Source organism: Lissotriton vulgaris, chromosome 6 (assembly GCF_964263255.1).
Source record: "Lissotriton vulgaris chromosome 6, aLisVul1.2, whole genome shotgun sequence".
Taxonomy (NCBI): domain Eukaryota; kingdom Metazoa; phylum Chordata; class Amphibia; order Caudata; family Salamandridae; genus Lissotriton; species Lissotriton vulgaris.
The window spans coordinates 184,845,719-184,917,807 of NC_141694.1; positions in this window are offsets into that span (position 1 = coordinate 184,845,719).

A 72,089-nucleotide genomic window follows, 5' to 3' on the forward strand; every position below is an offset into this window, starting at 1 on the left:
TCGCGTGACAGACACAGACCGTCATCATGATTGCAGACCACTAACAAATGTCCTAGAACAAGTAATAAATAATATACTCAACATATCAATCCACCACTATCTCTTCAAAGTGGCAGCAGCAGGAGTACAAAGAAGGACTAGACTTGAGTCTACTGTCTATAGCAATAAATGACTAAAAAGTTGCAAACAAGTAAGCATAGTAGCAACTCCAATAACCAGGCGAGCACCTGCAATGACAGAAGCTATTTAAACATTAATTTACCTGCAATGTAATCTAATCAGCAGCATTCGTACTCTTCAGGAAAAAAATAGATTAGCAATATAACATAGCAGAAGGAAAAAAAGTAGTTATTAAATAGCTACTTACCAAGCCCAGGGATCTCCACACCGAGCAGGTCGAGCATGTCATGCTCCCGATCCAAGATGTCACTCCACAGGTGCGTCACTTGGTGGTATGTGCGCCGGACCCCAGACTCCTTACACATGCGCCGGCACACCTTCTTCCTCAGCTGGCGACGCTCCCGGAGGATGTAACCGGAAGCAATCCGCCCACCTGGTGCCACGGTCTTAGGGAGGTGGACCTGGACAAAAACCATCAAGGCGGCCACCTCCACCGCAGAGAAGATCTCCCTGGGCTGCACTTCCTCCCCCATCCAACGCCCGCAAGGGAGCCAGGTACGTGGTGCTGGGCCCTTCCCCTTGCCCTTGTTGCCTCCCTTGGCCATGGTCTTGGGCACAAGAAGAAGGAAAGAAGAATAGGTATGAAAAAAATAAGAGAGAGAGCGAAATAAATAAAGTAGGTAATAAAGTAACAAAAAGTTTAAAAAAACACAAAATATAGATGTAGGAAATTGAAGAGAGAGATAATAAGCAAAAAAAAAAAAAAGTTCAGAAAAACATAGGATTACAAAGCTGTAAGGTGGATAGAAAGGTAGCATGCCCAAAACCATAGCAGTTAATGAAAAACAAGATGGCCGCACTCACAGAGGACCGCGTGGGTAAGTTTGCTCGATATTTCCCCAGCGAGCACGCAAAAACGCCCACGAATACGTAATCGCGCGCCGCATACAATGCGAGCATGCAACGAGCGCCCGGAAACACGTCACGCAAACAAGATGGCCACGCCCGTACACGACCGCATGGCAAACCTCGGGGTCGGTGCGCTGCAAGCGGTCCGCGAATAAGCAAAAAACTACCCGAACATGCAAAAAAAAAGAAAAACCGCCCGAACACGCAAAAAAAAGAGAAATCAGCAAATTCGCATGAATTTGCGGATTGCAAGTTTGATTTTGCATCCCGCAAATCTCGCGAAATGGCAGAAAAACAAACTTTGGAAAACTGAAAGCACTTAGCAGGTGCAAAAGTTAAAGCTAATTTGTAACCATTCCTTGTAGTGATTCCTGAGGGGCCCCTCCAGAGTTCAGTTGCCTACTTTCAACTATTCTCTGACCCTGCTCTGACCCTCAAAACAGGGTCAGAGAATAGTTACAAGTATGGCACAATGCTCCTGTAAAAGAAATGACTGCAACAGGAAGGTCTTACAGCTAAGGAAGCAGGTGCCAGACTTGAAGCACAAATTCAGTGGCACATTAACCAGCCCCAAATTAATTCATCTCAGTTGAGGCTGAGAAGGTGTGCTTTGCTTTCCCCCCATAATCTACTGTGGTGAACAAGAGGGTGGTAGTGATGAACCAGAGGGTGCTGTGATAAACCAGAGGGGGACAGTGAGGATCCAGAGGGTGGCAGTGATCAACCAGAGGGTGGCAGTAATGAACCAGAGGGTGGCACTGGTGAAGCAGGGGGTGGCAGTGATGATCGAGAGGGTGGCAGGGTTGAACCATAGGATGGCAGTGATCAACCAGAGGGTGGCAGTGATAAACCAGAGGGTGCTGTGATAAACCAGAGGGGGACAGTGATGATCCAGAGGGTGGCAGTGGCAAACCAGAGTGTGGCAGTGATGAACCAGAGGGTGGCAGGGATGAACCAGAGGATGGCAGTGTTCAACCAGAGGGTGGCAGTGGCGAACCAGAGGGTGCTGTGTGTGAGAAGTTGGCCTGGTATATGAGGATCACTATTCTAGTGAGCACCTTGCACCAGTCCAAATGACCCTTATGGTGATTGGTTGTAAGTCAACCTTATAGACCAGTGAGGTTCCGTGACAATTGTAAGTGGTGTTTTCGACTCGCACGAATATGGTCGAGTCTGGTATCTACGAACCGCAAATGACGAGTTTAGTAAGTGTGCGCAGTTTCGCTGTGCTAACTTAAACCGTTCGTTTGTTACGTGGGTTATTCATCTGTACCCACGGGTTCCATCTTAGATACGGCATCCATTTTGTCTCTTGCCCTCAAGTAGCCAGCGAACGGACGTTGTCCGTTTCGCGACCCTGGGATTCCCAAGACATCCGCGGAAGACACGTGTTCTTTGAAAGTGTCTTTATGACGAGGGGGATGATGCTGTAAGGCAGATGGCCCCGCTCGAGGCTCATCTTGCCGTGCTGGTCTATTGTCTCAGCCGTGCATCTCATTAGGCACGTCCCTTTGATGCCTGTAGCTCGTGTTTCCTGATACCTCCCCTTTTACACCCTTTTCGATCTCCCCACTGTTTCCATCTTCCTCTGCACCTGTCCTTGTTCCTTCTTCGATCTGTTTTACTGCCGATTGGAATGTACTAATGGTGGGAAGATGGGTTTTTACAGTTGGGAACCGCCAAATGTTTCCGCACTTATGCCCCGGACCTTGGATGTATCAAAGCGACCAAAGTGACCCCTCACGGGGATAATTATGGGAACCGAGTTGTAAACCTTTGTGTACCATGCAACCTTATGGGAGAAATTTGTATAAAAGGAGCGATCCACAGTAGCAATTTGAAGCAGTCTCCTCGAACCTACATTCGTTGTACTTCCTGTGACTTCTGTGTTCCCTGCAGTAAATAAACCTTGAATCTTTGACGCCGAAGGAAGTGTCCCGTGTCTCTGTCATTTGTACGCCGGAGCAGGTTACCCACGAAGGTTTCAGGTGTTGTCCCCTGGCACCGCTGGGTCTTAAATAACCCAGTCCTTCAGTTGGCGCCCAATGTGGGGCTGCATCAGTGGTACCGGTCCAAGCCCGACGATCGTGAGGAACTTCGTGTGAAATCTCCGAGGGAAGGTGCACTCCGCTTCATCGATCCTGTTGTCGAAACAAGTGGCCCGAAGACTTTTCCCGCGAAGATTCCCGCCTCCTGACGGCTGCGACGGACCGCTGCCCTGACTGTAGACCTGTTTTGGCGCCTGGCGTAGACCTTGGTATAGCGAGACGACTGACGGGCCTTCCTGGTGACGCCATCGATCTTTGAGTTAAGTATTTGTGGGTCGCTCCCAGAGTTCTTGGTTGTGGTTGCTTAGTTGTTGCATGGTTCCATTGCATTTGTGGTTCTTGGTACTTTGTTGTGATATTTGACGACTGCAGCCGCCAAAGACCGAGGGTTGTTGCTCTTTGCAGGGACTTGGTAAATCCCGTAACCCTTGACGTTTGTGAAACTCGGCTAGTGTGCAAGATGCCTGGTCGCAGTACTTTGTTTAGTTGTTTCAGACGTTGTGGTACGGATTCCCGACTGGAGGACTCGTGTCCGATACCTCCGGTTGGAACTCCCACTTATGAGCTCTACAGCAAACACGGGCTAGGCCCGATTACTTTTAATGATTACTGGATTCGTTATACCAAAAAAGATGGTGCCCTTAGTTGGCCACCTCATGGTAGTTTTGAGACAACGATTTTAGATAATCTTGAGGCTAAATTGTTCGAGAAAAAGTCAAGGCCGGCCATGTTTGATGCCTTTCGGTTGTGGCGTAAAGAAGCCCGACAGAAAGAGATCAGACAGACTAAACGTAACCAGAGAGATGGAGTTGCTACCATTGTAAAGAAAGCAGAGCAGTTTCAGTGTGATAAGGAGGATAAGGAAAAGGAAGTGTTTGATAGGCTGCAACGTATGTCCATAGATAAATGCTATCCTGCTTTGCCAACGGAGTCGGATAAGAAGGAAGATTCAGTTGAGGATCCCCTAATGTCTTATCTTATGAAGTCGCCACCTCCGTATGTACAGGGTACCGCGCTTCCTGTGGCTCCCCCTGTACCTGTTCCTCAACCTGTTCATCAACCTGCACCCGTTCTTCCGACTGTTCCCGCTCCTTTGCCTATTGCTATTCCTACTGCTCCTCCGCTTCCACATACTCCTGCTCCCGCTACTGCTCCTGCTTTACTTACTCCTGTTGCTTCCTCTGTTTCTACGCCTTCTCTTGTTAGTCCTTTGTGCTATACTTCTCCGTCTACTCGAAGTCGTACTCCTTCGGTTGCGGCTAGTTTTTTCCATTCTCTTGGTCCTGTTTTTGGGTCCTCTGGTTCGGACGGTCCTCAAAGACGTAGTCAGCTTCCCGGTAACAGGGAACGTGCTGCGCTACATAATATGGCGATGGGTTGGATGACGCACCCTCTTAGAAATCCTCCACGTGCTGTACTTAATACGTTCTGTCAATTCAATGTACCGACACAAAGATACGTGTTCGAAGAAATGTGCAAGACTCTGCGTGATCAGATATCGGCCGATGCACCTGATGATGTGTTGACCGCTTTGTCTGATCTCCAGCTTCAGTTCTCGAACGGACTGATAGTAGATACTAACGTTCGACGTGCTGTTGAGCGGTTGTTATCTTTCCGTCCCACTCCTATACCTCAAGCCTTGTTCGTTGAGGATGTTGAAAGTCAGTTAGATGCGTCCGGTCAGTTTCCCATGCGTGAAGTTTCACCAGTGTGGATGCCAGGCGACGCTACTACTGCTCCACCGACCTTGCCGCATTTCCAGAGAGTATGAATACATCTCCAATGGAAACGCTCTGAAGTGTTACAGGTGAAGCAATCTTTGCCTGACCCTCGCAAAAATCCTGCAGGGTATTATAAAGAATTGTCGCAGCTCGTAGACGCTACGATAATGAATCTTGCCGATATCGACATGCTGTTTGGCAATGTCGTACCTCAACCGGTATGGGCTAAGATTCGTCAGGAAAATCACGCAAATGAATTAGGTGGTGATTGGGCTGCCATTGTAGCGGCGGATGGGTTGCAAACTGGTGGTGCTAAACCCGAACAGTTGATTGCTGCTCTCCCTCAGAGAATAATTACGCTAATGAAAACTCTTATGCCAGCTATGAGGGTGAACTGGGACAAATTGTCAGCTTGTAGACAGAAGAAAGACGAGAGTGTCTCTGATTTCTTTACGAGATTTGAGGAGGCATTCATCGATCATAGTGGTCAGGATATGGGCACTGAGGGTGGTCAACGGTTGTTCGTGGACAAATTTGTCTCTAACTTATTGCCCGATTTGGGCAATAAATAAAAAAATTCTGAGAGTGCGTGGGCCGTTTCTACCTCGGCTCAAATATTGGCTACGGCACAGTATTATGAGAACAGAGAAAAAGAGGAAAACGATCGCGCTGATAAAAAGACGAAAGAACTTAAAACAAAAGTGTTGTTGCAGCAGGCCTATCCTCCGCGTTCCAATCAGAACGCTCCTCAGCAAAATAGACCGCAGTCGCAATCGAATAGGTCACAACCTCGAAATGACTCCTCTTCCCAAAGATCTTCGTTAGGGTACAATCAGTGTGCCTATTGTAGACAGGAGGGTCATCTAAAATTCAACTGTCCCGTTCTAAACGATCGTAACAGTGGTAACTCGTCTAGAGGAGGTCGTGGTGGTTCTCAGCAGACATCACGTGGTAGGGGTCGTGGTGCTCAAAATGATCGTTCAGTTAATTCATCAACTTCCAATAACTGTTTTGATCAACGTGGATCATCGCAAGGACGATCTGCGCAGTACAATGTGGACGATTATTACGTCGATCAGGATGCTGACGACAGTAATTACTAGGACAGCCATAGACAAGGAGAGGGAGTGGTATCAGTTCCGGTTGATCAGAGAGGGCCTTACGTCGCAGTTGCTACATCGGGCGTCGTTGAGCCTTTTCTGTTGGACACTGGTGCAGCGAAAAGTTCCATAATGCATTCGAAACTCCCTGGCGCACCTTTGTCTGGCTTAACTAATGTTTCCGTTGGATTCTCTGGCGCCCCTGTTAGCAATCCAGTTTCACGCCCTTTGCCCCTTACAATTGGGCCTCGTGAACTGAAAGCTCCGTTGATTTTAACTACTGGTTGTGGTGAAAATCTTTTGGGCCTGGATTTGCTAAAACGTTTGTATGCAACTTTGTACTGTTCTCCTGCGGGTGTAAAGCTTACGTTAGGAGAGAGGGTTGTCTCTCCTATGTACTTGTCTCTCGATAAGCTTCCACCGGAATTGAGTTCTCTTCCTGCATCTTTGTGGGCAACAGGTCCCAACGACGTGGGCCTGCTTGACATCTACCCTTATGTTGTTCAGCTGAAATCTAATGTACGGTTGCCACGTATTCCCCAGTATTTCATATCCCTTGATGGTGAACGAGCACTGTTAGCGATCATTTATGATCTAATCGAGAAAGATGTTATTGAAGAGACGTGGGGAAACGTGTGCAACAGCCCTGTACTGCCTATTTTAAAACGTACTGATCCTTCAAAACCACCTGTTTATCGTTTTGTTATCGATTTACGGGAGGTAAATACAATTGTGATTCCTCAGTTCCCTGTTGTGCCTGACATCACGGCGCTACTGACTCTGATTCCAGCTTCTGCATCATGGTTCTCGGTGATCGATCTGAAGAATGCTTTCTTTAGCATTCCAATTGCCAAGGAAAGAAGAGACCTTTTCGGTTTCTCTCTTGGTGGTCGCAGCTTCCGGTTTAAAAGCGCTCCTCAGGGCTACTGTGAGAGTCCATCGATTTACAGTCAAGCCTTGAAGGGTCAACTGGATGCATTTTCGTTGCCGGCTGGTGCGGCCTTAATCCAATATGTCGATGACTTATTGGTGGCTGCAGATACTCAGGACATTTGCAAAATGGCTACGGTGTCGTTGCTGCATCATCTCTGTGACTTACATCACAAGGTGTCACCTTCTAAACTCCAATATTGTTGTCAAGAAGTAACCTATCTAGGTCACTTATTGTCAAAGGAGGGAAGACGGTTGACCCCAGAGAGAATTGCAGCAATTGCGCGAATGACTGTGCCAACAACCCAACGAGATGTGCGTGCCTTTCTAGGTATCACGTCGTATTGCAGGCAATGGATTCCAAATTTTTCATTGCTAACGAAACCATTGGTGGCTCTTACGTGCAAGGATGTTTCAACTCCTTTACCATGGACGGAAGAATGTCAGAAAAGTTTTTCTGAATTACGTGACTCATTGTGTTCGGCTCCTGTGTTAGGTACCCCTGACTACAGTAAGCCGTTTATACTATATGTTCACGAGAGGGAAGGTTGTGCTTTGAGTGTCTTAACGCAACCTTTTGGTGGTAAGCAACGTCCATGTGCATATTTTTCCTCGACCTTGGACCCGGTAGCTAGAGCATTGCCGAGTTGCTTGAGAGCAACAGCGGCAGCTGCGGTGTCCATCCGACAATCAGCAGGATTGGTCATGGATAATATGCTTACGGTGATGGTTCCGCATGCAGTCGATACTCTTTTGAATCGCACGAAAACTCAGCACTTGACGAGTGCAAGGTTGTCTGGGTATGAGTTGACGCTGTTGGCAAGTCATATTCAGATAAAACGTTGTAATGTTCTGAATCCGGCGACTTTGTTACCAATCAGCACAGAGTCAGATGAAATAGCAGCCCATGACTGCTATCTGAGGACTGAAGAGGAAACAAAAGGTCGAGTGGACCTTAAAAACACTCCTTTGGAAAATCCAGACGGAACTTTGTATGTGGATGGTTCATGTTTTAAATTGCCGAATGGTGATGTGACTACTGCGTATGCTGTCGTGACTTTGAATACTGTCGTGGAAACTGCGAGATTGAATCAGAACTCTGCCCAGGCTGCAGAGCTGATCGCTCTAACTAGAGCGTGTGTGTTGGCGAAAGGGAAACGTGTGAATGTGTTTACCGACAGCCAATATGCGTTTGGCGTCGCTCATAACTTTGGACGGTTGTGGAGAGAGAGAGGTTTTATGACGTCGCATGGTATGAAGATTCAGCATGGACAACTTGTGAATGATCTTTTGGATGCACTTACGTTGCCTAAGCAGGTAGCGATTGTTAAATGTAGTGCACATCGTAAGGTGACGGATGATGTTGGTCGTGGTAATGCATTTGCGGATGAGATTGCTAAGGAGAATGCCCGGAACCTTAGCACTAGGATGTATGTGACGAGTTCGGTTAGGTGGCCTACGGAGACTAGTATGTGTGAGGACACTATCGAGAGTGTGAAAGCGATTCAAGATGAGGCCACCGAGACTGAAAAGACGAAGTGGAAAGAAAGTACGGGAAAGTTGGATGCGAATGGTTGTTGGGTTGATTTGTCGGAACATAAGAGATGGATGTTACCGGATGCGTATGTGCTAGCTGTTGTGACAATGGCGCATGGGCTAGCACATATTAGTGTGAAAGGTATTTGTAAGTTGCTGTCCCATGTGTGGAAGAATGATGGTATCACAAAATGTGCTGAACGATTGGTTAAGAATTGTATGGTATGCATGTTGTACAATCCTGGTAAGGGAACCCCAACTCCTCCTGGACACTTTGCTCCCCCTTCATGTCCTTTTGAGGTGATTCAATTAGACTTCATCCATATGGAGAGATGCAACAACCTGAAATACGTTTTAGTTGTGGTTTGCGCGTTCTCCCGATGGATCGGAGCCTACCCTCTTAAAGACAATACTGCCCTGTCGACTGCGAAAATCCTACTGAAGGAATATTTTCCTCTGTACGGAATGCCTCGGATTGTATGGTCGGATAACGGAAGTGAGTTTGTGGGGAGTGTGATGAAGAGTGTGTGTAAGGGCCTTGGAATTAATCAAAAATTCCATAGCGCCAATCATCCCCAGTCAGCTGGTTTGGTTGAAGGGTATAATGGCACCCTTAAACTGAAACTAGCAAAGATTCAGGCTACGACTGGTCTTTCGTGGCCTGATGCTCTACCGTTAGCTTTATTGTCAACTAGGGCAACCGTACACTCCCGAGTAGGGCTTAGTCCCTATGAAATAGTGTTCGGTCGTCCTGCGAATGTGTGGGGGGTCCCTAGACCGGGTGTGTTCTCCAGTCTTGAATACCCAATGTTGATTGACTATCTGCATGATCTGACTGCTAAACTGAGGTTAATTCACCAACAGGTTTACGAAGCATTGCCGAAGCAGACGGAGGGTCCAGGCCACCAGCTCCAGCCTGGAGACTGGGTGGTAACCAGAAATTTTGCCCGCAAGAAGAACTTGGAACCCCGGTTTACTGGACCCTACCAGGTCCTCCTTGCCACGAGAACTGCCGTCCGTTTAGAGGGCCGAAAAAATTGGGTGCATGCCACCCATACGAAGAAAGTTCCTATTCCTTTACCGGCAGACTCGTGGGTGAGGAGGGGCATTGCTTCAGCTGAATCCAAAGGATTGCCGGCGTTTGTACCTTTTAGCGACGCACAACCTGTCGGAGAATCCTCAGTGCAGCAGAAAGACACTGTTGAACATTTGTCATCAAAAGACTCGAGACCAGAACATTCGACTGATCAGCAGGATTCTGTTCCTTCATCGGATCCTTTGTTTGATGAACATACACGTCCTGGAAAAACTCGATACTTTTTGCGTTCTAGCTCTAAGGACAAATAAAAGATTCTGTTCTGTCCCTTGACAATTGCATTATCCAATTTTCCACGATCAGTCTGAACACCCGTATCATTGTAATTATTTTGTATATATTGAGTTTCGTTCCATATGTATTTTTGCTTCCATAGCTGAAAGACATTTTACGTATACATTATAACTAAAGGCCGTAGGGCCGCGCGTGTACTTCCTTCTGGTTAGCAGGTCTTGACGCTAGGTTAAAGACCGTCGGTTCCTGGGAACTCCAAGGGATTGACTACTGCTACACAGAACGAAGTGCGTCAAGAAACGTTGCGGACGGTCATAGGGGATGGCGTTTTCAAAGCTGATGGACTTGGAAGAAGCTCAGGCGCAAAGGTTCAAGCTACAACAACTTACTCGTACCAAATGTTTTATGTTTCAAATGTTTGTATTGCTCTTGATTGTTTCTGCACTATTGGCGGGTGGGGTGTATTACATGATGTCGTACTTCTTACCTTCTGCTGTACCTACTCCTACTTCTGACCCTAAACTTACCTCCACTGCATCCCCTCATTCTTTTCATATCCTACCTGAGCAGGCTAGACGTGCAGAATTTCGAAATAATTCCTTTATTCAGCTCCTTCATCAGCACCAGTTAGTGGTTAATACTACTAATTGTTGGGTGTGTGGACTAATGCCACATACCACGGATAAGGGAATTCCATATCTGGTCTTACCGTATAGTTCCCAGGGTTCAGCTCGAGCATTCCAAACAATGTTTCGAAGCGCACTAGATTCTTACCCCAGTCGAGAGCCACGTTCTCCCTACTTTGGCCTTGGCTCGTATCATAAGCCTTTGTCCATAGCGATAGAAGATTTAGATAGAGATATCTATGAGCCGTCGCTCATCCCAGAGGAAGAGGTACAAGCCTATAGGGTCCTGAGTAAGGTTGAGTACAGTGCGCTCACGAGTGAAAAACAGCTTAAAAGCTCGCCTCCGATATGGGTCGTACCCCACATTGGTAATTTTTGTCTAATGGGTCGTGGCCGAAGATCGAAAGCCCGACTTGGAGAGAGTGCTTGCACCGAGAATTACATTCTGCCGATGGTCTCGTCCCCTGTGTTTCTGGCTGCCAAGGGTACATACTTTGTTTGCCATGATCGTGCGTATGCATGGTTGCCCTCTGACTTTATGGGCTCATGTTTTATCGCAAATCTGTTGCCTCCGACGTTCACTGTAGACGCAGACTATCACAAAACTAGAGTTGTGAGAGGCGTAATTAGTGAAGAGGATACTGCCGGTCAAGAGGCAGGAGACTTTTTCAAGGGTTTCCTCCCGTTTTGGGGGCCTATGGTTAATAGTAGGAACCTGAGACAGTTGACTCGAGTGGTAGAATCGACAGCTAATATTACTGCCAGTGCCCTTGGTAATATCACCACAGAACTTCAGGCGGATAGACTTATGACGTTACAAAACCGTATGGTTTTAGACGTGATCTTAGCAGATCGAGGTGGGGTATGTAAGGTGATCCATTCGAGCTGCTGTATTTTCATTCCAGATAATGCTCCGACCGTCTATCAAGCCATCTCAAAGTTGCATAAGATCTCCGAATCCATACACGTGGTCTGATGAATATCGAGTATGATTCCGACTAGTGCTTGCCTACATGAGGGCAAAAGGAGCGTCTGAGGTTCCGTGACAATTGTAAGTGGTGTTTTCGACTCGCACGAATATGGTCGAGTCTGGTATCTACGAACCGCAAATGACGAGTTTAGTAAGTGTGCGCAGTTTCGCTGTGCTAACTTAAACCGTTCGTTTGTTACGTGGGTTATTCATCTGTACCCACGGGTTCCATCTTAGATACGGCATCCATTTTGTCTCTTGCCCTCAAGTAGCCAGCGAACGGACGTTGTCCGTTTCGCGACCCTGGGATTCCCAAGACATCCGCGGAAGACACGTGTTCTTTGAAAGTGTCTTTATGACGAGGGGGATGATGCTGTAAGGCAGATGGCCCCGCTCGAGGCTCATCTTGCCGTGCTGGTCTATTGTCTCAGCCGTGCATCTCATTAGGCACGTCCCTTTGATGCCTGTAGCTCGTGTTTCCTGATACCTCCCCTTTAAACCCTTTTCGATCTCCCCACTGTTTCCATCTTCCTCTGCACCTGTCCTTGTTCCTTCTTCGATCTGTTTTACTGCCGATTGGAATGTACTAATGGTGGGAAGATGGGTTTTTACAGTTGGGAACCGCCAAATGTTTCCGCACTTATGCCCCGGACCTTGGATGTATCAAAGCGACCAAAGTGACCCCTCTCGGGGATAATTATGGGAACCGAGTTGTAAACCTTTGTGTACCATGCAACCTTATGGGAGAAATTTGTATAAAAGGAGCGATCCACAGTAGCAATTTGAAGCAGTCTCCTCGAACCTACATTCGTTGTACTTCCTGTGACTTCTGTGTTCCCTGCAGTAAATAAACCTTGAATCTTTGACGCCGAAGGAAGTGTCCCGTGTCTCTGTCATTCGTACGCCGGAGCAGGTCACCCACGAAGGTTTCAGGTGTTGTCCCCTGGCACCACTGGGTCTTAAATAACCCAGTCCTTCACCAGCTATCCTAGTGGTAGCATGGACAAAAGCAGTCTTAGGCTAAACTCAAGAGGGCATGTGAGCTGTTTTACCATATGCAATCCTTTAAATTCCAAATGAAAGAATAACACACAAAGTATATATTATAAAATATATGTATTTATTTCTAGAATAATCCCCTTGACTCTTTATGAGCACAGGAGCACAAGCGTTAAACAATTAGAGATAGGCAGGGTGGCCACTCACACCATATATTAAGAAAGTGGTATAAGTACCACGTCACGAACAATGAACAGGCCTAGGGCCTAGGGAATCGCTGAGCCTACACTGGACTAATGAAGGTTAGGACATAGGAGGCCCACAGGATGCAGGTGCAGTGTCTATAGGCAAACGCGTTTACCATACAAGTCAATGGTGCGTAAAAATCAGAAAGTTATAGGTTTAGGAGTCTTCCGACTGGACTAGAACTTAGCCACTAAAAGTAGGACACTAGAGGTGTAAACCACTATAGGAGCACCGGTGTAATCTTGTTACCTCACCCACAGGAAGGGGGTGCATAGGTGCCAAAGTGCGTCGGGTTTCTTCGTGGAGTTCTATGGAGCCTGGAGGTAAAGAGGCTGCAGGTGGCCAGGTGAGAAGAGTCGATTGGATTCAAGAATGGATCGAAGATGTAGAGTACATGAAAGCAGAGGGGACAGAGTCTATGTCACTAGCCAGTGACCAGGAATGAACCAGGACGGAACCAGGCAGTGTCGGGTTGCGATCTGGTGCGGTCGAGTAGTTTGTCTCCGCTGCCATGTGGACCAGGAAGGATCGAAGATGACCAGCTGGTGGACACAAGTTGTCCCACAAAGGCTCTTGCTGTCAGCGGTGTCGGTTCTTGAATTGGAGTCACCAAACCTTGGCAAAAGGAACCCAGGCAGGACTCGAAGATGTCTTCTGGATCGAACCGGGCAGGTCAGATCGATGGCTCCTTTGCAGGGGAGCTACGGCCAGTCTGGAGAAACCAGACTAGCAGTGTAGGTTCGATGAATCATTGTCACAGAGGCCACTAGCCAATGGGCAACCAACCGGACAACGCGGCAAGCAGGAAAAGTGCAAAAGGGCCCCACCCAGCACTCGGTGAGTGTGGCGGCGTGATCTTCGAAGCACAGGCTGCTTAGGGCTGGGGCTTCTCAAACCCCAAAGCACAGCATCTAGGGTGCCTCGAGAGCTGCACAGGAAGCACTTTGTTAACTCTTCAAGATGGCCGGTCCCACGTCTCTAGTCGCCTCCACAGGTCTCAGCTTTGCCAGGACTGTGGATCGGGTTGTTGGATGTCTGGGAGTCTGGGTCTTGTTGATCTCTGTTGTTCTAGCTCTGGCGGGAGCAATGGCAAAGAAAGTCTTGATGCGCTGATGGTGCCTGCTTGCACAGGGTGGCCACTCCTTGACTACAAAGGAGATTCTTCAGTCTTCCACGTCGAGTGGGATGTCGAAGGGTCCAGATTTTAATTTCAAAGTTTCAGTCAGGATGATCTGGTTTGCATTGGCACAGCTCCTACCTTTATTCCAAATCTAGGGGCTGGATCTCCTGCTAGGTCCCTCCTATGGGTGGGACCCAGGAAAGGGGTGGTTACACCCCTTTCCCTTTGTCCAGTTTCACGCCAGAGCTGAGGCTGGAGAGCCCCAGCACCGGTTTTAACTGGACTTTGCATGGGACACCTTGTGTGCCCCAGGCAGTGTCTAGTTTCATTCAACCCTCCCTGCCCCAATCCACAGCCTTGAACCAGAGGGTTTTGCAAACAAAACAGGTGATGGACCGAATGTGGATCAATGTCACACATTCATCCCAGTCAAAAGATCTGGGCCCAAATCCATCGTTTTTTTGCACTCCACACCACCCTGGGTTAGACAATGGCGATATGCAAATCAGCTCTGACCCTGTGCCCCATGGGAACAGTCCAGTCCGAACTACAAAAGCCATGTCCTTCCCAGAACGGAATCAAGCATCCAAGGACCGGACCGGTTTCGAGGTAACACCTCTCATCAGCCCGGCTAGCTTGACTCCAGTGGTGTGGAGTGCCTGGGACCCACGTCTGAGCATCCCCAGCGCACTTATGGCGGTATTGCAAACAAAACAGGTGATGGACCGAATGTGGATCAATGTCACACATTCATCCCAGTCAAAAGATCTGGGCCCAAATCCATCGTTTTTTTGCACTCCACACCACCCTGGGTTAGACAATGGCGATATGCAAATCAGCTCTGACCCTGTGCCCCATGGGAACAGTCCAGTCCGAACTACAAAAGCCATGTCCTTCCCAGAACGGAATCAAGCATCCGAGGACCGGACCGGTTTCGAGGTAACACCTCTCATCAGCCCGGCTAGCTTGACTCCAGTGGTGTGGAGTGCCTGGGACCCACGTCTGAGCATCCCCAGCGCACTTATGGCGGTATTGCAAACAAAACAGGTGATGGACCGAATGTGGATCAATGTCACACATTCATCCCAGTCAAAAGATCTGGGCCCAAATCCATCGTTTTTTTGCACTCCACACCACCCTGAGTTAGACAATGGCGATATGCAAATCAGCTCTGACCCTGTGCCCCATGGGAACAGTCCAGTCCGAACTACAAAAGCCATGTCCTTCCCAGAACGGAATCAAGCATCCGAGGACCGGACCGGTTTCGAGGTAACACCTCTCATCAGCCCGGCTAGCTTGACTCCAGTGGTGTGGAGTGCCTGGGACCCACGTCTGAGCATCCCCAGTGCACTTATGGCGGTATTGCAAACAAAACAGGTGATGGATCGAATGTGGATCAATGTCACACATTCATCCCAGTCAAAAGATCTGGGCCCAAATCCATCGTTTTTTTGCACTCCACACCACCCTGGGTTAGACAATGGCGATATGCAAATCAGCTCTGACCCTGTGCCCCATGGGAACAGTCCAGTACGAACTACAAAAGCCATGTCCTTCCCAGAACGGAATCAAGCATCCGAGGACCGGACCGGTTTCGAGGTAACACCTCTCATCAGCCCGGCTAGCTTGACTCCAGTGGTGTTGAGTGCCTGGGACCCACGCCTGAGCATCCCCAGCGCACTTATGGCGGTATTGCAAACAAAACAGGTGATGGACCGAATGTGGATCAATGTCACACATTCATCCCAGTCAAAAGATCTGGGCCCAAATCCATCGTTTTTTTGCACTCCACACCACCCTGGGTTAGACAATGGTGATATGCAAATCAGCTCTGACCCTGTGCCCCATGGGAACAGTCCAGTCCGAACTACAAAAGCCATGTCCTTCCCAGAACGGCTTGAACCAGAGGGTGGCAGTGATGAACCAGAGGGTGCTGTGATAAACCAGAGGGGGACAGTGATGAACCAGAGGGTGGCAGGGATGAACCAGAGGATGGCAGTGATCAACTAGAGGGTGGCAGTGATGAACCAGAGGGTGCTGTGATAAACCAGAGGGTGGAATTGGTGAACCAGAGGGTGGCAGTGATGAACCGGAGGGTGGCCGCGAGAACCACAGGGTCACAAACAGGCTGGACACATAGAAACAACATGGTCGCGACCGTTGCGACCACACAAGTAAGTTCGCGTTCCTGAACTTGTACAAAACCCTCGCGAAATGGCAAAAACAGCAAATTCGCACAAATTCGCGAATTTTGCAAATTGCGAGTTCGCTTTTGCACCAATTCGTGGATCGCGAATTCGCAAATTTTGCCCATGCTTACTGTCAACTACTAGCAGTCTGAGAACCCAGTCACTGTTTATGCACTTGGAGAATGAGTCAGACATTTAGACATGCAGTGGTACAGGTGAATATGCACAATGTATGCGGTCCTCTAACCCCTTCCAGACTACTGAGTCTCTCCTGCAAACGTCAAGGGAATAGTCACAGCTTTGTGAAATCACACTGTGAGTCTGTGTCCACTCCTACAATCATCCTAACAGAAGCATATCCTTCTTTACTCTCTCTGCTGACACATAAGTGCTTATAAAAGTATACTCCTGTGAACTACAAGCAGTCTGAGAACCCAATCACTGTCTATGCACTTGCAGAATGAGTCAGGCATTCAGACAAGCAGTGGTACAGTCAAATGTGCACAATGTATGCAGCCCCTAACCTTTTCCAGACTACTGAGTCTCTGCTGTCAATGTCCAGGAAATAGTCATGCCTGTCTGGAATCACACCGTGAGTCTGTGTCCACTCCTACAATCCTCATGCGAGAAGCATGTCCTTATTTAATCTCTCTGCTGACACATAAACGCTTATAAACTTTTCCTACTGTCAACTACTAGCAGTCTGAGAACCCAGTCACTGTTTATGCACTTGGAGAATGAGTCAGGCATTAGACCAGCAGTGGTACAGTTAAATGTGCACAATGTATGCGGTCCTCTAAACCTTTCCAGACTACTGAGTCTCTCCTGCAAATGGTAATAGAATATTCATGCCTGTCAGGAATCATACTGTGAGTCTGTGTGTACTCCGACAACGATCCTAGCAGAAGGATATCCTTTTTTAATCTCTCTGCTGACATGCAAGTGCATATAAATGTTTCCTACTGTCAACTATTAGCAGTCTGCGAACCCAGTCACTGTTTATACACTTGGAGAAGGAGTGAGGCATTCAGACATGCAGTGGTACAGTTGAATGTGCACAATGTATGCGGTCCTCTAACCCCTTCCAGACTACTGACTCTCTCCTGCAAAAGTCCAGGGAATAGTCATGCCTGTCTGGAATCACACTGTGAGTCTGTGTCCTCCTGAACAATCATCCTGACAGAAGCATGTCCCTATTTAATCTCTCTGCTGACATATAAATGTTTATAAACTTTTCCTACAGTCAACTATTAGAAGTCTAAAACCCCAGTCACTGTCTATGCACTTGCAGAATGAGTCAGGCATTCAGACAAGCAGTGGTACAGTCAAATGTGCACAATGTGTGCGGTCCCCCATCCCTTTCCAGACTACTGAGTCTCTGCTGCTAAACTTCAGGGAATAGTTATGCCTGCCTGGAAGTACACTGTGAGTCTGTCTCCACCCCTACTATCATCCTGACAGAAGCATGTCCTTATTTAATCTCTCTGCTGACACATAAGTGCTTATAGCCTTATACTGCTGTCAACTACCAGCAGTCTAGGAACCCAGTCACTGTCTTTGCATTTGCAAAATGAGTCAAGTATTCAGACAAGCAGTGGTACAGTCAAATGTGCGCAATGTATGTGGTCCCCTAACCCCTTCCAGACTACTGAGTCTCGCCTGCAAAAAAACAGAAAATAGTTATGCCTGTCTGGAATCAAACAATGAACAAGTGTCCACTCCTACAATGATTCTGACAGAAGCATGTTCTTATTTGATCTCTCTGCTGACACATAAGTGCTTATAAAAGTATACTGCTGTCAACTACTAGCAGTCTGACAACCCCATCACTGTCTATGCACTTGAGGAATGAGTCAGGCATTCAGACAAGCAGTGGTACAGTCAAATTTGCACAATGTATGCAGCCCCTAACCTCTTCCAGACTACTGAGTATCTGCTGCTAATGTCCAGGGAATAGTCATGCCTGTCTGGAATCACACTGTGAGCCTGTGTCCACTCCTACAATCATCATGAGAGAAGCATGTCCTTATTTAATCTCCCTGCTGACATATACACTTTTCCTACTGTCAACTACTAGCAATCTGAGAACCAAGTCTCTGTCTATTCACTTGCAGAATGAGTCAGGCATTCAGACAAGCAGTGGTACAGTCAAATGTGCACAATGTATGCGGTCCCCTAAACCCTTCCAGACCACTGAGTCTCCGCTGCTAAAGTCCATGGAATAGTTATGCCTGTCTGGAATCACACTGAGAGTCTGTGTCCACCCCTACAATCATCCTGAAACAAGCATGTCCTTATTTAATCTCTCTGCTGACACATAAGCGCTTATAAACTTGTCCTACTGTCAACTACTAGCATTCTGAGAACCCAGTCACTGTCTATGCACTTGGAGAATGAGTAAGACATTCAGACAAGCAGTGGTAGAGTCAAATGTGCACAATGTATGCAGTCCCCTAACCCCTTTCAGACTACCGAGTCTCTGCTGCAAAAGTTCAGGGAGTAGTCCTGCCTGTATGAAATCACGCTGTGAGTCTGTGTCCACTCCTACAATCATCTTGACAAAAACATGTCCTTATTTAATCCCTCTGCTGACATATAAGCACTTATAAACATGTCCTACTGTCAACTACTAGCAGTCTGAGAACCCAGTCACTGTTTTTGCACTTGGAGAATGAGTCAGGCATTCAGACAAGCAGTGGTAGAGTAAAATGCGCACAGTGTATGCAGTCACCTCAACCCTTCCAGACTAATGAGTCTCTCCTGCTGAAGTCCAGGGAATAGTCATGCCTGAGTGAAATCACACTGAGAGTCTGTGTCCACTCCTACCATCATCTTGACAGAAGCATGTCCTTATTTAATCTGTCTGCTGTCACATAAGTGCTTATAAACCTATACTGCTGTCAACTACTAGCAGTCTGAGAACCCAGTCGCTGGTTATGAAATTTAGAGAATGAGTAAGGCATTCAGACAAGCAGTGGTACAGTCAAATGTTGTTGACAATGTATGTGGTCCCCTAACCCCTTCCAGACTACTGAGTCTCTCCTGCTAAAGTCCAGGGAATAGTCTTGCTGCCTGGAATCACACTGTGAGTCTGTGTCCACTCTAACAATCATCCCAACAGAAGCATACACCTATTTAATCTCTATACTGACACATAAGTGCATTATGACCTTATACTGCTGTCAAGTACTAGCAGTCTGAAAACCCAGTCACTGTCTATGCTCTTGCGGAATGAGTCAGGCATTAAGACAAGCAGTAGTTGAATAAAATGTACACAATGTATGTGGTCCCCTAACTTCTTCCAGAGTACTGAGTTAGTTTTGTAAAAGTGCAGGGAATGGTCCTGCTTGTATGGAATCACACTGTGTGTCTGTGTGCACTCATACAATCATCTTTACAGAAGTATGTCATTATGAAATTACTCTGCCGAAACATAAGTACATATAAATTTACTTTGCTGTGAACTACTAGGACTTTAGGTACTCATTCGTAGTCTATGCATTTGTATTGCACTTATTCATTTTAATAATTTTTTAATTAGTAGATGTGTACTTTAGTATAATTTTTGTGATTTCCAAAGGGAGTGTTTAACCCCTTCCTTTCTGATGACGGAACGGTTCCGTCATCAGCATCGGTTGAGCTGTGCTGATGACGGAACCGTTCCGTCATGACTCCGCCCGCGCAAAGGCGGAGTCAGCACAGGCGGGGAATACGCCCCGCACGCAAGGGGTTAAATGTTTTTATGTAGAATGTGTTTGTTTAGTAAAAGAATACTATTTTTTATCGATTTTTTTAATGATGTCAAATATTTTTTTTCAGCTGTTGTTCATCATCCTTAAAGGAAATTTATTATGGCTAGAAAAACAGAAAAATGGAAACAACATAAAAAGGACTATTATTTAAAGAAAAATGAACAGCAAGTATTGGATGGACAACAATATGTGGGGAAAAGGAAAAAGTCTTGCGGTAAGAGAACAAAAGAATTATTAAAAAACTTTCAAAGCCTAGAAATAGTGTGCAGATTGTGGAAAGTATAAAGAATGCCTCAACAACAAATCAGAATAAGAAGTACAAAAATGTTAAGAATGGAAATTTACATTCAAAAGACAAAATGTATTGTAAAAGGAGGCAGACTCAGTACGAAGAAATAAGAAAGAAGATGTTTTACAATAGATTTTTCTTTAACTTGCTGAAAGATGTGAAGAAATATAAAAGAAGAGCACCATTTTAGTAAAAGAAAAAAGAAATTTAAATTATTGTTGAGAAGGCTTTTGGATTAAAAAGGAAATTATTCATTTTAGTTTTAAACAGAATTTGATCACTAGGTAAACCAATCCATTTTATGAAGGCCAAAAGTAAGAAGAAAAGAGTAATTAACCAAACAAATTTTTATGATTTTTTTAGGGTGAATGGAAACACAGTTCAAGTGCAGAGCCTTTCTTTACTAAAGCGAGTTATTTTGAGACCAATACTTTATTGCTTGCATTTGATACCAGTGGCCGATTTTATGAGGTTAGAAATGGTTGTCCTATTGAGAAAGAGAAGATGGTTTCTAGAAATGTAGAAGAACTAATAGCTGATGACGGTCTAGGGAGAAGTCCTAAAGCCCCACTGGATACTTGGGACTGCAGTAGAATTTGTAGTATACGACAGGAATCTATTGATATTTTTCGCAAATTCTTACAACAGTATAGAAAAAAAAGTGTTAAACAAAAGATTAAGATGTTGCAAGGACTAGATCCTTGCAGAGTGAGACAAAATACTGGGTTTCAAGGTCATTCTCTGGCTTGTCTTTCTGGGAAAGTATGTCAAAGTGTTTTTCATCATTTCAGAATGTTAGCAGTATATCATTCCCAAATGCAGAAGTTAGTCAGAAGATTGTATTATGCAAAAAGTCCAACAATAATTTTAAATGAGTTGAACAGTGCTCTTTTGCATGGGTCAGTATCAGATGTAAAGAAGGTTTGTGATGAAATCGAGTTTTGTTACTTTGGTCCTGAACAAATTACAAAGTTTAAGGTGATTTCATGTGAAAGGCCAAATTATTCTTGTAATTTAGACTAGAACTGTTGATCTATATTTAAGAAGTGAAAGAGAAAATAATGATAAGTGAAAGGAATTTTCAATATATTTATTGGTAGAGAATTGCTTTGATTTGGGTTGTGATCAGCGTATTTGTAAATATTGTTATAACAAATTAGACGAGAATAAAATGCCTGCTACAGCGGTCCATAATAATCTAGAGTTGGTAACTATTCCTCCAGAACTGATAGATTTAAATATGTATGAGTCTATTCTGATTCAATTAGTGCACCTATTTCAGGCTATTGTTCGTATGGAGCCTAAAACAGGTAAATTGCCTCCTACAAATTTTCAGAGAGGATTAAAAGGAAGAGTTGTATATTTACCTCTACATTTAAAAGAAAAATATTAAAACTATTGGTGTAGAGAATGTAGAAAGTGAACCACTAGTTATTCTAGTTAATGGGGTTCCTACTAAGAGTAAGAAAATCTATCAAGAATTAGTGGATATTAAGAAAGTGCAAAAAGCAACATTATATCTCAAAAAAACAATAATTACTACAAAAATGTGTATGTGGAAGAAGAAGAAATACTTTTAGGAGATGCTAGTGAAACGTCAAGTGGTCAAATTGAAAAAGTGGACATGTCCAAAGGTGAAGAAATCTATGAACATTATAGTGTACATCCACTTCATTTGAAAGAAGTGATGGGGACTACTATTGAATTATTCCAAATGAAGAAAGCAAAGGGGACTCAAATGAGTTTATGGGAAAAAAGTTTAGAAGCTCATTGTTTTCCGCAGCTGTTCTCAACTGGGAAAGGTGGACGATATGACCAACGATCAGTGCAGATTCTTGCATCAGAATATTGGACAACAAGATTATATGCAGAAGATCCAAAATGTCGTCATTGTATCCCATATATATTTCATCTTTTATTTGAGAGTGACTTGTCTGGACTTTCATATGCAGTAAACCACATATTAAAAACAGGAGTACATCTTAAAAATGTTTCTGCAAAGGAATTTATGGATAAAGTACATCAGAAAGTCGATCATTTAGAATCTCAGCTGATTAATTTGAATGCATGTCAGTGTGGTAATATTGAGTATTTGTAACCTCGTCATGGAGAACTTGATTGTATGCTAAGGAACCTAGGAACTCCTACATGGTTTGCTACCCTAAGCTGTGCTTGGGAAGATTTACTTGAATTTCTTCGAGAAGCCAATTTAAATTAAAAAAATATTACATACAAAACACCTGGAGAATTGTGCTCTTTGTATCCTGATAATGTATGCAGATATTTCAATCATAGGTTTGAAGCTATGATGTCTTTTATCTACAATAAAAAGAATCCTCCTCTTGGAGAGGTTGTGGATTTCTTTTGGAGAAAGGAGTATCAAGCTCCTCATATACATATGCTGTTATGGCTCAATGATGCACCCACATTTGGAACTGATTCAGATAACACTGTTTTGTCTTTTATTGAAGAATATGTCACATGTGCTATACCAAAAAGAACAGAAAAAAACAATTTAAGGCAACAAGTCTTACGATTCCAAAGTCATCGATGTGGCAAATACTGTCAATGAAATTACAAGTCTAAGGAAAAGTTTTATACCAAATGTCGTTTTGGATTTCCAGGTCTAGTAATGTCCAAAGGAATAGTAAAAAGTTTCATGTCAACTGTGAGACATACAATTACTAGAAAATCTCACAATTTGAGAAGAAATTATATCAATGATTATAATCATGTTATTCTCTCAATGTGGAATGCTAATATGGATATCCAGAATGAAGCGGATAATTCCATTGCTGTTGCCCAGTATGTGACATCTTACATAACAAAATCAGAAAAGACGGAGTTGAAAGAAATGTGGGAAGAAATTTCTCATGAGATGAATCTTGGTAAGAAATTGTACAGTTTCAGTTTGAAGATGTTATCCCATCGAGAAGTTGGAGCATATGAATGCTCAGATCGGTTATTTATCTGCAAGTTTATACTCAAAACCTAGAAGAATCATATGGGTGAGTCTAGGTCTTACTGCAACGTGAATCGAGTACTTACATTTATACAAGAAATCAAATATTTAGCAGAAAAAGAACATGAAAGTACAGATATTGTCCACACAAACATGTTGGACACATAATATCCGAATAGAAGTGATCATCTTGAGAACATACGTCTCTATGAAGTGCTGCAATATTACACTTTTAAAAGGAATACTACAGAAAACATAAATGAAGGTAAATATGCAGTGATTGGTTCCGAAGGATGTTTGGTTGAACAAAGGAAAGGAAATTTGATTAATCACAGAACACTGAGTTGTGATGCTCCTGATAAAAGGGAATTTTACTATGTAGCACTTTTGCAACTCTTCAAACCATGGCGTACAGAATTGGAATTACTTGGAGATTTTCAGAGCTTTGAAGATTCCTTCATCTATCTACATATATAAAAACTAATGTATGTCTGTCTGTTTGTCCTTTATGCATTACTACACCATTCATCTGATCAGCATGAAACTTTGGGAACTTGTTGAGAACACTCCTGTGAAGGTTTCTGGCAAAAAAAAAAGATACATTAAATATCGCACCCCTGGCTCCCCAGGGCCCTCATAATCTTTCCAATACTGAACGTTTACAGTTTCTGGTGTGACTCGCTTTTGCAATGACCATCAACAAAGCACAAGGACAATGGCTGCAAGTGTGTGGACTAGATTCGTGCTTCACACATGGACAACTGTATGTGGCCAGCTCACGCATCGTAAAACCTTCTGCTTTATTTGTGCACGCACCAGACGGAAAAACAAAAAATACCGTGTATCCACAAGCACTCGAATAAATAAACAGAATTAAAACAACACTTTAAAATGTTTTCCATATTAAAATGAATAAGTTTCAATAAAAATGACAAAATGTAAATTGAATGTTATCATAACAAGTTTCCTCAAATTTCCTTTCTTCTGAGATCGCAGCAACGCGCGACGGGTAAGCTAGTTGCTTATAAAGATAACATAGAATGTACAGTGTTTGCAAATTATCTCAAAATGTTGAATGATGAAATTGATCAAGAAGCTACTATTGCAGCTGAGATTGCCAGAGACAGTACTCAAAAACAGTCAAAGTTCTGCTCAGCTGAGTAAAGATCCCCTCAAACAACCGATTCTTGAAAATGAAGCAGCAATCGCCATGAACGAAGTGGAAACAGCAATGCATCAAGCTCAAGAAGATATTATGGACTTAGGAAGAACAACTAAATGTTAAACAGAAAGAAATATATCTGCAAGTGAGACAACAGATTGACCATGGATTTCTTCATAAAAACAAAGAATGCACATGCACAACATTTCAACCTATCCGAATGTCTGTCAGTGGAACAGGAAAAAGTTTCTTAATTAAAGTATTGACCAGTTATCTACAGAAAATGACTGACTCACATTCGTCTTCTGTTGTAACTGATCCAACTGGGTTGGCAGCACATAACAATAAAGGAATTACATTACATTGTTTACTTTGCTCTGTAGAGCATGAAAATAAATTGGAATATAACAAACTATCTGAAGAAGCTTGGTATGAAGTTTCAAGAATGCTGAAGAAAATGAAACTTCTGATTATGGATGAGGTGAGCATGGTCTCAAACTTAATGCTTGCTTTTGTGCATTTAAGAATGCAGTAAATTCTTTTTTTTTCTTTTTAATTTCCTCATATGACCTCTGTAGCTACTGCTGCCTCTCGACCTGTCCCGCCACTGGTCCAATAACATTTGGTGGATACTTAGTGTCAGCTGATATATTCTAAACGGGGAATACCCGTTTATACTCAACTTCCCAGTGTTTTCAGATGATCGTTTTAGTAAAATTTAGGAGAGCCAAATTTATACATGAAGCCAGATTCTCCTACCCCCTCCCACATGGCTTTGAAAATAATACCAATCAGAGAGTCATGCGGGGTGTGCAATAACATCAGAGCATTTTTTAGTTAATAAGCCCAACAGTAAAGCTGTAAGTCAGGTAAACCCATACCTTCCTGTGTGAGTTTACGCCTACGTTTTTTCCAGGACAGTCTAATCCCTTTTCCTGCCCAAATAAATTAGGAAATCCTACCCTGGATTTTTAGGATCTCAGCCTTTGGGAATTCCTATGGTATGTTATTAAAAAGGTAAGTACACTTTGGTAAAACACACATCTTAATCAGATTAACTTGGCCGTATTGCGATAGAGCTATATTCTGCCATCTTTTTAAAAGGGTTTCCACTTCCCTTGAAACTCTATCTACATTCACCTTTGGAAGGGTCTTGAGTTATTGTGATTCCAAGATATCTAAGTTCTGTCTCATATAATTCCCCCTGATTAGCAATGTTCCAGACCATAGCCTTTGTTTTATCCTTATTTATCTCACACCCTGAAAACTTCCCAAAAGTATCAGTTTCATGTACAAGTTCACGCACGGTAGTGTCTACACAAACTGAGAAGAGAACTAGATCTTCTGCATAAATAGCCAATTTTCCAACAACCACCCCCCCCCCACTTTAAACAAGAAGATCTTTTTATTTAACCTTAAACTCTGAACAAAAGGGTCCAGATAGATATCAAATAAAATGGAAGACAATGGGCATCCCTGCCTTGTTCCACGTTCTATATTAACCGGCGGGGACAGGCTACCATTAACTAAGATACGAGCACATGGTAAGCTGTACATTTTTTTAATTACCTCTCTAAAACCCAAGTTAAAGCCCATAACATTCAAGGTCCTGTCTAGCAAATGCCAGTTGACACGGTCAAAAGCTTTGGCCGCATCATATTTGATAATTGCAGAGGGAGGCCCATTGATGATGCCATATCTACTGAAACAATCAGAGTATAAACCAAATCTGACATTTTTTTACCTCGAAGAAAACCTTTTGGTCTTCATGGATTATTTGGGGTATAATTTTACAGAGCCATTTATTCAAAATCCCTGCAAATACTTTATAGTCCACGTAGTAGTGAGATTCAGCGGTATGATTGACATTCCAAAGGGTCCTTACCAGGCTTCAAGATCAAGTCCACTACCTGACCATGAGTCAGGTAGTGGACAGGAACCCGTTAATATTTCATTAAACAACTTCAACCAGACTGGAATAATTTCATCTTGCAGCATATGATAAACCTCAATCGGAATTGTATCTGGGCCAGCAGCTTTCCCCTTTTTAGCCATGTTTAACACTTCCAATATCTCACTCCCTATATGTCTCGAGGGAGGAATTCTTGACTTGCCACTGTTAACCGCCGCAATGATTTCTCCATGAGCCAGCTGTCTGTAAGCTCGTCCACCCCATGGAGATCTTCATGATATAGATCTTGAAAAACCCTGAGAAAACCTGTTCTATTTGGTCTTTTTCCTCCGTCAATTGTGTGCCCTTCTTGATGTTACTGATATACATATTGGCTCAATCCTACCTTGACTTCATGGAAAGAAGCTTGCCACAGTTCTCCCCTTGATCAAACTCCCTCCTTTTGCTTAACTCCCATTTTTGGTGCAAAATTTCTTCAGTTTTAAGTTTAAATTTTAGTTGACACTCCCCCACTTTCTTTACCCACTGCTCTTTCCCCTGGTCTTCAGGGGGACTCGCCCTTAACTCAGCTTCTGCCCTCGCTATCTGCAGTTCTAAGTTTGACAATTCTTCCCTTTCTAACCTAGCCTTCGCTGAAACAGCCCCTTTTATAATCCCTCTTAACCACGCCTTAAAGGCATCCCAAACAATATACAATGGGGCAGACCCAAGATTATTCTGGAAGAATATTTCAGTTTCAGACTTCATAAAGCTTGGTGTAGAAGATTGTAGGAGGAACCTCCTATTCAATGTCCATCTTCTTAGAGAAATATCCAGAGGAAAATCTAATTTAAGAACCATAGCACCTTGGTCCGATAAATGTATGGGCATGTATTTGATTAAAAGGACCCTATGTTCAAGTTCAAGTTCGGGCATTTGTATAGCGCACTACTCACCCAGAGGGTCTCAAGGCGCTGGGGGAAGGGGTTAGGGGTTCATTATTTGTTGAATAGCCAGGTTTTAAGTTCTTTTCTGAAGGAGATGTGGTTCTGAGTAAGGCGGAGGTGGGTGGGGAGTGAGTTCCAGGTCTTGGCAGCCAGGAAGGAGAAGGATCTGCCACCCATGGTGGATTTCCGGATGTGCGGGACTGCGGCGAGGGCTTGATTGGACGATCTTAGTTGGCGGGTGGGTTTGTAGAAGGACAGTCGAGTGTTGAGGCATTCGGGTCCTAGATTGTAGAGGGCCTTGTGAGCGTGGGTGAGAAGGTGGAAAGTAATTCTTTTGTTGACGGGAAGCCAGTGGAGGTCTTTTAGTTGTCCGGTGATGTGATCTTGGCGCGGGATGTCTAATATGAGTCTCGCTGACGCGTTTTGGATGCGCTGGAGTTTTTTATGTAATTTTGCTGTGATTCCGGCGTAAAGTGTGTTACCATAATCCAGTTGACTCGTGACCAGTGCGTGGGTGACAGTCTTTCTTGTCTCGAGGGGGATCCAACGGAAGATCTTTTTGAGAATGCGAAGTACGTTGAAGCAGGAGGACGAGACGGCGTTGACTTGTCTGGACATCGAGAGAGAGGAGTCTAGGATGAAGCCAAGGTTACGTGCATGGTCTGTGGGTGTGGGCGCTGTGCCCAGAGCGGAAGGCCACCAAGAGTCGTCCCAAGCTGAGGGGGAAGATCCTAGGATGAGCACCTCCGTTTTGTCTGAGTTGAGTTTAAGGCGGCTATGTTTCATCCATTTGGCTACTTCTTTCATGCCTTCGTGAAGATTGGTTTTGGCGGTGTTGGGGTCTTTGGTGAGGGAAAGGATTAACTGGGTGTCGTCGGCGTAAGAGATGATGTTGAGGTTGTGTTGACGCTCGATGGAGGCGAGAGGACTCATGTAGACATTGAAGAGGGTGGGACTCAGTGAGGATCCTTGGGATACGCCGCAGAGGACTTCGGTGGCTTCTGAGTAGAATGGGGGAAGTCGGACTCTTTGAGTTCTCCCGGCGAGGAATGAGATGATCCAGTCCAAGGCTTTTCCTTATATGCCGATGTTGCTAAGGCGATGTATGAGGGTGCTCTGGCAGACTGTATCAAAAGCGGCGGATAGGTCGAGTAGGATGAGGGCCACTGTTTCTCCGTTGTCCAGGAGTGCTCGGATGTCGTCAGTCGCTGCAATGAGGGCGGTTTCGGTGCTGTGTTTGGCTCGAAACCCGGATTGAGATGGATCAAGGGAGTTGTTGGATTCAAGGAAGGTGGCGAGCTGGCTGTTGACGGCTTTCTCGATGACTTTGGCCGGGAATGGGAGGAGGGATATGGGTCGGTAGTTTTTAAGTTCAGAGGGGTCTGCTGTGGGTTTTTTAAGAAGGGCGTTGAATTTGGCATGTTTCCAGCTTTCTGGAAAGGTGTCAGAGTTGAACGAGCAGTTGATGACATCACGGAGATGGGGTGCGATGATGGAGTCAGCTTTGTTGAAGATGTGGTGGAGGCAGGGGTCAGAAGGCGAGCCAGAGTGGATTGAGTTCATGAGGCGAATGGTGTCTTCAGTGGTGATTGGGTTCCAGGCGCTGAGGTTGTTAGTTGGCGGGGTAGGATCTGAGGGGGGTGGGGAGGGTTGATCGCTGGGAGAATTGGCGAAGCTGTTGTCGATGTCGGCAATTTTGTTGTAGAAAAAAGAGGATAACGCGTCGCAGAGGTCTTGGGAGGGAGTGATGTCGTTAGATGCTGCGGTGGGGTTGGTGAATTCTTTGACGATGTTGAAGAGTTCTTTGCTGTTATGAGTGTTGTTGTCGAGACGATTCTTGAGTGCTGATTTCTTGGTGGATCGAATCAGTTGGTGGTGTTTGCGGGTGGCTGTCTTGAAGGAGGCCATGTTGTCTGAGGTTGGGTTTTTTCTCCATATCTTCTCCAGGGTTCGGCATAGCTTCTTGGATTTTTTAAGTTCATCATTGAACCAGGGAGCCTTTCTGCTGGCTGATTTCATCTGGTGCTTTTTCAGGGGTGCTAATTCGTCAGCACTGTGGGTGATCCATTGCCTGAGGTTGGTGGCCGCTTGGTCTGGGTCCATTGAGAGGGTGGGAAGGTTTTGGTTGAGGGATGTGAGGAGTTGGTCGGTGGTGGTTTTGTTCCAGTTTCTCTGAGGAATAGGTTGTGGACGGTTGTGGGTCAGGGTGGTTTTGTAGCTGAAGTGAACACAGCTGTGATCTGACCAGTGGAGAGCTGTAGTGCGATCGAAGGAGATGTGCTTGCTGGAGGTGAAGATAGGGTCGAGCGTGTGTCCGGCTGTGTGGGTGGTGGTGTCAACAAGTTATTTGAGTCCGAGATTGGCCAGGTTGTCCAGAAGGGTGATGGTGTTGCTGTCGTGTTTGTTTTCAAGGTGGTAGTTGAGGTCTCCTAGAAGGATGTAGTTCTCGGAGGCGAGGGCGTGTGGGCTGACGAAGTCCGTGATGTCATCGCTGAATTGAGTGCGGGTACCTGGAGGCCTGTAGATGAGGGTGCCTCTAAGTGTGGTCCTGGGGTCGGTGTGGATCTGGAAGTTGAGATGTTCGGCGGTTGCAAGATTGTCGTCGGAGCTGGTTGTGATTTTGATGGTGTTTCTGTGGATGATGGCGATGCCTCCTCCTGTTTGATTGGTGCGGTCTTTTCGGATAATCTTGTAAGTGTCCGGTATGGCTATGGCGATGTCGGGAGCTGATGATGTGTTCATCCATGTTTCAGTAAGGAAGGCGATGTCAGGTGACGCAGTGTCGATTAGGTCCCAGAGTTCTGTTGCATGTCTGTGGACCAAGCGGGTGTTGAGCAGGATGCACTTTAGGCGGTTAGAGTCGGAGTTGTGTTTGAGGGGCGTGGATTTGGTGAGGGTTCTGAAGCAGTTGAACTTGCAGGAGAGGCAGGCGAAAGGGCCATGGGTACGTCCTGGAGTGGCTTCGCAGCATAGTGGTGTACGTCCGGGGTTGAGGGCGAGGAGAGTAGCGGCATCATATGTGATTCTAGAGGGTTGGGAGCGGCGGGGACCAGGGGGACAAGCGCTGGGCGCGGTCCAGGCGCGGATGGGCATAGACGGGCTTACCTTTGGCGCGAATGGGGCGCGGCCGCTACGCGTGAACACTGCACGTAGGTCCTTCTGACATAAATGGAGGAGTGGAGGGGGGCGGAGCGTGGGAGGGGGAGCTGGGAGGCGGGAGCGTAGGGGGAGGGACAGGCTGCAGGCACAACAAAATGGAAGATACAATTACAGGAGAGCAGGACGCTGTGATGTGAGCTGGCAGTGGAACACACGGGCGCAATTTACAATAAATTAAATATGAAAGCAATCACAAGTGAAATAAGGTCAACAGCAGGCAAAGCAATGCCGACCGTGCACAGTATAAGTATTATAGGGCCACAAAGCAATGCGGAGCGCTACACAACAGAGCGGGTGCCAATGTAATTGAAATAAATAAATTTAAAGAGCAGCGCTACGATACCAGTCACAGCACTATGGGATTCAGGAGGAAGGGAGGAGCGACCGCTTCACACGGAGTCAGGCTGGTCACAGAGGTTCCTCAGCCGGGCTGTTCCTGGTGACTCGTGGGTGGGAGGGTGAGCTGGGAGGCGGGAGCGTAGGGGGAGGGACAGGCTGCAGGCACAACAAAATGGAAGAGACAATTACAGGAGAGCAGGACGCTGTGATGTGAGCTGGCCGTGGAACACACGGGCGCAATTTACAATAAATTAAATATGAAAGCAATCACAAGTGAAATAAGGTCAACAGCAGGCAAAGAAATGCAGAGCGTGCACAGTATAAGTATTATAGGGCCACAAAGCAATGCGGAGCGCTACGCAACAGAGCGGGTGCCAATGTAATTGAAATAAATAAATTTAAAGAGCAGCGCTACGAGACCAGTCACAGCGCTATGGGATTCAGGAGGAAGGGTGGAGCGACCGCTTCACACGGAGTCAGGCTGGTCACAGAGGTTCCTCAGCCGGGCTGTTCCTGGTGACTCGTGGGTGGGGGGGGGAGCTGGGAGGCGGGAGCGTAGGGGGAGGGACGGGCTGCAGGCACAACAAAATGGAAGATACAATTACAGGAGAGCAGGACGCTGTGATGTGCGCTGGCGGTGGAACACACGGGCGCAATTTACAATAAATTAAATATGAAAGCAATCACAAGTGAAATAAGGTCAACAGCTGGCAAAGCAATGTGGAGCGTGCACAGTATAAGTATTATAGGGCCACAAAGCAATGCGGAGCGCTACGCAACAGAGCGGGTGCCAATGTAATTGAAATAAATAAATTTAAAGAGCAGCGCTACGATACCATTCACAGGTCTATGGGATTCAGGAGGAAGGGTGGATCGACCGCTTCACACGGAGTCAGGCTGGTCACAGAGGTTCCTCAGCCGGGCTGTATCGGCTTGCTCCATAAATACATAATCCAATCTAGAATAGTGAGAGTTATTTTTACTATAAAAGGAATACTCCTGAACCGCACCATGTGTTTTTCTCCATACATCACATAAATTGAAATTGTTTAAGATATTCAGTAAATGCGCTTTTACACAGGGGCTGCTATGGGAGGACCTATCTAACCTATTATCTAACAGTACATTAAATTCTCCGGTCAGGATCAAGGGAGCTTCAAAGTCAGCAAGGTCTAAACATAGAGTATTCATGGAATATTCACAAATTAAAACTTGATAATCTCTAAAAGTAAAGGAAGGGACCATAATCCGAAAATTGATAAAAGTGGCACAGTCTGTCTCAGTTCAAGCCCTACGTCTTGAGCTATCGGTAACGGGTATCTCTGCCAGAGTAATATCTAATATTATTAGATGGGCATACAATTTACTACATGTAGCCCCAGACACCTTAAGACATTTGTTAAAATTAGAGAATTTTCGAGAGGAAGCGTCTGGGTAAACTTTCAATAGGAATATGGTAAAAGCCTTGGAGATTTCACAATGCACGTTTGCATTTTTACAGGAGTGGTCCCTAGCACATCTGAAAGTGTTTTTAAAACATTTGGCCACTTGGATCAGTTTTGTATCTGATAAAGATCACTGTTGTCAATTGAAGCACTATAAACGGTTTGCTGAGCAAAAAGAATGAAAAATTTCTGTCCCTTACCTGCGTTTTCAATTAAAGCACAGAGTAAGGCGTGTATTTTACTTTTACGCTTGGGTATTCTACCTTTAGCCACTTTTTTAGCTAGCTGGGATGGAACTAATAATCCTAAAGGTGTACGTGAACTTTGCAAAGGTGGCCAATAAGCTTTGCTCCACGTTTTATTACTCTGCCCTAATGAGAGCAGAGTTAAGGCCCGCCAATGTTATATAATCCCAATTCAATTAAAATATAACGGTTTCTCTGCTCAAGATTTATTTACATTGTGTAATTTTCCGGTTAATGAATATGTTTGTCATAATCTGTTTAAGTTCTTAAAAAGCTTCTTGAAGCTGTTTTAAACAATATGTACAATCCGAAGATGTTACTGTATCAAATTCATTCTAATGCTGTTATAGTAGGTGGTTGAACATCGCTACTGTACCATCTTGTAGTGAGTCTAAAACGTGTTTTAGCTAAGCATTTTTATGAGTATCTAAAATTATTCTACCTTTGTATTTGTTGATCTCAGTTGAGGTCTGGATCAAATAACATTTTTTTACTGTTTTACTGTTAGAGTGTTCAGAGGGGAGATATCATCCTCGTTAGGCCCATAAAAGCTAACCAGGGATTGTTTAACCCACCTAAAATTAATCTCGCAATGACCCAACGTCCTCTGCAATCTACCAGGGATTTAGTTACCTCCACTTCAGAGTTTTTTTTTAGTATTATCGCAGTACCTTTAGAACAACATTGCTGGTCCGAAGCTACAATTATGTCCACACATTTATATTTACCAAATAGTGCTTTGCACTTGCATGAGGTGAGACTCATGCAGCAAAAGGAGTTTACTTTAGGAAACAACAGTGGTCCCATGCAAAAGAATTTATGAGAACAATAAATATAGACACAATCGATTCTATATTGATATGACTTGTACAGCCGGACAAAGGTCTCAATGTTTTACTTCAGGAGGAATAAACAAGGATTTTTTTTCGCCAATTTCACGTAGTGGGGTACAAGCCTGTACCCTACTTTAGCACATACAGATTAGTACATTTGAAGAAACAGGGAACAAAAACAGGGCTTTTAGGCAAAAGCCCTGTTTTTGTTTCCTGTTGTTCTCGTAAATTCTTTTGCATGGGACCACTGTTGTTTCCTAAAGTATGCTCCCCAAGGTCTTGTGATGACTCGTTTGGGTACCCTTGTTGCTTTAAATATACATGCAAAAGCAGTTTAGCCGCGCTATTCCTTAAATAGTAAAGAATCAGACGTTGTCTACTTATAACTCTCAAGCGATTAACTTTCCAGCTAAGACATTCAAGATGTTGATTCCCAACCTGAGTGATCCTATCCCTGACATAGATCTGATTCCACCTTCTACAGTAGCTACTAGAGGTTGTAATGTCATATGATTTTACTATATATATATATTTTTACTTTTTTCCCAATGCTCCCCACCAAACAACGTGAAAACTCCCGGAACATCCCCGACTACCCCCCCGACCCACAGGAACCATTCCATACTACCTACCGGAAATAAGTATTGCCTATTTGAGCCTAGAGCCCCTAGCCTTTGTGTATCTAACAAAATATTAAAGAATAAAGTTGGATACTGGTTCACTAACCCCCCCACCTTAAACAGCTACATTGTGTTGTGCCAAAAAGCTGTCTGCCTCCTCAGGGAACCTAAAGTTATAAATTTTATTTGCGAGGACTACTTTTAAGAAGGCTGGAAACCGCAACTGCACCTGGGCCCCTAAATCCTTTAAGGCATCCATCTGTTTTCCCAGCTCCCATATCCTATCCTCTGTAACCCGGACAGATTCTAAAGGAGGCGCCTTGCACCAGAATAGACTTAAGTTTAAGAGCCGCCCCCAGTAACTGCTCCCTAAGAATGTAAGACCAGGATCTTTCTGGGTCTTTTCCGAGCCGGGTTTAACCTGAAGGGGTCTCTGTGGATTCGATGTATTTCTGCCTCCCAGACTGATGCAGATGCTATCTGTGGGAAAGCATTGGTCAGAATATTAATGACATAAGCTTTTAGATTATCTGCTTCCAGCCCTTCTTTTAAGTCTAGAATTCTAATATTGTTCCTCCTGGAAATATTTTCCAGCCTCTCCAATCTCTCTGTCTTGTCCCACTCTCTGGGCCCGATTCACAGAATTAACTTAAGACAAAATCCTAAACTTACTACTTTTGGTATTCACAGAATGCACTTACTACTTTTGGTATTCACAGAATGCACTTACTACTTTGATATTCACAGAATGGATTTAGGACTACTAACTTTACGTTCGCACTTGGGCTGGAGCTTCCAGCCCAGAGGCGGAGCCTCTGACTTGGAGGTGGAGTTTGCCGACCGGAGGCAGAGCTTGTGGCCCGGAGGCGGAGCTTCGAGCTTGGAGGTGGGGATTTAGCCATGGCTGAAATCTCCACCTCTAGACCGGAAGCTCCGCCTCCTGGCTGGAAGCTCCACCTCTGGGCTGCAAAGTCCGCCTCCAAGCGGTAAGCTCCGCCTCTGGGCCGGAATTTCCAGCCTGAGTGTGGATGTAAAGTTAGTAGTCGTAAATCCATTCTGTGAATACCAAAAGTAGTAAGTGCATTCTGTGAATACCAAAAGTAGTAAGTTTAGGATTTTGTCTTAAGTTAGTTCTGTGAATTGGGCCCTCTGTCTTTTAATCTCAATATCTCTTGGGCGTTGTCCTTGGCCTCCTAACTGAGGCTCCCTATTTTTTGTTCATGGTCATCCATCCTGTGAGTGAGTGCCAGGAGGTTTTCTTCTAGGCCGGTACAGGTGTCTTGTATTTTTTTTTAATTCGCTTCCAAGATAGAGAAGCGGGTCCCCATTTCCAGAGTTAGCCGTTTTAGTAGCCCATGAACCATTTCTGCACTTTGGAGACCCTCTTTCGACAATGCAGGCCCTGCCTCCTCAGGTTCTTCTTGCCTTTCCTCCCCACTCAATACAGGTATAGTACTTAGAGGTGCAAAACTATTAGAGAGTATGATGGAAGCATCCACCACCTCTCTACTTTCCTCTGTTGTGACACTAGTACCACCCCGCCTAAGGGGGTTGGGATTGCCCTGAGAGTTAGCCATAAAATAGGACCAGAGTGAATGGACAACTTTTATGGGGGCTAAATCCTTTGTTTTCTTTTGGTACTTTGCAGGCGTAGGCTTGACTGGTGTATTAACTGACCTGTTAGCTTTATTTACTACCTGCCTTTGTTTGGCTTTTTGTCTGGCTTCACCTTGATCTTGCTCCATAACTTGATGTTGCTGTATAGCCTGACCCCCCCCCTCCGAAATTACGTGATCTTAATTTATACCTTCTCCCCCGAGACGACCCAGTATATGAGATAGAGGGGGGAGGTTGACACCAGGAGAGACACTGGCAGCGGTAGTAGGACCCAAAAAGGCGAAACATCAGATTTTGCTGTATATAACTATACCTCTCCTGCATACCAGATGGCCTGTGGTACACCCTGCTGTTGATCAGATTGTAGACTAGCTACCTCCATGGAATAAAGGTGTGGTACATATCTTGATTTTGAAGATAGTTTCCGACACTCCAAAAGGTAAGCAGAGGAATCAGAAGAGGGACACAATCTCAGTCTTGTAAGTCTGAGTGGGTCTGTACCTAGCTGTAAATAGGGGCCCTGCTTTAACCCTAACTCACCCTTACTAGTTGTGAAATAGGCGATGGCCCTGAGCAAGCCCAAACTGTAGAGAGTATCCCCCCATGTATGCTGTGCCAAGCATGGCGACGCTGCTCCAGAGCCCCAGCAGCTCTATGGAACATGACAGCCTGATTTTCAAGCATCAAGGTAAACAGGAGAAAAGACTGATGTACCTAATACAAATTCAATGCAGAGGTATAAGATACTTTCTCTCCCTGTATATGCAACACAAATATAGGGTGCGCAAAGTCAAATCCAGCCTGCTCCAGGAAAAAAAACAAAAAACTTTTCAGCAACTTAAAAAAACAATCAGTTTCTGCTATTTTCTTTTTTTTCTCCTTTCCACTATTTTTCATACAGTCCTGCGCCCCCGCTTGCCTCATGTAGACTTCTTCTGTCTCCCTTTCCCTCCCTTCAAAGCCATCCTTATGGCAGCTCACGCACATAGGAATCCCAAGGGGGGGGCTGTAGTCCTCAGGGACACTCCCCCGTAGACTAAACACGGATTGCACACCGCAAACCTCCAGAACGGCTCCAGGGGAAACAGAAGCAACGAAGACTCCGAAATGAGGCACGGGCGGTCAACCAGCCAAGCCAAGCCGCTGGGTTTTCGTCAGTCTCTACTGTCCCCGCGCTCATCCGCTCTCACCTGTTGAAGGCAGTAGACAATGGTGGCGGCATTCTCAGACTCAAGGTTGCCGCGGCCTCCGGTGATCTCCGGCTTCCGCGGCCCCCAGCCTGGGCGAACTGTACCTCGGCAGCAACAACGGCAGAAACCACAGTGAGGGAAGGGGAAAAAGCTCAAATCAATCCTGCATCCCAGCAGTGAAGGCTATCTGGGCTCATGACTCGCGACCGGCTGCTATCTGACCACCATGTTCCTCCTGCAGCAAATTCTTAAAACATAATACGATGTCTTATTTGGAGGAAAACATGTGATAGTGTTTGGACATCTACTGCAACTTACTCCCGTAAAAAGGACAACCAGTATTTAAAAAACTTGTACATGAAGGCACGAAAAAGTCTTTGGTAAGTGTTGGAAATGTTAACATTTGGTCCTATTTTGAATACAAAGAACTCATTGAAAATATGCGACAGGCAAATGATGCTGATTATGGAACTATTCATCAAGATATAAGAATTGGAGTTTTGACAGAACATGGCAAACAAGCTTTGCAAAGTCGACTACTTACAAACTTGTTTCCAAATAAAAATATAGTTCCTGAACAAATATATTAAAAAATTGCAGAAAATAAATCTATAATCTACTTAATGCACCAAGCCTCCGGTTCAGGGATTGGGCGTCGGCCGACCGGTGGTGTGGCGCACACCTCCCGCGTACCTTTCGGCACCGGGAGATCACACCCCCACACCACCGGGAGGCAAGGGGAGAGGGGATCGCCACGCCGCCAAGGGCCCCCCTTTTCACATGGTCAGCGACGGCTACCGCCCCTATCCGTGTATGCCCACAACAACCCAGAACACAACGAAACGGAACAGGATTTGTCTTTGGAAGGCGGGGGGTCGCAAAACCCCCCGGCCGTATTTATTAAGATACAAAATAATATAATTGTTAAACAAAATATACAATTTTATGCAAAATTATTCAGAAACATTCAGATACATTTATATCGACAGTGATCGGATAGCCTTGACAAGATTCTAATACAGCTGTTTTCCTAACCGAATCTAACATCTTCATCTTACAAGCTGCGCCCCTACGTAGGTGCGCATGCGCAGCCGGGCCCGTTAATTACCCGGTCCACCCCTGCAGCCGAGCCCATTAATTACTCGGTCCACCCTTGCAGCCGAGCCCGTTAATTACTCGGTCCACCCATGCAGCCGAGCCCGTTAATTACTCGGTCCACCCGTGAACTTCATTTAACTAGTGAAGGAGGGCCTTAACTTGCGTTATCAGCTGCCCCTGAAGTTCTAGGAGGGGCCAGTGACCCCTCCTCCCCCTGGGCGGACACCTCCAAAGGATGATGCCGCCCCCTAAGACCTTAATATAGCTGCTCACCGGTCATGACCTTACCGCCAGAGGCCAGCATTGTTACCCGACGATCTGGCCTCCCCCCTTCCTACTCCTCAGAAAGGTCATGTCCCCCTCGCATATCACTCTAGCCATGCCAAAATGCTATTCAACCATAGGACGTTCCCAGCCTCAGTCAAGTGTACCCCGTCCCGCAGGAAGAAATGCTCCCCCCAAATACACCCATGGGGAATCGTCTGCAACCGGGGGGCTCGAAACAATTTGTCCAACTGTGTGTTGATCCTCTTTACCGAGTGATTCAACGCCTTGACCGAGTCCCCCCCTCGCCACTGCCAACGAGGAATAAGTTGCGACCAGACTACCGTGCAACCCGCACAAGTTCTAGATACCCAACCCGCAGTGGATATGATTTCATCTATCAGGATGCGTCTCCCCAGTTTGGTCAAATCATTCTCCCCCAGGTGAAGTATTACCACTGACGGGGGGGGGGGCGGGTGTCTGTGACAATAATTCCAGAAAGTAATCCCTGAACTGCCTGATACCCAAGCCTCCCCTCCCGAAGAAAGAGATAGAGAACCCCTCCTCCTCAGCCCTTCTCATCCTGTCACCTGCAAGAAATACATTTTTTGCACGCCTAACATAAGAGTGACCCACAATCCAAGTCACCATTGTCCGATGATCTTCCTGTTGCTTGTGTTGCAATGCTGCTGCCTTCTGCTGACATTCTGCAAGTTCCTCTCCTGTGTGACAGGTTCGAGAAACTGCAAAACCAAGAGATACAAGCGTGAGTCATCCGGCCATGTCACAACATGTCAATACGTACGTAGCATTTGTAACACTCAGAAGACCACCTCCCAATCCTTTTAACCTCGTCGGCTGGGAGTCCCCTTACCACTGCCTCAGTTGCTGCCCCGATTCTAAAAGAATGGGAGCCAAATTCCGCGGGATCCAGGCCTGCTTTTGCGACTTTTAGGTCCAGGACCTTCCTAAACTGGTACCTGGTCAAAGGAGTACCATCCATGTGACACAATAGTGCCCCCCCTGGCGTACCGTCCCGCTGCCTCCTAAAAGCCTCCACATGCGAGACTGGGCAACAAGGGTTGGTCCGAGCCCGGTGAAGCACTATCGTTTCCCCCCTTCCCTCCTGGTCGGTCTTCGATCTTTGAATCATTACCCACATGGTATCATCATTGATCACCACGCAGCCCACTTGCAGGCCGCCCATTTTGTCAACTTTGGACGCGGCTACTAGCTCGCCTAGTCTCAGGGCCCCATAAAACGCTAGCGTGAACGCCGCTTTGAAAAGCAGCACCTCCCAAGATGAACTACAGAGACCCTGGAGTGCTAACAAAAGGGCTGTAAGCCTTACCAGCCCAATCTTCTTTCTCAAATCTGTCGTGTGTCCCTGAATGCGAAGCCAGCCCCTCAATGCCTTGCACACTACAAACGTGTTCGTAGGGTCCCTCACGTCCTTGGCCTGTGCAAAGAATCAAACTGCTGCCCTTCCTTGTGCATCAGCTCTAGGTATGCAACAAAACTGCCCGCATGTGCCCAGCTAGCCTCCCAACCAGGCTCGAGGAAAGTACAGTGAGACAAGAACGCCCCTTCGTATGCCGTTTTGGTCCTGGGGGCTAAGCTAGATACCACGAGGTACAGTAGTCTGGGGCACCAATCAGCCAAAGAGCAACAGGAAAAGGTGCTGGCGATGGGTCTGCTGCTAGAAGCTGTTCCCTGAACACCTGCATTTTGAAGCGAGAAAGGGCATCAGTTGCATTATTGAGAACACCTGGCACATGTTTGGCCCTGAAAGTCACATTCCATTTTAAACATTGTAGCACAATCTCCTCTACCAATCGCAGTATGAATGGACACCGCGCCTCTTTCTGGTTAATGCATTCTACCACGCTCATGTTGTCCGACCAGAAGACCACTGACTGATTGCTAATGTGTGCCGGCCAGACCATCAATGCTACCCATATCGGGAATAATTCCAGGAATCCGATGTCGGTGGTTAATCCCCATGACCCCCATTCCTCAGGTCACTTCTGGGCGACCCACTTGGTGCCCAGGATGGCGCCCAAGCCCACGCTACCAGCAGCGACGGTCCATAATTTCAACTCTGCCGATGTCGTGGAGGGGGCCGGCCACACTGCCACACTACCCTGCCATTGAAATCCTCCAGGAATGCCACCCATATCTGCATATCCTGGCAAAATTCCGCTCACAGCCTAGTGCGGTGATGTTTCTCTCTCAAAACCTTCATAGCTTGGGCAATCGACTCACAATGCAAAGTTCAATTGGCCCACCGTCTCTTGTAGCTGCTGCACGGTAACCTTCTCCTTCAGAAGGCACTGGCGCAATGCCGCCCTGAATTTCGATACTTTGGGGCATATTACCAAGCAATAGCGATAATTATCGCTATTGCTTGGCTAGAGACAAAAATTTACCGCTAAGCTGCAGCGATTTTTATCGCAAATAAACCTTGGTAGTAAAAATCTGCCGCAATGCATGAATATCGCTGAAAAGTCAGTGATATTCATGCATTACTGAGCTAATGCTCTTAGCCATGTTATCCACCTCCCATTTTATAACATGGCTAAGAACTGCTCAGGGCAGGTGTTAGCTTTTGGAGCTATTCGCGCTTAGCGCGAATATCTCCAAAAGTTGGTAATAGGAGATAGCGATGTTAGCGACTGTTTCCAGTTTGCATGTCATTAGTCATAAATATCACTGACATGCAAAGTGGGGCCCAAGATGGTCACTATCTCCTACTAGCTGTCGCTAATTGGTGTTAGCGACAGCTAGGTAATAGGGAGATAATTTTATCTCCGCTTTCTTGGCTTTTAAAGCCAAAAAAGCAGAGATAAACCCCCTTGATAATATGCCCCTTTGTCTTTGGGTAACCTGAAGCACCCTTCCAATGAATCAATCTCGATACCCAAGAACTCCAAACAGGTGGTCGGGCCAACCGCCTTCCCGGGCGCTAACGGAACACCGAAAGCCCGCATGAGCACGCAAAATTCCTGCAATGCCCAGGCACACTCCGAAGTCGCTGCCGCTCTCAGGAAAAGGAAGTTGTCCAAATAATGCATGACTTGTTTGTGGCCCGTGGCCTGTCTCATGACCCACTCTAGAAACGAACTGAAAGTCTCAAAGTACGCACAAGAGATCCAGCAACCCATAGGCATACATTTGTCCATGTAAAACTTTCCCTCAAAAGTGAAACCAAGTAAGTGGTGGTCCAAAGGATGCACCGGCAACAAACGAAAGGCGGATTCAATATCTGATTCGGCCATGAGAGTGCCCCGCCACAACCCCCGCAATAGCTCCACTGCTTGGTCAAAAGAAGCATACGTCACACTACCAATTCCTTCATCTATCGCATCATTTAAGGACGCCCCTCTCGGTGCCGACAAGTTGTGGATCAATCTAAACTCGCCCTTCTCTTTCTTGGGGACTACGCCTAATGGTGAACACACAAATCAGGCATTGTGACTTCTTGGAATGGCCCCGCTATCCTGCCCAAGGACAGTTCTTTTCGGATCTTAGCCATATCTACCGCAGGATTAAGTTGTACAGATAACTGATTCCTACAGTGCCCACTGCCGGTGTATCCCCCAGCTGGGATCCAGAAACCTTGGGAGAATCCTTCCTGCAGTAACACAGCTGCACCGTGGTCTGGGTATCTATTCAACAATGGAATCATCGCCAAGACATTAACAGGGGAGGGGCTAACCGTGCTTCCAGCGCTATTCTGGTTTCTTTCCCCCTCTCTGACTCTGGTTACCATTTTTCCTGCATGTTGTCTCGGGATGGGAAGTGTGACCACAGATTGCGAATGCATGTCTGAATCTGCATGTGCCGAACGGTCTTGTACAGGAACGCTTATTAAAGTCCCAACACAGATCCTTTCTTTCCCCGCCACCTCCCCTACTCTTCCCTGGTAACTCATTCCCCGGCGCCGCACGAAAGGGCTGCTAAATTTTAGCGGGGAACACACTGGCTACGGTCCCGGAGTGGGCAGGGGGCGTGCTCCCTGCGAACTGTTTATGCCACGACAGTGAGTCCACCTTGTCCCATGACAACGACAAGTTGAACTCCTTCGCCTTCCTGAAATTAACATCATATTCTTTCCATGCGTCCCCGGTATACTGCTCACTCCAACCTACGATCCTGCTCTGATAGCAAGCCATTGCCGCATGCACGTTTGGAGGGGGTTCAATAGTGATAGCTGTAAGGATGGAGAAGGCCCTGATCCAATTGCGCAGAGTTTCCTCCACCCTAAACTTCGCACACTGTACTCTCCATTTCTCTAAGATGCATCCATTCCTTTAGCATTTTGGCATTTTCCATTTCCCTATTGACTAACAGCAAAGAGAAAATATATATGTACTTTCCCGCCCAAATCATCTCTTTCACCACCCAAGAAACATGTTGCCCTAAATCTTCACTCCTAGACGGGATCGTCCCGTCTCCCAAAAGAGGCAGGGCTACCTCCTTACCGTTACCGGACACCGGGGCTGGGGCTGGTCCTGCGTTGCTTCCGTTCGGCCGGGCGGCATCCAAACCTGCAGAAGAAGGAGAAACAGAGGACGCAGGCGCACTCGTAACTGTTCCCGCCCTAATCTTCTCCACCATCTTGGCCGCCTCCGCGGCATGGTCTAGCATTGAGGGCATCATACCCCCCTTCTGCAGCCAAGGAAGTATAGCCGCTATCTGCGCCGTTAACTCAGGAGGGATCTGAGTGTCGCAATCCGGTACTGCTGCCGGCACCACCGGCGGTGACGGCGCCATGGGTGTCGGCACGGGAGGCAATGGAAGTGGGTCAACTGGGGCAGGTGGCACCGGCCCGACAGGAGTGGTCCCTGCTGGCAAGGCGGGAGCCAGTGCCAAGGGAGCCGGGACTACCGGCTCTGGTGTAGTGGGCACTGCCACCGGTGCACGAGCGGAAGCATTGCGTCTTGGCCGTTACCTGGGCAGCACTTTGTGCTTTTTTACTTCTGGTAGCTCTTGGTGTCATGGTCTAAACTGACGTAAATAATTAATTTACTCTCTTAATTTCTATGCAGGTAAGTACTTAATCAATAATAACTCAATTGGAATGAAAAAAGACAGAGTCCGTGGTGTTAGAGTTTCTAAGGGTTTTATTCCTCATAAAGGAATGGTCTTGATCAGGATATCATGTTCTGACCACCACAGGGGTGTCAGAAGGGATAGAGCGCTCCCGTTTATTAACAATACATAGCTTATATACTTAATTCATATCATAAAGAATAATGCAAGAGGCGTAACAGCTGAGAGAAGACAAGATAACAGTATACACGTGATACTAATACGTAATCAAGAGGCGTGAACTAGGCGTAAACCAGAGGTGTGTGCTAGAAACGTCACTGATAGGTGACGCAAGTGGGTGGCACCAAGGGGTGGTGCTAACAGAATTGTTGCGATGTCAGCAGAAATCGGAAGCTTGGATGCGCGCGCAGCTGCATGACGTGTGATTGACGGGGTGCAGGGGATTTGACATTTACACTGACGGAAAGAGACAGAAGTCTGGCATGTCAGATCAACTTGTACTTCTATCATATCTGATATCTGATGTTTAGGAACTATACTATCTGGACGGAAAGGTCTCTAGGGCAGAAGCTACTCTATGCTAACTGTGGATGCGTGTATAAGCGCCTAAGTGTCTACATGTGAAGCGTGGGGCACGGGGCCTTCCATGGAAGCATGGCAACAGAGGCTATGAATTACTTGCATTGAGACAGGTCGGCCCTTTGGCTCTGCAGCTGGGGAGGATGTTTACAGGATCTAGTAGGCAGGAATGTATTCTCGAGGAGCGGAACAGATAACTCGAAGGTTATAGTCAGTCTTGGCAGAAAGCAGGCTTGAGCTGAGCGCGAGGGGCCGCGCTGAAAGTAAGTCAGAGTTCACGGGTACAGAGGTAGCCTGGGCAGAGGCTGCCAGAGTCAGGAGCCACAAAAGAGGTTCGATGGCAGAAATTCAGGGCCTACTCTGCTGGAGCAGGAAAACATGTAGAGTGTATTACAAAAAGACGGTGGCATAGCATACTTAGGAACGGACTATATAATCCATTCATGGTGGATCTGAGAGAGGACAAGTTAACGTTGGACGCAAATGTATTTGCGTCTTCATAGCTGGCACAGGAGGGAAGTTACATGCACTTTAAGCTGGTACATGGAGTCGGTGGGGTACGCGCTAGGGAACATAACATGACCAAGATTTTAATTTTCCTCATTCCCTCCTTGTTCCCTACGGACCCTTCATGAAATATCGATCCTCATGAATCGATCAGTCTGTTCTTGCAACATCATTTGTTCTTCTTTCTTTTGTTTACGTTTTGAGAGAAAACTGGAGTGTTCAATACAAGAGGTGGCACACAGTCCACAAATCGCTGGCCCACACTGCAGGCACAGGCAGCAACTGAATACTAGGACTAGGCCAATGCCTAGGAAGGATAGGATCTTCCATCCCCAAGCTGTTAATGTTGTCCAGAACCAACCGGACCAAGTCCAGGTGCCTGGATTCTGATGTATCTGATTTGCAATTTTATGAAGACGGGTGATAGCTTGATATACAGATGGTGCGTTTTGTGGTATGAAAACACAGCAACTTGACCCGATGACCTTACAGGCTCCACCTCTATCTGCCAAGATGACGTCAATTACAAGACGATTCTGAAGGACAACAACCCGCATGGCGGACTGCTCTTCTGTTAGGTTACCTAAGGCGGAGGCAGTTTCATTCACTACTGCTTCAAGTGTTCTAGTTAATCTGCGTATTAATTTACTATTCTGGACAGGGCCTAAAAAGAAGAAGAATCCTTTATTAAAATCGGTGTACTGTTCCCATGCCGTTTCTGTGTAGTCGACAAGTGGGATGTCTCTTCTGGGTCTATTCTTTACTAGATTGGTATTTCTATGGTAATCAGGAGGAGCTAGAAAAACAGGTGGCAGAAGGAATGCAATGTAACAGGTACCATCCCAATCTGGAGGTAGACGAATGTATGCGGTATGACCACAAACAAAGTAAGAGTGACTGATAGCTTTAAAGGACGATTTTCCATGATCACTGAATTCGACCACAGTAGTGCATTTACTATGACCTAAGTGTACTGAACCTTTCTTCTTGATACATAATTCACCAGTGACTGGCAATACTGACATAATGGGTGGAACTGGTGTGGCTTCGGATTCGACAGTGAGAATCATAAGGCTAATTGTATAATTACCTAATCCATATACTTCATTTTCTAGATCAGTTCCTATTCTAGTGGGGAGTCCCTCCTTATCTGGGTAACAGGCGTCGAGCAGGACCAAGTTCAGGTTTCCCCAAACCCAACCCCCATCGAAAACAGCAATATCAGGATCTAAAGAATTAATTATTTTAAACCATGCTCCGCAGGAGCCATTGTGAGTGAACGGGTACGGAAAGAGAGGCAGAGCTCCCTTGTAATTCTGATAGGGAGGGAGTCGGCCACATATCCAGCAATTTGTAGCATTGTTAGTTTGATGAGAATGATGTAACATACTAATGAATGTGTTGTTGCGCAGCGCAAGTCTGTAGGAAAGCTCGTGAGGAGGTAACTCACTAAAAGTGTGTTCAGCAGATACATTGTAAGCAGATTGTTCACGCTTGAAAATAGGGTAATAGATAGGCAATAGGATGCTAGTAATAATAATTAAAACACTGAGAATAAACATTATTAATAGTGTCACTATGCAGTGACTACGAAGTGATTTACAATATGTACGTTTCTTTGCTTCTCTCTCTCTCTCTCTATCTCGATCTAGGGGATACATGTCAGAAACTATTTAACCGATTCACCTAGGGGAGGACTTAAACAATTAAACTGTCTGACTTGCTAGATCGTAATTTCATACGATAATTTTCTTGAGGAGTTTTTTCTCGTTCAGATTCTGTAAAGTCTTTTTGTTCGACACAGTCTTTGGTGGGGGTGGACGAGTCTCGGTCAGGTTTCAGTCCAGAAATTTTTTTTATATGACTCGTGTGGACCCACCCCTTTCTTCCTTCGATTTTCACGGCCGTCCTTGTTGTAAGCAGTACGGTCTTCGGAGACTTCCAGCGGGGCTCCAGCGGACTTTTTCTGTCGAAATTTCGGACGAGCACCGTATCACCAGGACGGACGTCGTGTGGCTTTACATCAGTGTTGTCAGGGAAGGCTGCAGCAACCTGTGAACGACATGATTGGAGTGCAGACATCAAGGAGGCAAGGTAATCTGTCAACATGTTAGAATCAACATCAGTAATCTTTTTTGGAATGGGCGTCCCCCACATATTCGGTGGTCTTCCAAAGACCACCTCGTACGGCGATAGCCCTGATCTCGAATGGGCGACCATTCTCATGTAGAATAGTGCCACTGGCAGGGCGACTATCCAGTCGACCCCTTTCTCCTGACATATTTTGGCAAGGCGGATCTTTAGTGTCTGGTTATGCCTTTCAACAAGGCCTGCGGCTTCTGGATGTCGGACACAATGGAACTTCCACTGGTATCCCAGTAATAAAGAAACTTCTTTCATTAAGGCTGATGAGAATGGCTGACCGTTATCTGAGTACACGACACGAGGCAGGCCGTATCGTGGGAAGAATTCACGAACCAACTGCTTGGCAGTGGTCGGAGCAGTGTAATCTGAGACTGGGTATGCTTCGGTCCAGCGGGACAGAGCACAGACAACTACAAGAACATATTTAAATCCTCGACAACGGTCCATCTGGATATAATCCATCTGGAGGACTTCAAAAGGGTGATCGGGAGGATGAAATCCACCTTGCTCTACAGGGACGCTTTTACCTGGATTGAACTGACAACAGATCATGCAAGTACGCACTTTCTGTTTTGCGGCTGCTCGTAAGTGTTTATTGTTCCAGAGATTTTGCAAACTGTCTAGCATTGCTTTCTCTCCTAGATGTGCAGGACTATGTGCTGTATTTATCATGACTTGAACCATAGAGTCAGGGAGAAACCATGTAGATTTTCCCTTCGTCACCCAACCTTGATCTGTTTGGATCCCTCCTAGTTCAATCCATTTCTTTATTTCTTCTGGAGTAGCATGTGTCTGAATGTCAATAACATCTAGTGTGGGATCCCTGACTGTCATACAGTTTGTCGGATCTGTTGTCTTTGTCGTATCAGTTGTCTGAGTGTGAGTCAGTGCTGTATGTTTTGCTGTCTGATCTGCCAGGTCGTTACCCTGGGAAACAGAATCTGTGACTTTAGTATGTGCTTTACACTTCATGACGGATATGGCTGAAGGCAGATGTATTGCTTCTAACAGTGCTTGAATGAGAGGACCGTGTTGTATCTTGGCACCATGAGAGGTCAAAAAACCTCGTTCTTGCCACAGCATGCCGAAGTCGTGTACGACTCCGAACGCATAACGGGAATCTGTGTATATGTTGACATTTCTGTTCTTGGCTAGAATACAGGCTCGGGTCACAGCAATGAGCTCTGCTGCTTGAGCAGATAGTGTATCAATACGATGTGTTTCTTTAACTTCAGTTTCAGTGGTCACGGCATACGCGGCCACTAATTCTCCTGTACTTGTTCTCATGCATGAACCATCTACATAAAGTGTCAGATCTGGATTTGTCAATGGAACATCTGTTAAATCTCGTCGGGGCTTTGTTACTGCATTAATGATCTCTATACAATCATGCGGAGCTGGATCTGTCATAACTGTAGGTAACAGTGTTGCTGGGTTCAGGATACTGCAGCGTCTGATTTCTATGTGTGGCTGGAATAGTGTCAATTCGTAACCTGTCAGTCGTGCTATAGTCAAGTGTTGAGTCTGGGTTCTGTTTAACAGAACCTCTACAGAATGTGGGACTTGTACTGTTAACTGATGACCTAGAACAATTGAGTCGCTCTGTCTGATTGCTAACGCTGTTGCTGCTACTGACTTTAAGCACGCAGGGAGTGCCTGGGCTACTGAATCCAATGTACTTGAAAAATAAGCGCAAGGCTTATGTGAACCTGCTTGATCTTGAGTGAGGACAGACAATGCTGTACCATCACGTTCTGTAACAAAAAGTGTAAACGGTTTGTTGTAACATGGTGTCGCTAAAACTGGTGCTTGGCATAAAGCTTTCTTTAATTCCTCAAAGGCTTGTGTGTGTTCCTGAGTCCAAGGGAGGGCAATGGATGTTGCAGCCTCCTGCGTCGTTAACTGGATGAGTGGTTTAGCTAGAAATGCATATTGAGGAATCCACTGTCTGCAGTACGAGGTGAGGCCTATGAAGGCCCGCACTTCCTTTTGTGTCTGGGGTCGTGGCATATTTACAATTAACTGAATGCGATCGGGAGTGAGCTGTCTCCCCTCTTTGGACAGCAAGTGACCCAAGTACACAACTTGCTGAACACAGAATTGTAGCTTCGAAGGAGACACCTTGTGTCCCTTGTCGGCCAGGAAATGCAAAACTGTTAACGATGCTTGTTCACATTCGGGCTCACTTCGTGCGGTGATCAGCAGATCATCGACGTATTGCAGTAAAGCGGTATTAACCGGCATTTGAATACAATCTAGTTGTCTTTTCAGTGCTTGACTATAGATGCTGGGGCTTTCTGTAAATCCTTGAGGTGCGCGGGAAAATTTGAAACTTCGTCCATTTAAACTGAATCCGAAGAGATATTGGCTCTCCGGATCAATAGGTACACTGAAGAAAGCGTTCTTGAGATCTATTACAGTAAAGAACGTTGCTTCAGAATCAATAGCAGTTAACAGGGAGGAGATATCGGGGACCACAGGATACTGTGGTACAATGCATTTGTTCAGCTCTCGAAGATCAATCACCAGCCGATATACTGGTGGTGCATTGCGGTCTGTACGTTTAAGAATTGGAATGATGGGCGAATTACAGATATTGGAGTCGGTCTCTACGACCACCCCCTGGGCAATAAGCTCTTCAATGATTTTCAGTAAAGCCACTACAGCATCGGGTGGTAACTTGTATTGTCTGATTCTGGGTAGGACAACTCCTGTCTTGAGTGTAACATGATATGGAGTGATATGCATACAACCTACATCAGCTGGGCCTTTTGCCCATAAGTGATCTGGTACATTTTTCAATCTGACATCAAAATCACGTAAAACATAATGACCCTTGAAATCCCGTAGAAAGAGTCTGACTCCCTCCGGGGAACAGCATATTATAGCTCCTAGAGCCTTCAGTGTTTTAATTCCTAACAGATTTTCTGGACATGATTTCGTAAGTAACAAATCTGTAACTCGGGATAATGGACCCACAGCTAATGGTACTGGTTCTGATACTTCATTTACAATAGGCTGTCCTGAAAAACCAAGGGAAACATTCTGTGAGCCTGAGAGGGGTGCCCCTGGGACTTCATTGTGACTGATTGTAGTGCGACTTGCCCCTGTGTCAATTAAAAACTTTCTGTCTTTTCCTAATACGTGACTGTGTACATAAGGACCTTCTTGATCTACAGGAATTTCAATAAGAGGCAAATCACTTTCCCTCTCTAGGCTGTTTCATGTGTATCGGGGGTAATCTGGATATGCAGATTGGGCATACTGGTACATCTGTTGTGAGACTTGCTGAGTTGCGGCAATGGGCTGTGGCTGCGGCACGGCTACGGTCTGTGCTGTGTGGGACTGAGCATGCGTAGGCTGCATATTCTGCATTGGCTGTTCGTTCTGCGAGGTCTGTTGATGACCATGTTCATGTCTAGGCGGATGCGGTCTTTCTTTAGTTTTACCTGTCGCGATGTTATGTTTCAGGACTGGACATTCATGTACGTAATGACCTGGCTGCTTGCAGTAATTACATGTCCCTTTAACGGGAGCTGCAGAATGATTGGTCTGGGCCCCACTTTTTCTTTGACCGTCGGCTGGGACTGTCTGAGCTACTAGCATTTTCATTTTCGTGTCTTTCATACGTTTCTGTTCCTGATCTTGTTCTTCCCTAATTCTGTTCTGGTGATATTGTAACATTTGTAACATCTGGGATGGCGTATTTGCCTGCCAAGTACTTTCAACTTTGTACACTCTATTTTTGACTAACGGTAGGGAATTCTCTACTAATTTTGATACAAAAAGGTGTGGATATGACTCGCTACTAGGTTGTAGGCCACTATTTATAATGAAACATTTCTCGAATCTGGAATAGAAGTCACTAGTATCTTCATCTTGTTTCTGTTTACAGGACGAGATTGCGTCCCAATCTTCCTTTCTAGTTGTCAATATTCTTGGCAAAACCTGTACTATCAAACCTGGTAATGCTTTAGTCTTATCCCCAAGGCCTAACCCTGGGATTCGTTTACTTTCTTCGTCTTCTATTTCTGCCCATGCTATCTTTGACTCCCCCACCTCCCAATCTTTTTCCTTTAATTTCTCGTAAATGCCCGTGGGCAACAGTACTTTTAACATTTTCATAATATCATCATACGTGTAATCTCCCATCAGTAACATGTCTTTGAGCTCTCTGTGAAAACCTGCAGGGTCTTTATCATGACACGGGACTAATTTCTTCATTTCTAACAGTTCTAACTTAGTCAGTGGTGTGTGAACATACACACGTTTCAAGGTATGATCCTCACCCATAACTGGGTGTACTTCTCGTAAGGGGTTCTGACTTTCAATGCCACTACCGCATTGCATGTGATACGTTTTCCTTTCTGGAAGCGGTGGGGGAACATATTCAGAGCTTATGAAGGTGTTATACTTACGTCGTTGTTCTAGAATTATTTGTATTAATTTGGTACTGAAACCTCTCCATCTATCCATGAGTAGTGCTTCTAATGTTTCGTGTAAGGGACCTGGATCAGAATGATGGTTTCTGAACTTGATGAGGAGGTGCTGAATCATGTATACACCTGCTATTTTCTGCTCTTCTGGGGAAAGGTTCAAGAATGTCTGCACTAACGTATCATCATTATATATGTCTGGGTTTTCGGCCCATAACACGGCTGACCGGGCTAGTTCCTGTTCATCCATAGAATTGAGTACATGGTACCCCATTCGGTCTCGAAGCCTTTTATCAGTTTCCTGGAACTGATGTTCAGAAGAATTCGGATTTGTTAAAGCAGAGAAAAGAACTCTCTTGCTTTCCGGACGAATACCTTTCCTAAGGTAGTTTCCCTTACCTACATACGCTATAGTATCTGTAGACCTTCCTGGTGCTTCATGTTCTTCTTCCTCCTCGGAGGAAGCTTTATCATTCTCTTCCCGGTGTGCAGTTAATACTGCCTTTCTAATTTTCTGGGACATACTGGCTATGCAAGCCCCCCTATCATGTTTTCCTTCGGCTATATTTTGACCCCACTTGTTTAGTCCGTCTAATTCACTTTGATCTGTCTCGGGCCTGTCTCGTTCTCTTATTAGACAATTTATGAAAAATCGTAATATCTGTGCTTGAATGTCAACTTTCTGTTTATGCATGGCATCTTTGACACTGTCAGGGTCTTTCCCTGTCTGTATAAACTCATATAGTCTGTCGAGACGTTCCTTCATTCCTACATAGCATAGCAAGCTATCGGTGGCAGATCTTAATCGTAGTGATGCCAATATCATTAGATCGTTCTTTCCGGGTACTGGATCATATCTGCAAACTGACATGTTTTCTTTTAATGCGTCAAGACGCGACAAGTGGGGAGACTGGAAGGGATTCTGCGTGTCCCTTAAATTGAATCTGTGTGTCGGTGACGGGGTCTGAGGACCCGCAGTCGCACCTCCTGAGGCGGATGCTTGGGCATTATCTCTCCGCGGAGTCTGTATCTGAACTTGAATTTGTCGTTTAGTAGGATTAGGTAGGACTTGTTTCGGTAGGTCAGTCTTGAGTGCGGGAAGTGGCGGAGCTGGCGGAACAGGGGAGGTCTGTCGCGGTACCGGCGGGACATGATCTGGGGGCGTAGTGCCACCCCCATCCCTGTCAGTAGGCAGGGCACGAACAGGCAGATTGGTGTAAGCTGGTGCTACATCCTCTAAATATGAATTTAGGAATATGTCTTTAGTAGTTTTATGCATTACTTTAGTCGGAACGAATGGTGTCGGTAAGTTTTTCGGTATTTCTGATAGGGCTTCAGATGTGCCATCTGCTGCAAGATACATACCGTTTACAAGATTATTTCGGGCACGGTCTATTTGTTCTGTTTTTACTCGGATCCCTTCAGTAACTAATTCGTTTTCTTGGTCTTTCTCTGATTCTTTAAGTCTGTCTTCTCTACGGAGTGCTTTGTCAGCACGCTTACGTGATTCCTTACGCCAAAATTCTATGGCGTCCTTCTGAGATTGTCTAGCTTTCTTTTTCCATAATGCTTCTTCTACCCTCATGATGCACTCGGCATCCCATGTTCCAGTGACAGGCCATCTGTGTCTTTCGTCTAGGTGTTTGGTGTAATCGGCCCATAAATCTAGATATAATATGGCATCTATGCCATGCTTCTGGTACATAAAATTGCCGGGAGTGTCCCTAGGGGGAATAGGAATTTCTTCCTCCAATATCCCTTTCCTAGTTCCTATCTGTTTTAACTTGTTGAAAAACGGCATTTTGCTTACTTATTACTGAATGCTCAATCCTTATTCCTTAATACTCTTGACAGCTAGGTTATACGAGAAACACAATAATACACGTTTAAACAGTCACATTCATACCACAACATTAATCACATAAGGACATTGAAGACATAGATGACTACCCCCCTATACTGGATGTACTGCTCAGCAGTACAGATACACTGGTGTAACAGTGCAGAAATTCGGAATACTAGATATACTGCTAAACAGTACAGATACACTGCCTAAAAACAGTGCAGACCGGACTTGCGTACCCAAACCCGTCTAGATACGACCCAGCAATGGTACTCACCGGGAAGCACGGAAACAGAAGGCCTCGGAAAACTCGACTGGACTCGACTCGGTACTTCGGAAAAACTTCGGAAAACTTCGGAAAACTTCGGAAACCTGGTGGGCCTCTTGACACCTCGGACCTTGCTTCTTTCGGCTAGGCTCTGGTCGGGATCCTCCGCACTCCTCACCGCCTCGTCTGGGCACTGATCGCAGTCTTCGTCACCTCCGTGGGTCAGAGGGAGATGCAGGAAATCCTGCCAGTACGCGTATGTTCCATCTAACTGATGGCAGGGGACATAGCTTGCAACGCACCAACCGGCGCGTGAGGTGGGGGAGGAGTCCCTATTCGGGCGCCAAAATGACGTAAATAATTAATTTACTCTCTTAATTTCTATGCAGGTAAGTACTTAATCAATAATAACTCAATTGGAATGAAAAAAGACAGAGTCCGTGGTGTTAGAGTTTCTAAGGGTTTTATTCCTCATAAAGGAATGGTCTTGATCAGGATATCATGTTCTGACCACCACAGGGGTGTCAGAAGGGATAGAGCGCTCCCGTTTATTAACAATACATAGCTTATATACTTAATTCATATCATAAAGAATAATGCAAGAGGCGTAACAGCTGAGAGAAGACAAGATAACAGTATACACGTGATACTAATACGTAATCAAGAGGCGTGAACTAGGCGTAAACCAGAGGTGTGTGCTAGAAACGTCACTGATAGGTGACGCAAGTGGGTGGCACCAAGGGGTGGTGCTAACAGAATTGTTGCGATGTCAGCAGAAATCGGAAGCTTGGATGCGCGCGCAGCTGCATGACGTGTGATTGACGGGGTGCAGGGGATTTGACATTTACACTGACGGAAAGAGACAGAAGTCTGGCATGTCAGATCAACTTGTACTTCTATCATATCTGATATCTGATGTTTAGGAACTATACTATCTGGACGGAAAGGTCTCTAGGGCAGAAGCTACTCTATGCTAACTGTGGATGCGTGTATAAGCGCCTAAGTGTCTACATGTGAAGCGTGGGGCACGGGGCCTTCCATGGAAGCATGGCAACAGAGGCTATGAATTACTTGCATTGAGACAGGTCGGCCCTTTGGCTCTGCAGCTGGGGAGGATGTTTACAGGATCTAGTAGGCAGGAATGTATTCTCGAGGAGCGGAACAGATAACTCGAAGGTTATAGTCAGTCTTGGCAGAAAGCAGGCTTGAGCTGAGCGCGAGGGGCCGCGCTGAAAGTAAGTCAGAGTTCACGGGTACAGAGGTAGCCTGGGCAGAGGCTGCCAGAGTCAGGAGCCACAAAAGAGGTTCGATGGCAGAAATTCAGGGCCTACTCTGCTGGAGCAGGAAAACATGTAGAGTGTATTACAAAAAGACGGTGGCATAGCATACTTAGGAACGGACTATATAATCCATTCATGGTGGATCTGAGAGAGGACAAGTTAACGTTGGACGCAAATGTATTTGCGTCTTCATAGCTGGCACAGGAGGGAAGTTACATGCACTTTAAGCTGGTACATGGAGCCGGTGGGGTACGCGCTAGGGAACATAACATGACCAAGATTTTAATTTTCCTCAAAACAATCAACTAAGTTGCAGTGTAGTAGCAATTATATAGAGGTAACAAAAATGATGACAATATATGACACACAGCAAATGTCAGAGAGGTGGCCCAGTCCAGTCTTCCCCGGTCTTTAATGGGCTTAAACAGGCCCGCCCTTGGCCCGGGCTTCCCCGGGCGTCCCGCTCGCGTCCCGATTTGCGGGGGAGCCTGGGCTTTAAGCGCCTCCGGGCGCCTTGGATGACATCCTCAGGTGGCGCCGCCGCAGGGGTCGATGGTTAACCGAGTCCTCCGCTCGGCGGCCGCAGGAGATGATGCACGCGGCAGCGGGAGGACTCGGGCAGGCAGGCAGGCAGAAAAGCGAGTCCTAGGTCAGGGTGAGTAACGGGGCTCTGAGTTTACCCCCAATGTCCTTATTATGTGATTAGCAACGCTCTGCCGGGGGAGCCCGGGCTTTAAGCGCCTCCGGGCGCCTTGGATGACGTCCTCAGGTGGCGCCGCCACAGGGGTCGATGGTTAAGCGAGTCCTCCGCTCGGTGGCCGCAGGAGATGGTGCACCCTGCAGCGGGAGGACTCGGGCAGGCAGGCAGGCAGAAAAGCGAGTCCTAGGTCAGGGTGAGTAACGGGGCTCTGAGTTTACCCCCAATGTCTTTATTATGTGAGTAGCAACACTCTGCCGGGGGAGCCCGGGCTTTAAGCACCTCCGGGCGCCTTGGATGACGTCCTCAGGTGGTGCCGCCGCAGGGGTCGATGGTTAAGCGAGTCCTCCGCTCGGCGGCCGCGGGAGATGGTGCACGCGGCAGCAGGAGGACTCGGGCAGGCAATCAGGCAGAAAAGCGAGTCCTAGGTCAGGGTGATTAATGGGGCTCTGAGTTTACCCCCAATGTCCTTATTATGCGAGTAGCAACGCTCTGCCGGGGGAGCCCGGGCTTTAAGCGCCTCCAGGCGCCTTGGATGACGTCCTCAGGTAGCGCCGCCGCAGGGGTAGATGATTAACCGAGTCCTCCGCTCGGCGGCCGCAGGAGATGGTGCACGCGGCAGCGGGAGGACGCGGGCAGGCAGGCAGGCAGAAAAGCGAGTCCTAGGTCAGGGTGAGTAACGGACATTATTCTAGTTACTGTTCAAGTATCTAAGGAATAGCCTAATCAGAATAACTAGTACAGCTTTAATATTCTGTGCAGCATGCATGCAGACCTCTAATCAGCTACATAGCATTGATACAATCTTTAAAATATTCAGTTAGTACCTATATAGTGTAGAAATCCTATTTGTCCCACATACTTCTCCATTCACCCATCCAGCTCTATCTACTAATTCTATCACTCCACCAATACCTAAACACTTATAAATTCACTATACACTCTCTTTGTAATGCTATAATTATTGTAGTTACTAGTCAGGAACTTATGGAATGGCCTAGCTAGTAACACAAGTACAGCTTTAATATTGTTGTGCACTATCCAAGCAGATCTCTAACTAACTAGATATTATTGATACACTCTTCTTAATACCCAGTTAGTACTTATATAGTGTAGGAATTGACCAGTATATCCCATTCACTTCTTTAATCACTTATCTACCAGTATCTATGTATAATCTAATAAAGGTGTCAGATTCAGTAAATACTGTATCCAAGATGTAGTTTTATTTCCAAGTTGAAGTCACAGGATAAGCAGTACATGAATCCAAAGTAGTATGGTGCAAAGTGGAAACCCCACCGGGAGCAGCAGCCCTGCTGCTCAGCCTTCATAGATAAACTGACAGATACACTTGAATATACACAGAGGCAACATTCCATGACATGACAGAGACTGGCTGAGCAGCAGAGGACAGGACACAGAGAAAGGAGAAAGTAGAGCAGAAGACAAGATACCACACAACTCCCTCCCTAACAGAGACAAAAATCAGAATTAAGGAGGCGAGTGGCATGGAAAAAGAACATATAACAGAAGCGAAAGGATTTAAGAAAAACACTAAACACACACATGACACACTCCCCAATACACACGAGAGAGAAGTGTAAATAGAAAGTTTCAAGTTCAAAAATAGACAATGCAACTTCTGCAATACAATGTACAAGTCCAAAAATAGACAATGCAACTCATGCAATACAATGTACTATAATTGCACATAAAATGGGGCGTAAAGTGCTCCCAAACTCAGAAATGTGAGCTACAATTATGCTCTACATAAATTAACAGAAACAGGGTGAAGGCGTAAAGTGCTCCCCCAATCTCAAGGTGGACTAAAGTAATGTCCAACACAATTTACATGCAGAGTGGAGCGTAGACTATTAAATCATGTCCTACACATACTTCCTTGTAGGGTGGAGCGTAAAGTGCCCCCCTAAAGCTAACAAGGTGATCTAAAATCATGCTCTGCACTAGTTAACACCAGAAAGGGTGGAGTGTATTGTGCCCCCCTAAAAACTGTACAGAGAGTTTAAATAATGCTCTACACAAATTAACATGGCGATATCATCCATCCTTTCCATCATACGGGCCTCTAGGCCGTCAACCTTATTCAATCTTTTATCCATGGCATTCATCTTACGCATCATGGCCTGAAACATCAACTCCATCTTTGACCCTTTAGCGCCCTTGGTTCCTGGCATTTTGACATTGATCAATTTGTTTACTGCTCAGATTCGCAACCAATGCGCCATGTACCTTCACGAGACGGAGGATGTGCAGGGGGCTATGAGCACCACGCCAGAGCGACCGCAACACCGGCTATTCCGAATGTTAGGGGTGGCCAAACTCTAACGTAGACTCACCCGGCGGCCACACGAAGCGATGAAATGCAAGCCCCCCGCTTCCTCTTACTGTCGATGACTTGCATGCCTGCACTCTACAGATCCACCGTCCTCGATCTTTACGGTCAACTCTCCGTCTGTCTGCTTCTAACGTCGAGTTACCACACACTCCAGCCAGCAATCCTTGATCTGCAAGAGAAAACAGAAAATTAGGAGGCCCCGAGCGCGGGGCACGACCAGTGTGGGGGAGCGTCAGGCGACAAGAAGGGCCAACTGAGCGCTCCCCCTCCTTTATTCCCAGGGACGCGGGGAGAGGGCAGGCCGCCCCTTCCCCTTCCCCTCCCCCTCACCCCTTCACGCCCGTCCCTCTGACCCGGAAGACTGCACCACGCCTCCGGATCAGGGATTGGGCGTCGGCCGACCGGTGGTGTGGCGCACACCTCCCGCGTACCATTGGGCGCTGGGATATCATGCCCCCACACCACCGGGAGGCAAGGGGAGAGGGGATCGCCGTGCCGTCATGCGGGCATGGGGGCCAAGGGCACCCCCTTTTATGTAGTGGTCAATTTTATTTTTTTTCTCTAAAGTTTGCAACAGCAAATTATAGAGAATTGTGAGAAAATATTTTATTTCTTTAGTGTATTGTATTTTTGAAAAGTTGAGAACTTATAACAGGAAAATCCAAACAGTTTCTGAAATTCGAAATCTTTTGGATATATGTTCTGGTTCTACACAATTTACGCTGAATATTCAACAAGATGGTCAGGAATTTCCAATGTATATGCTTGCAGTATTAGAAAATGAAGGAATAGAAATTAAAATTCTTTTTGGTCTTCGTTATAAATGGGAACATGAATGTGAAAATTGTATGTTTACTTCTAGCACTAACATAGACACTGAAAGATTCATATATTTGACAATAAAAGACTGTAAAACAGTGTCTTTCAACAAACTAGTTAAAGCAGCAAATCAAAACATGGAGTGTAGCCAATGCAAACCAGAAATGTTAGCAACATTATTTATACAAAGGTTTGGACAATATATAATTTTAATGATACAACGTTGTAGATCTGTTGGAAGAAAATTGGAAACTTTAATTAAACATTTGTAGCAAGTAAACAATCAATATCAGGAAGAACTTTTGTAGCAGTAGCAATTATTTTCCATGGTGGTCCTTCTACAACATCTGGACATTACATTGTCTATTTAAAATGCAATAAAGGATGGACATATTGTAATGATGCACATTCGGTTTTTAAACATTGTTTGCCTTATGAATTACCAAATTCCTACCTAATGTTTTTAAAGCCAAGTTTTTAGAACATAATTCAGCCTATTAGGAATATGTTAAAATGTATTAATACGATTACTGTTGGACAATTTCAGTATAAAGGATTTCAAGAATACCATTTGGCCTAGCGGAAAGGTATTAATATCAATTGAGCACTTTTTCTTGGACATTGTCACAGCATATATTTTTAAAGAACATCATTTAGAGTATATGGAAATTATAAAGAAATGTTGATTGAATTATTGTTTCGGTTCTTTAGATTGAAGTAACCATATTCTCTCAGAAAGAAGCATTTTATCTATGTGTGATTTGTATTATGTGGTATGTTATTGAGGATGTTGTTTTTATGGAATGTTGAGAGCTAGTTGACTATATTGAATATATTTTATTAGCACAGATTTGGGTTTTTTGAAAGAATCGTACTTATTATTGTTTTTTTTGCCCGCTGTTATGTGATGAGTAAAATTGAAATCACGGTTTTTAGTGAAATTCAATATATTCTGAGAACAGCAAAAAAGGCAAACGAAATAATTCATATAATGTTAAAATTATGTTGTGTTGTAAAAAATATAATATTATAAATTATATTTGTATTTGTTCTTCTCTTTCACAGATCCTAATTCTAAAGTGCAAAATTTTAAGAAATTTAAATTGAAAAAACAACCTAAAAAATGTTAAGCATTTTTTGATATGTACTACTGTCAAGGCAACATTAAGTAGTGCAAACACTATTAATGTACTACTACATTCAGCTGTGCACTATAGATATAAACCTCTAACCAACTAGTAAGTAAAGTAGTACCTATGCAATCTAGGAATCCTCCTGACTATCCCATGCACTTCTCCAATCACCCATTCAGCACTATCTACATATTCTATCACTTCACAATACCTAAGCACTTATAATTTCAGCATGCACTCTATTTGCAGCACTGAAATTACTCCAGTTACAAGTCATATACTTAAGAAATGGCCTAACCACTAACAGAAGTGCAGGTACTATATTTTGTACAGTATACATGTAAACTTCTAAACAGCTACATACTATTGATACACTCTTCTAAATACCAAATGAATACTTATGTAATAAAGGAATCCTTCTTTCAGTCTCATGTATTTCTACAATCACCCATTCAGCACTATCTACGTACAGTATAACGCTGTAATACCTAATCATTTATTGATTCAACATGTACTTTATTTGCAGCACTGAAATTATTTTTGTTACTAGTTATGTAGCTAAGGAATGGCCTACCAGTAAAACTAGTACAGCTACAATATTTTGTACACAATGCATACAGATTTTTAAGCAGCTACATATTATTGATATGCTGTTCTAAATACTCAGTTAGTACCTATGCAGTGTAGGAATACTCCTGGCTGTCCCATGCATTTCTTCAATTACCCATCCAGCACTATCTACATATCCTAGAAGTCTACCAAAACCTAAGCACATATACATTCAGCATGTATTCTCTTTACAACAGTGAAATTATTCTAGTAACTGGTCAAGTACTTAAGGAATGGCCTAATCAGAAAAACTAGTACAGCTCCAATATTCTGTGCCCTATGTATGCAGATCTCTAATCAGCTACATTGTATTGATACAATCTTTTAAATACTCAGTTAGTACCTTTGCAGTCTAGGATACCTTCTGTCTGTCCCATGCACATGTCTATTCACCCATTCAGCAATATGTATGTATCCTATAACTTTGCCAATACCTAAGCACTATACATTTAGCTTGCACTCTCTTTGCAGCACTGAAATTATTCTAGTTTATATACTTAACGATTGGCCTAGCCACTAACCCAAGTACAGGTGCATTTCTTTGTATACTACGCTTGCAGACCTACAACAAGCTACACACTATATTAATACACTCTTCTAAATACCCAGTTAATACCTATGCAATGTTGGAATCCTTCTGTCTGTGCCATATATTTTCGCAATCCCCCATCCAGCACTATCTACGTATCATATCACTTTACCAATACCTAAGCACTTCTAAATTCAACATATACTGTCTTTGCAGCACTGACATTATTCATTCATTCATAAAAACTTTTATTCGGTTACAGTTTTGCATAACCATGAAAAGTACAAACGTTAAATAAAAGACTAGGTTTCAATATACATCTTGATTAATAGAAGCACAGTTCATTAAAAACATTTTTTTTTAAAAGATTATAAAAAAGAAACTTTGTTTAACAGATGACATACATTTAGAACAGTAAGCTGGGCCTCAAGTTTACTGCAACAAATCTATTAAAATCATTACAAAGTTGGTGTTATAATCAAGGTCCGTGGGCAGCACTAAACAGTAAGTATAATTGTGACACAGGTTGCTAAGCCACACTAACACTGCGCCGGATATTTAAACATAGTTTTAAGAAGTCAGCTACAAATTTTGCAATATATACAGAGTCCAAGGACTGTAGTGCCAAGTAAGCGGGCCGACACGTTCTCAAACCCATTGTACGCAGTACAGGCAAAATCCAGCGCTTACGTGGGATCGTATAATATCTACAAAACAGTATTATATGAATTGTTGACTGGTCCGAGATCCCATCGCAGGGACACTTCATTAAATTGTGTGACCAGTCTTGCTGTTTCGGAAATGTTACTACATAATAAAATGTATTAAATCTGAACCTAGTCAGTAAGTATGTCTTAGGTGCTTAAATAAAAGGTTAAATATGGCTGGATCCCCAAAGTTGTCTGAATTGTTAGAATATGAGCGTTTGAAGGTTTGCTTATTTCCTGTGTCAATCGTAGTTCCCTGAGATGAGAGAGGCAGAGTTTTTTCAGATCTTTCCTAGAAATATCCGTCAGTATAAATGGATCCCGGAAATATGTAATACGATCCAAGTCGCCTAGGAAGTTTTTGACATACCGAAGCCATGGAATGTTATGCCAGTTAGCTAGGGCCAGGCAGTCTGTTAAGAGTGAGCGGGTTAGGTGGCACTGCGTTTTAGTCCAAACACAGTGCCACAAAAGGATCGGCTGAACCCTGATGATATCGGTCAGATAATCAATTCCCAGCTCAATGTGACAACCATACGTTGGGGCACTTTGTGGTACAGCCAGCAGATATTTTATAAACCCATTCTCAACTATTTGGAGGGCTTCAACTGGTGCGTACCCCCAAACCCCTGCCCCGTAGGTTGCTGCGCTATGGCATTTGGCATAATAGATTTTTAGTAATTCCGCTGTGGTGGGTTTACCCAATTTCCTTGAAAAGGAAACTAGGGCCGAGGTTGCTCTCTGAAAGAGCAGTTTTTTACTGACTAAACCTTGCTTCCAACTTAGCTTGTCGTCCACTAGGATTCCTAAGTATGGGTACTCCCTGGTTCGTTCCAACCTAACGTTGTCAGTAACTATTGGTTTGGTTTTCTTCGCCCTAGGCCCAATGTGCATTACAAAAGTTTTATTTTTATTTACTTTAAGACCCAAAGATGACATAAATTCGCTGTACTTATTTAATTGTAGTTGGAGTTGGTTGAGTGTTCTTGCTAATATTACAGAATCGTCTGCATATAATAATGCAGGAATTGGGCGATGCTTAATGGTTGGAAGATCCTGGCTCCTTTCAAGCATGGCCACTTCTAGGCCATTTGTATACAGATTAAATAAGAAGGGGGCCAGGACACAGCCCTGTCTAACCCCCCTACTCACAGCAAAGGATGGTGACAATTCTCCATTCACTCCGTATCTGACGCAAGCAGAGGCGTCAGAGTAGAGTTCGCGGAGAAAGTTAATGAGAGGGGGGTCGACCCCTAGCTCGCCGAGTATAGACCACAGCTCCAAATGGATGACACAATCGAAAGCTGCGCTAAGATCGACGTAAACTAGATATAAATTAGCCCCTTTAACTCCTACATACTTGCCAATCAAGAGGGCTAAATTTAAAGCCTGCTCCAGGGTTTCAAGGCCCTCCTGGAAGCCGTTTTGCAGGTCGGTCATGATGTTATTCGTGGTCGCCCAACCCTGCAGGCGCTCCAGGATTAACCGACCCGCAACTTTGCCCAAGGAATCCAGGAGGGAGATCGGCCTGTAGCAGGCTGGGTTGTTACGCTCACCTTTCTTAAAGATATGAAGGAGAATTGAGGTGGACCAGGATTCTATTAGACCTATATTTGTAACAGCGGACATAACCTGGGTGATGAGAGGTGTCCAAAGGTCTGGCAGTATGCAAAGATGTCCGGGGGGACCCCGTCCGGGCCTGGTGCCTTGCCAGTCTTAGAAGAAGATAGTGCTTTGATGACCTCTTTATGGCTAAACACAAGATCTATTGGATAAGTCTGTCTTGAGCTTCCATCCTCCCTACCTTCAGTGATGGTCTGTGTAAGTGGACCACCAAAAATTTTAGAAAAGTGTGCTATCCACTCTTCGGCTGACACCACCACGTCAAGATGGCGGGGAGTGGTGGTATCGACAAAAAAGGGTGATTTAACCGTGCGCCAAAACAGGAAGCTGTCTTTTGTAAGACACGCTCTCGTGAAGTTGGGCCCACAGTTTTTTCGTTATTTCTTTCCTGCGATTGTATTGAGCTAAGTTATAGTCCTTTCTAAGTAATTTAATTTCATCTTGGTCTCTAACAGGTTTATGCAGGGCAGTTTTTAAGTTACTCAGGGCTTTGCGACAATCTGAACTAAACCAGCCGTTAGTTTTCAGTTTCTTTGCCTTTTGATTGCTAGTCAACTCCTCCCGTATTATTCTGACAATTTCTAAAAAACTGTCGATGATCAACTTGGGGCAAGAGTCTAGAGCTAGGCAAGTGTTCAACCATGGAAGGGCTCTGCTTTCTATTTTACCAGACATCGATTTTAGCCCATTTTACTGAAAACCCATTGACTTTGTCCATGGACAGGGTTTGTTGGTTCAATAAACTCAGCCTGTCAGGTTCAAAGAGAACATTTTGAAATATTAGTGTAACACTGTTGGGAAAATGGTCGCTACTGGTATCAGAACCTGTGATAACATTAGTCAGTTGGCCCTTTAAATTTTGTGAGCAAAGTATATAATCGATTACACTGGACAGACCCCTCCCGTGGAAGGTTGGCAAAAAATCGACAGGGGGTTCGACTAGGTCATTTGCAAAGTCCATTTCCAAAGAAAATAAACACTAATTCATACAGTTACCTTCCTTTGAGTGGAGATAGTGTGTCAGTGGAGAACCATTTACATCCGTAAGGCCACAATTACCGTTCTTACAATTAGTACATAATGGCATGTTAAAATCCCCACCCCATATCAAATAGGATGCTTTGGTAATGAGCTTGATCCGCTGTTCGTTCAAAAAAGATGTTATTTCAATTAAAGTATATACACAGTCTGCCGGAGCAAGATTGTTGTAAAAGTTAACGAAAAAGAGCGTCACACATTTTTTAAATGTAACCCTTAAAATGTGATAGTTCTCGTTACTCCTCAGGATATTTGCTTCCAACGGTGGCAAGTTGTTTGCTACGTAAAGTGCAAGTCCACCCTTGGGTCTGCCTGAAGTACTGGGGCTAGCCGGAACATGATAGGTTTTAAAGCCTAGTAAGTGTATAAGCACAGTGGACCATGTCTCCTGTAAGCATAATATCTGGTGTGCTCTAACTGTAGTTAACCATGAGGGAAGATTAGTTTTCGTGCGGAGACCTGCTACATTCCAATATAGAAAGGAGAAGGTTAAGTAGGGGTTTGGCGGGACATTGATTTCAGGGTGGGTTTTACTGTCCTCCTGTGGGTACGTATCTGTTAGTGATGAGCCTTGTGAAGTATCAACTAAATCGGAGGCTGTAGAACTTAGAGAAAGTGTTTGCCTAATGACACTGAGGGGCTCAATTGATGCTATTGCTTCTCGGGGGAATAGTGCTTCAAGGGCCATTTCTACTGGAAGGGATGGATTTAGTGGTTTTGGATTTGGTACTGAAAGTATAATACCATCCATACACCTTGGGCTCAAAGAGCGATGGGCTGGAAAGGGTGATTTAGCCTCATGAGAAGAGAGACCTTTGCTATCCTGATTGATGCAGGCTGGTGGTCAGTCCACCATTTCCAAGCAGTCATATCTATTTGCTTGTGGGACGCTCCCCCATCCATATGAAAGAGCTGTGTTTCTACCACCATGTCCTGACCAGTCCACCATATCTCGTCTACTGTCCCAGTTACCAACTTGGGTCCAATTCCATTGTGGTCTATCATTATATCTAGGTGTCGGCGGGTAGAAATAGGATAGCCTTTTAGTATCTATCCCATCAATGGTTGATTGCGTATCCCAGGAGCAAATGTGCTCAACTATGTATGGGTCTTCAAAGTTGACGATGACACAGTCACCCTGCGTTCTTTTTGGCTCTTTACCTAACCATGGGACCCTGCGGACCGATGAAACTCTGGTAGCTGAGTATGGTGGAAGAGGCCTATTAATGGATAACCAATGTAGCACTTTGTTTCTCAGGGACCAGCCTGGTTCCTCCGTATTCGGACTCAGCTCAGGAACCCCGGTCAGGATCACCACGTACGGGCTAGCTTCTGGAGGTAAGTTGATCGAATGACCACCACTCCCCCTTGATCTAGGAACAAAATTTTGGATCCCTAATGGCTTAGCTTGGACAGGCGCCTGTGTGGGTAAAGGGATTGGTGCTTTTGTTACTACAGGACCTTATTTCACCGCTGTGGATGGAAGTTTTTGTATTGGTACTGACACTGTAGAAGCCGGTTCTGATGCTGGTTTTGATGGTGCTGCCCCTTCCTTAGTGGTTTTGGGGTTGGGTCTATGCACCACAGTTTGACCAAGACCTATACCCGTTTTGGGTTTTGAAACTGTGGTCAGTGCTGTGATCTGTTTTTTGATCTTTAATTGTGTCTGTTCTATGGGGTGCACGTAAGATTTAATTAGTTCCCCAAATCGAATCAGTATTTGTTTGTTTATACCACACATTTCACACCCTCCTCCCGCGTTACTGGTATCTCCTAGGTTAGTGGTATTAATGGAGAGGTTAATTGTTTCTATGGGTGTATGGTGTAACTCTTGTTGTAATGAAACAACTTGATGTGGGGACTGGGTATTAGGTGAAACTCTGTGACTTGGCTGATTCGTGGTACAGATTGATTTATGAGATTTTTTATTTTGGTTTTTCTTTTTCTTAGGTATGGCTCCCTCCCTCAATCCCCTGTTTAATGCTGTAGTGGGGTCTTCCCTGCTTGGACTGCAGAAAAGAGACAGGGTTTACTCCAGTGACAGTGATGTCTGTAAGTCCGATAGCTCTGAGGATACAGACAAGTCAACAGTGCCTGGGACGGTGTGGGAATCGACCCGATCTTCCAGTAAAGTGCCGGGTTCTAGAGGAGCGCAGGGGAGTTTTGGCGACGGCTAGCAGGCCTAATGAGGACCGTTTTGCCATGACCAAATCCTGCGAGACCCTCCTTTCCAACAGGAGTATGCCCTGATCAATTGCCTGATTTGCCCTTGAGATAAATTGATCGATAGGGCCGGGGACCTGGGCAGCACTTTGTGCTTTTTTGCTTCTAGTAGCTCTTGGTGTCATGGTCTAAACAATCAACTAAGTTGCAGTGTAGTAGCAAATATATAGAGGTAACAAAAATGATGACAATATATGACACACAGCAAATGTCAGAGAGGTGGCCCAGTCCAGTCTTTCCCGGTCTTTAATGGGCTTAAACAGGCCTGCCCTTGGCCCGGGCTTCGCCGGGCGTCCCGCTCGCCTCCCGATTTGCGGGGGAGCCTGGGCTTTAAGCGCCTCCGGGCACCTTGGATGACATCCTCAGGTGGCGCCGCTGCAGGGGTCGATGGTTAACCAAGTCCTCCGCTCGGCGGCCGCAGGAGATGATGCACGCGGCAGCGGGAGGACTCGGGCAGGCAGGCAGGCAGGCAGAAAATGAGTCCTAGGTCAGGGTGAGTAACGGGGCTCTGAGTTTACCCCCAATGTCCTTATTATGTGAGTAGCAACGCTCTGCCGGGGGAGCCCGGGCTTTAAGCGCCTCCGGGCGCCTTGGATGACGTCCTCAGGTGGCGCCGCCGCAGGGGTCGATGGTTAAGCGAGTCCTCCGCTCGGTGGCCGCGGGAGATGGTGCACGCGGCAGCGGGAGGACTCGGGCAGGCAGGCAGGCAGAAAAGCGAGTCCTAGGTCAGGGTGAGTAACGGGGCTCTGAGTTTACCCCCAATGTCCTTATTATGTGAGTAGCAACGCTCTGCCGGGGGAGCCCGGGCTTTAAGCGCCTCCGGGTGCCTTGGATGACGTCCTCAGGTGGCGCCGACGCAGGGGTCGATGGTTAAGCGAGTCCTCCGCTCGGCGGCCGCGGGAGATGGTGCACGCGGCAGCGGGAGGACTCGGGCAGGCAATCAGGCAGAAAAGTGAGTCCTAGGTCAGGGTGATTAATGGGGCTCTGAGTTTACCCCCAATGTCCTTATTATGCGAGTAGCAACGCTCTGCCGGGGGAGCCCGGGCTTTAAGCGCCTCCAGGCGCCTTGGATGACGTCCTCAGGTGGCACCGCCGCAGGGGTAGATGATTAACCGAATCCTTCGCTCGGCGGCCGCAGGAGATGGTGCACGCGGCAGCGGGAGGACTCGGGCAGGCAGGCAGGCAGAAAAGCGAGTCCTAGGTCAGGGTGAGTAACGGACATTATTCTAGTTACTGTTCAAGTATCTAAGGAATAGCCTAATCAGAATAACTAGTACAGCTTTAATATTCTGTGCAGCATGCATGCAGACCTCTAATCAGCTACATAGCATTGATACAGTCTTTTAAATATTCAGTTAGTACCTATATAGTGTAGAAATCCTATTCTTTGTCCCACATACTTCTCCATTCACCCATCCAGCTCTATCTACTAATTCTATCACTCCACCAATACCTAAACACTTATAAATTCACTATACACTCTCTTTGTAATGCTATAATTATTGTAGTTACTAGTCAGGAACTTATGGAATGGCCTAGCTAGTAACACAAGTACAGCTTTAATATTGTTGTGCACTATCCAAGCAGATCTCTAACTAACTAGATATTATTGATACACTCTTCTTAATACCCAGTTAGTACTTATATAGTGTAGGAATTGCCCAGTATATCCCATTCACTTCTTTAATCACTTATCTACTAGTATCTATGTATAATCTAATAAAGGTGTCAGATTCAGTAAATACTGTATCCAAGATGTAGTTTTATTTCCAAGTTGAAGTCACAGGATAAGCAGTACATGAATCCAAAGTAGTATGGTGCAAAGTGGAAACCCCACCGGGAGCAGCAGCCCTGCTGCTCAGCCTTCATAGATAAACTGACAGATACACTTGAATATACACAGAGGCAACATTCCATGACATGACAGAGACTGGCTGAGCAGCAGAGGACAGGACACAGAGAAAGGACAAAGTAGAGCAGAAGACAAGATACCACAATCTACTTATCCTATCACTCCATCAATACGTAAGCACTTATACATTAAGTGTTCACTCTGTTTGAAGCACTGTCAATATTCCAGTTACTTGTAGTATTCTTATAAAATGACTTAGGCACCAACACCACTACACATACAGTATAATGTGCATAATTCCTTCAAATCTCTAAGTAGATACATACTATTTGTTCACTCCATAAAATACTGAAGTAGTACCCATGCAACGTAGGACACATTCTGTCACTCTCATGCAATTCTTCAATCACCCAACGTATACTTTGTTCTTATTGTATCAGTCTGCCAATGCATAAGCACTTCTGGAGCCGATTTACAAGCACCCTGCACCACCAGTACGTCACTTTTTGTATTGTAGTGAGGGTGCCAGACACTCCTTCATATTTACAAAGAAAGGAAAAGCCACCTGGCGTAACTTTTCTTCTCCTTGTAAATACAATCTCTTCATAGACAGAACTTTGCATTGAAGTGGTGTTCCATAAGTGTTGGTGTGGATGTTTCCACAGAACACTCATAGAACAAGACACATCTCCAGATTTATGAGAAATCATGAATCTCGAGATGTGTGTGAATACTGTGGCATTCTAGGGTTACTGTACCAAGGGAAAACGAGGAGAATTGTTTTCATTTCTCCTCATTTTTTTCTCTTTCAATGCAAACTGCATTACACAGCATACATTGAGAGACGAAAATGCCTTTACTGATTGTTTTTGTGCATGAGATTGTCCCTTCCAACATAAAACACAATCCCCCCATGACACAGACATCCTTGCACCATGGTGCAAGGATTCCTGTGTCACCACATGGCTGCACTTTGTGCAGCAGTGAAGAGGGAAGCATTGAGTTGAAACATTTATGTACATATGTTACATCTCAGCGCTTCGGAAGTGCCACAGTGCAATGTAGCTAGAGAGCTTGCACTGTCACGCTGCAGTACTTCCTCATAAATCTTCACCTATAAATTCAACATACACCACTAATACATTCTTTCAGTTAATAATACTCTACACATATATTCAACTAAACGTTCACACATTACCATGCAATGATAGTTATTTCTTTAACCAGGTAAGGTAGTTCCGATAAGAACTTTTTTTTCTTTTTTCTTTTATATATTTTTTATTTTTTGAACAATTATGTATATTTTATTTCCAAAAAAACAATAACAAAAAGAACAAATAAAACAGGAAACTTTTGGAATTATTTTCCATTCCAAAAAACAAAAGAAAACAAAAAACTAGCAATGATGGTTGCGTTGCTTAGCACAAACTACATCCACTGACTGCTCTCCGAAGCATATTCGTTTTTTGCACTTCACACAGTGCTTTTCAAGGAAGGCAAACTCTGGCCTAATGTTCGGGCAGGTGTGGCTGATGATGCTCCAGATGTGCTTGGACCAGCAGGTGAAGGGTTCATTGCAGCTCGCCTACAATCCTCCCGAGCCAGATTGAGAGGATGTATTGTTCTTAGATGTTTGTACATGAGGCAGTGCCACAAGATTATTTCTTGTCACTACCTCTTGACAGCACTCATTGACAAATTCTGCATGTCACCTTTCTAGCGTTCACCTTTTTCTCGCCAGGTGGAAAAGTGAACAATTTCCACATGATGAGCTCAGGCCTTTGAGGACGTGGTGCCTCCTGCAAAAATTCTTCTTCTGAAGATCATTTCTTCTGCTGCTGCCCAGAAGCCATGTTTTTGATTTAATTTGATAAACACCAAAACAAATAAGCAAAAAAGGGTTCTTTAACTAATAGAGATGTCTCTCCAAAGATGCTCCAACAAGAATGATTGAAATGGGTGGAATCCTTCAATAGTTACAATGGGAAACGTTATGAATCAATCACATGGGTTCCGCGCACCCTGCGCTTATGAAGCACGCACCCAACGCGACTTTCAAAAATATAGTTATGGTTTAAATCTTTTTATTGATTTGAGGACAGACAGATAAGAAAATACATGGCTCTCGACTCCGTAAAGTCTGTGCAATGAGACTGTAAGGTTGCTAAAGGTAACTTTACCAAAGGCAATAGGCATGGAGCGAGCCCCAAACTAGAAGAGAACAAGAGCATTTACAAGAACACCCCTCCACCCCAAACACCCCTCCCATCCTCGTCCACCTTAACAACCAAAGAAAGGAAGTGAAAGAAGCAAAAGAAAATAAAGTTAAAAGGGGAGGAATACAAGCCAGGGATCATCGTCTGGTTTTACGTGTCGTTTTCGAAGCCACATCTGGGATTTCCGTGTCTGGAATGCAAAGAAGTCTCAAGAATCAAGGACAAATGAGTTGTCGAAATTCCGACACCAACAGTGTAAGGAAGGGGCGCCACAACTCCAGGAATTCAGTCTGCCCTTCCGTGGCTTAAGGTGGTATGTTAGCGGATTGGGAAGGCCCAGGAGTACATATGAGGGGAAACACGGGAGCTGTGTGTCAAGATGTAAGTCTACCTCATCAAGAACTTGGGACCAGTAGGGTTGCAGGATTGGGCAGCTCCAGAGAATGTGTTCTAAGGTACCCACCTTCCCACATTCCCTCCAGCATTGATCACTTCGGCGCCGGTCAAAACAGTGGATACGTTCAGGTGTGTAGTACCAGTAAGTAGCAACTTTAGTGAGAGTCTATGTGAGCCAAATATGGTACGCCAAATGCCTTGCCCTGTAATAAATACCCTCCCATTCCTTGTGGCTTAAAGTCCTTCCCAAGTCCCTCTCCCACCTGGCGCGCTCTGCATTGTATGTGTGTGTGGTGTTGGCCAATAACATTTGGTAGATGTCAGAGATCAGTTTCTTGTCGGAGGTGCATGTCACTAGACACTTTACATAGGTTGTAAGCAGGTGTTGTGCATGTGGCTTAACTGAAGGGTACAGTGCCTAGTGTCGGACTTGCAGGTAGGGTAATTGCTCCTGCTCTGAAACTCAGGATTAGCGAAGAGTGGTGTGAGGGGGGACGGAAAGGTGGTCAGTTGGTGGGAGATGTTTGTTTGGTCCCAACAGTCCATTAACGTGCTAGTGATGTATGAGGCGTATAAATGCGGAGGTCTGTGGGATTTATTAGGAAAGGGCATCTCCTGCAATGGTCTACCAGCTACCGCCTGGTCCTGGAACAGCCAGTGCTTCTCCGATTCCAGGCGGCTCCACTCCACCAGGTATCTGAGTTGGCCGCCGTGGATGTAAAGTTGACCCCCCACCCCTCCCTTCTCAGGTGGCACGCTGCAATTTGATGTCGGAAACGCGGCTTACGCCCATGCCATATGAAGCGCGAGAGGTCTGCCTGCATTTGCTGAATCCAACCTCGGGGTGGACGAAGGGGAAGGGTCTGAAAAAGGTATAGAATCTGAGGGAGGATTGTCACCTTCACTGCCGCAATGTGGCCCAGCTAGGATATTGTGCAGGATTTCCATCTAGTAAGCGCCTTACGGATGCGTGCGTGTAGGTCAGAGTAATTGATATCCACCGTGGCGGGTATTGTGGGGGCTAATCGAATTCCCAGGTAAGGAACCGTGGCGGGAGCCCACACCACCGGGTGTTCCTCTTGCAAGTGTACAAGGGTGTGTGGAGAGAGAGAGAGACATTAAGGGCCAGGGATTTGTCCAAGTTGATCTTGAAACCAGACCCCAGTGCAAAACACTCCAGTTCAACAAAGAGGGCACGCATAGATGTGGGTTGGAGAGTGATAAAAGGATATCGTCAGCATATAGGCTGACTGTATGAACATCCCCCCCAAACTTGATCCAGGTTATGAGGGGATGCTGCAGAAGCCTAAGGGCCAGGGGCTCCATGTAGAGGGCAAAAAGGAGGGGCGACAGCGGGCAACCCTGCCTCATGCCACTTCCAATAGGAAGCCGAGAAGTCGTATAACCATTAAATCGGACTGTCGCCCATGGAGAGCGATAGCAATTCAATATGCATGTCCGTATTTTCTCACCAAATCCTACAGCAGTCAAGACCATTTCGAGATAGTGCCAATGTACCTTATCAAAGGCCTTCTCTGCATCCAGGGTCAGGAGCATATATTCCCATTGCTTGCAAGAGGCTCGTTCTATCAGATGGAGGATACGCTTAGTATTAGCACTGGTTTGTCTTTGTGGGATAAAGCCCTCTTGGTCCGGGTCGACTAATTTGGTCATGTATGGGGCTAGGCGGGACACGAGGACACTGGTATACAGTTTAATGCCAATGTTCAACAGGGAGATGGGCATATAGGTATCTTTCCCAGGCTCGGGAAAGAACACTATCGCTGCCTCTAGCATTCCTCCGGGAATAGCCCCGGTGTGTTCAAAGGTATTAAACAGCGCTGTCAGGATGGGAGCTAGCTGACTGCGAAATGCCTTATAAAAAGCCGCTGTGTAACCGTCAGGGCCCGGAGATTTGCCTGTTTTGAGACACGAAATGGCGGAGATTATTTCCTCTATCTGAATTGGTCTGTCGAGGTGATCGGCTTGGCCGCATGAGTGTGGGCATGCTTGCTTTAGCTATATAGTCTGTGCTGGCTTGGGTGTCCATGGGCTCCAACAGGTGGCTGCACCTGTCCACTCCCGTGTAAAAGGAATGGCGAAGCCTAAGGCCGCATATTC